Source organism: Ruditapes philippinarum, unplaced genomic scaffold (assembly GCF_026571515.1).
Source record: "Ruditapes philippinarum isolate M1 unplaced genomic scaffold, ASM2657151v2 ctg9738_1_1_1_1, whole genome shotgun sequence".
NCBI lineage: Eukaryota > Metazoa > Mollusca > Bivalvia > Venerida > Veneridae > Ruditapes > Ruditapes philippinarum.
In genome coordinates, this window is record NW_026855083.1 from 1 (window position 1) to 72,089 (window position 72,089).

At 30.6% G+C, this 72,089-nt stretch overlaps 3 protein-coding genes and 3 long non-coding RNA genes across 8 annotated transcripts; 5 read left to right on the forward strand and 1 right to left on the reverse strand.

The window, feature by feature from the left end:
* Positions 1-163: 163 nt before the first annotated feature.
* LOC132742046 (uncharacterized) lies at positions 164-3,003 on the reverse strand. Its single transcript, XR_009627382.1, has 3 exons — positions 2,888-3,003; positions 565-634; positions 164-368 (listed from the first exon to the last, which is right to left on the reverse strand). It is a non-coding gene; the product is annotated as an uncharacterized LOC132742046 (long non-coding RNA).
* Positions 3,004-10,980: 7,977 nt separating this feature from the next.
* On the forward strand, positions 10,981-17,401 carry LOC132742057 (uncharacterized). Its single transcript, XM_060730343.1, has 5 exons — positions 10,981-11,135; positions 11,691-11,797; positions 16,349-16,486; positions 16,732-16,850; positions 17,333-17,401. Exons 2-5 carry the CDS (start codon positions 11,722-11,724, stop codon positions 17,399-17,401), a joined length of 402 nt encoding a protein of 133 aa, XP_060586326.1. The 5' UTR covers positions 10,981-11,135; positions 11,691-11,721.
* A 126-nt stretch (positions 17,402-17,527) lies between these two features.
* Positions 17,528-20,355, forward strand: LOC132742047 (uncharacterized). Its single transcript, XR_009627383.1, has 3 exons — positions 17,528-17,664; positions 18,588-18,672; positions 19,250-20,355. It is a non-coding gene; the product is annotated as an uncharacterized LOC132742047 (long non-coding RNA).
* Positions 20,356-23,502: 3,147 nt separating this feature from the next.
* Positions 23,503-28,348, forward strand: LOC132742054 (uncharacterized). The gene is made up of 6 exons (XR_009627385.1): positions 23,503-23,564; positions 24,291-24,416; positions 25,088-25,240; positions 25,579-25,713; positions 27,040-27,109; positions 27,353-28,348. It is a non-coding gene; the product is annotated as an uncharacterized LOC132742054 (long non-coding RNA).
* Positions 28,349-35,230: 6,882 nt separating this feature from the next.
* LOC132742052 (uncharacterized) lies at positions 35,231-51,234 on the forward strand. Of its 3 annotated transcripts, XM_060730337.1 has the most exons (11): positions 39,119-39,229; positions 40,865-40,911; positions 42,658-42,799; positions 43,850-43,966; positions 44,393-44,463; positions 46,392-46,491; positions 47,429-47,487; positions 48,065-48,217; positions 48,453-48,587; positions 49,714-49,783; positions 50,031-51,234. In XM_060730337.1, coding segments are annotated over exons 1-11 (975 nt in total). In that variant the 5' UTR covers positions 39,119-39,149; the 3' UTR covers positions 50,032-51,234. The 3 variants fall into 3 exon arrangements, with proteins under 3 accessions (XP_060586321.1, XP_060586320.1, XP_060586319.1); XM_060730338.1 differs by lacking the exon at positions 39,119-39,229 and adding an exon at positions 35,231-35,395 and having other exon boundaries at positions 49,714-51,234; XM_060730336.1 differs by having other exon boundaries at positions 49,714-51,234.
* Positions 51,235-57,510: 6,276 nt separating this feature from the next.
* LOC132742049 (protein disulfide isomerase CRELD2-like) lies at positions 57,511-64,581 on the forward strand. Its single transcript, XM_060730331.1, has 9 exons — positions 57,511-57,586; positions 58,121-58,178; positions 58,842-58,976; positions 59,477-59,596; positions 60,032-60,169; positions 60,821-60,940; positions 63,103-63,249; positions 63,990-64,089; positions 64,297-64,581. Exons 1-8 carry the CDS (start codon positions 57,584-57,586, stop codon positions 64,064-64,066), a joined length of 798 nt encoding a protein of 265 aa, XP_060586314.1. The 5' UTR covers positions 57,511-57,583; the 3' UTR covers positions 64,067-64,089; positions 64,297-64,581.
* The last annotated feature ends 7,508 nt before the right edge of the window (positions 64,582-72,089 follow it).

The following is a 72,089-nucleotide window of genomic DNA, read 5'->3' on the forward strand; positions in this document are numbered from 1 at the left end:
TAGTCAATTTATAAATTGACATCATAATATTTGAATTCAGTAAATCAAATCCAAGGCAATCGAGCGAATACAAAAGTCATATTTAAAAAGAAAATAACGTCTACGAACCTCATGAATAATTAACGACATTAAAAAATATAATATAAAGTAAGTGCATACAGGATGAGGTCTATCAAATGACTGTTACCGAATGTACTAGATTTGTTATATGCAACATATAATAATAGAGAATTTACCTTTTGGGCATGCTCCATTTTCTTTAATGAACCCGGTTTTGCAAACACACGTGTCAGTTTTACATTCCGAATTGGCTACCGTACATTCATCTGCCACTTGGCCAACTGGGGGTGTACAACTTGCGTCCAAGTCTAAAACATTGGTCTATATTTTTATTAGGTATATTCACGGTAATTTTGATACTATGATTAAGTATTGATAAATGAAATGAATAAAACTTTAATAAGAATAACCATTAGCGTATACACTATCTTGCATAAATTTACAGAAGGTTTTATAGAATTTGATTTCACAACTTTATATTTATTTTTACTTTATTTATATTACCTGTTGTCTCGCCATATAAAATAGAAATTCCCAGTAGCAGAAAGCTGATCAACAATGCAGGTCCTAGCGACTAAAAATTGAAAATTAAATACAAATGATAAAAAAATTCGTTCAGTTTTAATGTATTCTTATTTATCCAAAATAATCTTACATAAAAACATAAAAACACACACATGTTTTAACCTGAATTGCATAATTAATATTCCGGGATAATCACTTTACAAAATACTAAGATCGTTCGTACTCTAACATCATGCAACAACATTCGTTATTAAGCTATAATGATTATATTAATCAGCTTGTTAGCATGGAAATATATTAAAAATGATAAATGATAATTATTTTGTATTTTTTTTTGTTTTATTTCACATAATATACTAAAAAAATGTTATAAAAACAAGCAGTTAACATCTCCTGAGTTCATCTTAACAAAATATCTTAAAACTCTTCTAATTTTATACAACCAGATGTTATGACTTTTTTCTGAGGTCACACATTCATGAATAATTACAATGTTTCTTGGTTAATATAAACTGATGATATAACATTTTAGGGGGGTTTATGTATGACGACTATATCATGTCTTACATAATTACATTGAGAGCATTATCTAATATCTCACAAATAGTATTACCATTTACTTTTAATTTGTATTTTGAATAAAAAGGCATAAAAAGCAGTTTGTTCTATTTTTAATGAGAAGACATACAAAAACGTTATAACCATCTCTGAGTCAACATATAAACATATATTATTTCTAATTTTGAGTCCATATAAACATTAATAACTATTTTTAGTTGACATAAACAAATGTAATATCCATTTTATTGGAAAAATGAACAAGCATTTTAACCAAAATATCATAAAAATTTGATATTCAAATATCTCAGTATATAGTTTGTTAAAACGGAAAATACTGTACACATCTACTAACGAAAAACAACAACAACAGCATAATACAACGTTGTACAAATATCATACATAAACCTTTTGTATTTTTTTACATTCAAATCCAGTTCAGTGCTTCTTAATAATCACACACAGTGTGATGTTTTTGCAAAAACAAAATTTGATGAAGTTACGTTGTACGTTACCTTTTAACAATGTTTCGTTTTTTTTACTAAATCATATACTCGTTCATCATTAAAGGACTATTATAATCTTGAAATTACAATTATGATGAAATTAAGCAGACCAAATCAACTGTGCGAGTTCTATTTGAAAGTAGTAAAACAAAAGCACAGATTGAAGGATAGCCATTTTAGAATCAACAATTTAAAAAGTACAATATTGTAATTAGTGTTTATAAATTTGTACAATTATTATAATATTGATATATCATAACTTCTTAAATATTTTTCAAAGCGATGATATGAAGGAACTTTACCATTTGCTCAATAAATTGTCCTGTCAACGTTTTGTAACATTTAATATAAATAATACTTGCCACCAGGTTTGATTATAAATACAATGAAATACCGAAGAGGGAAAATTATTTCAATTTAAAAAGATTTGCATAAGAATTTATCTGATGGACAAATAAAATGTGTGCCGTAACATGTCATCAAAATTGAATGACAATATACGTTAATTATTTGAGAAAGTAATTCTATTTAAATGCATGCAACAGATGAATTATAATTTATCTCATGCAGATAACCTTCAACATATTTATTACAATTTATTCCATATATCTAACTGTTAACAGATAAATTACGATTTATTTCAAAACGTTAACTTTCAACATATGTATCACAATTTATTTCAAAAATGTGTACTATCATTTATTTCATACTATTAACTTTCAACAGATGTATTACAATCTATTTCATAAATTTAAAGTTCGAAATATGTACTATGATCTTTTTTTGCATACAGTTAAATTTCAAAATATGTATTAAATTAATTTTATTTCATAAAGTTAACTTTCAACAGATGTACATTACCATTTATTTCATAACTTTTAATATATGTTCTACAATTTATTTCATAAATTTAACTTTCGAAATATGTACTAACTTTATAAAGTTAACATTCAACAGATGTTGTACAATTTATTTTATAGATTTAATTCTAAACAGACGTATTACAATTTATTTCTAAAGGTTAACTTTAGGCAAATTTCTATTTTAAAGTTAGATGAACAGATATTTTTTTAAAGAAAAAGATATTTGGCAAATAGTTTTTCTTACTGTAATTTTCAAATGCCTATTTATTTACAATTAAGTAATCAAGTAAATATTATACTTATACAAAATGTTATAACTAAAATGAAACAAAAAAAATGAGAATAAAAAAAATAAATGTAATAAAACAATCTTACCATGTTTGATTGTCTAAACCTAAACTTAAACTTGATATTAGATAACAAAGATAGCAACCCTTACTTATGAGTTTTACGAGTAGAAGACTCGGTCACATGATAAGTGTAGCGTCACATGACTACTACAAAGTGACATGATAAACTTATCAAAAACGTTTGCTTACATGCTCCTTGATATCCGAACAGTTTATCATTTTCTTTCTACATTAAAGGACTCCACTGGGGGGGGGGGTGTATTTAAATGACGGAATTGAAATTATTTTTCGAGATTAATATTTCATTTGCTGTAGATCTTAACTAATTAAATGTGTGTAAAATCTCAGATCATTCGCTGACTCCGGTTTTCAAGACATAATACTCTTATTGTGAAAATTGAGTCAAAATTGAAAAGCGTTGCAACACTTTTCACACAGATCTATTTATACGATTTATTTCTGAGACTATTTCTAACTTATCTTTTCCACATCTTTCTGTTTTAACTGTCCCTGTTGATGTATATAAGAAATTAGAATTTCGTGTTTTGGGGCGTTAAGACTTCAGTGGAGTTCCTTTAAGTTATTTAGAATATACACACAAACAATCGGTGCAAACATCATAAATACACCAATTATTATGTCAGTAAAACGTATCAACGTCAAAGTTTTAAGGAAGAGAAATATTTATTTACATCAACATACAGGTTGTTTTGTTTTTGGTCATGCATCGTGTAGCAATCTTTACTACATTTAAATTGATACAAGTATTATTCCTATCTAAACTTTTATTTTATTTAGGCAATATACATCAATTTTGATTGCATTGTTGCAGAATAATACAGGGTTCGAGTTCAAAATCTTGGGTATATGTAATCAACTCCAGAAATGACTTTAATTACTTCAAAATTCAAATTTAAACACAGATAACCAAAACTTTTGATAATATTTATACAAATTATTTTACTTTACAAGAATTATGATTTTGTACAGGCGAAGCTATTGATATACAATTTACGTACACGTTCATTCTTGCACTGATATAGCCAAAACGAATTAATTACAAATTCAGGTTTATTTCTGGATTACCAAAAAAAAAAAAAAAAAGTCGCAAGGCAAGCCATTACAAGTGGAAATTTTATAAACTTTAAATTTACTATTTCTGTTTGAGATGACAATCAGTTTTAATTGTGAAGAAAAGGGTGGGTTTGATAAAATAAATTTCTGAACAATAAAGAAGAGACGCATATCTGATTCAAATATAATTGAGCCGCGTCATGACAAAACCAATATAGTGCGTTTGCGACCAGCATGGATCCAGAACAGCCTGCGCATCCGCGCAGTCTGATCAGGATCCATGCTGTTCGATATCAGTTTCTCTACTTGTTATAAATTTTGGTAAGCGAACAGCATGTATTCTGATCAGACTGCGCGGATGCGCAGGCTGGTCTGGACTCATGCTGGTCGCAAACGCACTTTGTTGGTTTTGTCGTGACGCGGCTCAAATTACTATTGACAATTAAAATGTCGTTACTTTAGAAATTTACTGGTTTTCCATGTAGTGGGTTTTCTTTGCAGACATGTTTTAGGCACCTTTCGATGATAACCTCTGTCGCAGTTGAATTTATTATCTGTTTGATTACACGTGACATGCTCAACTTCTTAACGCTTCTTACCACCTGCAATGCATGCCCTATCAGTGACATGTGAAAAATTAATATAAGATTAAATTCTTTAACCTATAGTAAAAACTGCTTTGGAATGCACTTACAATGATATGCACATTGAATAATATGTTTAGTCCTTGTATGTTTGCTCTTTGTTTGGCTATCACTCCGGTTATAAAATCTTATTTCAGTTTTGAACCTTTACTCATTGAGTACCCCTCATATAGCACACTGGGGACGAATAGATGTAAGTGATTTATAAAAACATATGGAAATTTATAAGATGGTTTAAAAATATAATATTTGAATTTATTTCCTACATACATTACATGTATCTGTGGAACTAAAAGACACGAATGATATTCAAAAGAGAATTAGAAAATATAAAAGTATAATCTGAAATGAATTTAAAAAAACGTAGTTTTGTATTATTCTTAACCTGATTAGAGTAAAATGCGTTGCAATGCTTTTCAAATTTGAATCAATTTTCACGATCAGAATAATTATTCTAGACAAACGGATCGTGTTAACTAACATGAATGTTGCACAAAATTATTGGTCTCGACGGACAGCAACTAGAACATTAATCGTAAAAACATATTCCCGGTACCGTCGAATAAAACTGAATAAATGTCACATTCCCACAGCATTCAGCAATCACTAAGTTTAATCTAATTAACAAGACAATGTTGTACCTTGTATCGTTCGTAGGAGGCCTAAAGAAAGATTTATCGACAGAATTAAACAAAACTAATGATAAATACTCGTATTTAAAGACACTTTTATCGTCCCTTAATGTGCATGATTTAGATTCAAAGCTTTGAGTAAATTAATGTTTTTCAAAAATGCTCACTAGAGTTTACCTCAATGTTGTTTTACTTAAGTGTCGGAAAAGGGTTCATGTTCTCATTCCTAATTTAATATCTCGTTTTTCAAATTATTTATTTCAGCGATGGTACAAGATTAATTAGTGCACCTAACGTATATATAAGTGTACATCATTTTTCCTCTGTTCAAAATCTTTGCTACAACACTGTCTGTTATATCTGTGGTATTTCCGTACATAATGTGTTTATGGATTTATTTCCCACTAATAACAATAAAACAAATTTAATTCAGGACTAGGTAAACTTCATATCAAGAGAAGCTTTTAAAAACATATAAGCTAAATGGTTTTAATTTTGTGTGATTGCTTTTTGGAAAAAAATGCACGGGTCGAGTTCAAATGGGTAGAAATATAACAATCGCTAGAAACATCGCCCATGATACAGCTATTGCTATATAGTAGATTGCTTGCTAACCTGGCAATTAGAATGACCATACATAATATCATGGCATTTAGCTGATTGTAAAGATCATACTACATTTAAAAAGATGCTTATAATGTTTATAACAAGTTCATGCATATTGTGCTTGTTTCTAACACGTTTAAGCAATTGTTTGTTCTTTTTTATTTAAGTAATGACATTATCTGGTGTAAATCAACTAAATATTTGTTTGACATTTTTTTTTTAAAGTTTCAAGCACTTAAATTGGAACTAGCCATTAAAGAGAATACCATATGTATCTAGCGTATATAAATTTTCTCAAGTACCAGGGCAAATATAGCGCGTGTTTTGAATTCGGTATTGATATTTTATGGTGTGGAATCTTCAAACAGTTTCAACTTTGATTTACTATTATTACATAGCCCCACTTAGTATAAGTTTAAAAATTGCATACGCGTAGGTCTTAATCAGAACCATAAATCTGATTCAACGTTAGATTGTGTACACCCTAAAAATAGACATAATCATTTTCAAGTATAATGAGCTCTTAATATGGAGTAAAAATAAACTTTTGCTAACGAAGTACTATCATTCAAATACGATGATAAGTGGTACTTCTGTTGGCCATATATTTATCATACTTATTTTGAACATGTGTATGATGTATACTCTATGACACAATAAAATACTATCAAACAAATGTGTATGTTTGTAATCTTCGAGTTTTATTGAAAATATTTTATAACAAGCACAATGGCATATGCATCTTTATTGCTCTCAGCAGAAATAACAAGGTAACGCGTACTGACTCCATCTTTCTGTAAGAATAAGAAATAAAGACTGTAGTTATGTAGAATAGAAAAATAACGAGTCATTAAGGAACGCTCAAAACTGCACAATTAAAAATGTTGAGGTCAGTTTGATTGGGCCTGTTCAAGTTCCCGTCCATGCCTCTAGCACCGGCTTACGTAAAATTCAATATTTAACATGAAATGGTACAAGAGTCACTGTATTTGTTTATACAGGGATTATCTTGTAACCTTCAATATAACCTCTCATGACAATCCATGAAAAGGGGCATATTAGCCCTACGTAAACAAATGCGTTGGATCTCACTTAACTAAATAAATCGGGATTTTGAAAGGGGGCCAGAGGTCAGGGAGGCCTGCATATAACGGACAATCTGTATAAGATATTTGAATGGTAATTATACAGTATCAAGACGAAATACCAACCACTAAACTAGAAGAAAAACTAAAAAAGAAGTAACTGAAGAACAACAGAATATAAATCTCTTTGTTTATTGTACTTATACATCGAAAATATCAACAAACATATCTCAAATATTTGATAAAAATTCAAACTTGTTTCCATAACTTTAAATAAAGAAAAAAAATGGAATCCCTAAAGAACGCCGAAAACGACAAAATTGAAAATGACGAAGGCTGGTTTCTTTGGGCCTGTTCATGGCTGAAGGTAATCGAAAATATAACCTGAGGAAAGCCTGCATATCACATATCCGTTTATATTACCTTCAGCTGGTGCAAGGGGTCGTAGACGGTTACCGTCCTTGAAAAGCGTGCATACCAATGAATACAAGCACGTACATATTACATTATGCATTTTGATAATCAGTGTACGTAAGACATTTTTCATAAATCGTGACTGAGACCATATTTACGAGGTAACACCGAATTCGTGAATGATGCACCAGAACAATCATTATGTTGATTACCCCTGAAATAGTAGCTGAATCCTTTTTTAATGTTTAAGGAATACTGAATATGAAGATTTGTTTTAAAAAAACTATGTTCATGTACATTTAGTTCGACGAAACACTTAAGTCTTCAAAACGAATGATTTGTAAAGAATTGTAATGATGATTAAAGTATAACATTACCAGCCGTATGCGCTTTCTCATTTCATTTAACTAATTAAAGATTAAATATTTTGGTCCGTTTAATAACCATGTTACTCGTTTTGGTCATAGCGTTGCACATATTCATCGTTAATATTGTGTTATTTGCACATTCCTACGTTACTAGATATACACGGTGTAAATGCAATAAGATATTATCATTTAAATATTTTGTTAACTCAAAGTAAGAACATTCACACTGTATTGACATTAATGGATTAGATTTTTTGCATTTTTATATATTTTTGAATGATCATTGCATTGCACAATACCAAATACAAAATACAACATCGATCTTGTACAATTGATCATGTTGAAATTATGTAATACTTTTTCACAGAATAAGGTATATAAAAGCAGTAGGGGTGAAACAAAGTCTGGCAGTTTCAACAGCTGGCATTAGAATGTCTCAAAATAAATCTGGCAATGTCACATTTAACAGATTGATCAGCTTTAGAAAAAGGAGATGTCAAAATATGTGACCCTGTCATATGACATGTGATATCGAAAGAAAATTGAAACAGATAATAAAATAGAAGTAAATCATTCGTGTGACATGTTCTCATGGCTTTCTTCCTTATATATAGTTACTGTACTAGTATTAATAACATAACATTCAGAAGAGTAAATTATAAAATGCGACTGAATCGTGATAAGACTTAAGGTGTAGCCCTGAATCTGGTAAGGACTACGATAGGATAGAAGGCCAAATGAGGACCTTGGTGCGTTGAACTTATTTGTTAAAAACGGCTTAAACGAATTATTACAAATGTTTGATGTTTGTTTCAAGTGCATTTGCAACAAATTTGCATATTATATATCATAGTGATGGCACAATATAAATGTACATATATTACTTAAAATATTTGTCCCGAAGGCCTAATCGTTTCAATTTGAACTATTAATTAAGTTAAATACCATTTGTATCTGCGGAATGAGCTTCAATAAATTGTCTAAATTATTGTGCTGTCGGCTATTACATAAGTTATATGAATTCTTCAAATTGAACTTACCAACATTCCATAGCTACACTAAATATATGCTTTAAAATAGACATTCGCGGAGGTCTTAATCAAACCTAATTGAAACAATAGATTTATTTTAAGTGGTCTATCAGACTTCATTAAAAGGATTAAATATCAACTTGTTCATGTACCGTCAGCAATTAATATGTAGTTGCTACGAAATACTTCCATTCCAACAGAGGAAAGTATTTCTACTAGCCATATATTTAATCTATGTCTTTTAAAAGATGTTTGTGATGTGTACTTTGTAACTTGTATGGAGCGCACTTTTCTGCATAGTAATGAAGAAAGCAGACAAACATGTTGAAATCTTACAAAAATGTCAACTCTATCTCTTTGATATTTGATACTATGAAATTATTTCCACGAAGCAGATTTTATAATAATGTTTTAAGCAAGCGCAACATTTGAATGTCCGAGAAAGGAAATTAAGAAGACCACATAAGACAGTGTTGAATTTCTAACAGAACGCATTATTTATTACGCATCATTCACAGAAATGATAATACATTGTATGGTTAGCTATTTTCTCAAAATATTCAGTTTTCTGTTGTTTTTTTTATCATTTGCTTTACTTAACAATTTACTGCTTAATGCAGACAATTGTTTAGTCACTGTAAAAATGTGTAAAATTATAACGACAGAATGTGTTAATTTTCCCAACTCTTTAATCCAAATTGATATTTACAACACAATCGATTATCAAACATTTTTAAAAAACGCACTGTCACAAATTGATATGTATTCTGAAGTTTTAATGTTAACAATTGACTGCATTGCAATCAATCTATATTACGAATGTAATAAATTAAAAAGGAATGACAATTTTATCTACATTTGTCCAATAACCGAAAATGGAAGTAAATCAGACAAGTTATTAAAAACAAATGTATTTACTTCTTTTTATTAACAACATAAATATTCACGGAGGATTATAGCGCTTTTGAATATAATTATTTATCACAGTATGTTTTCGTTATTTTGTCGATAAACAGGTATTTCTCAAACCTTTTACAATAGTTACAAGGTATACTTTATCGCTATGTTTATCTGCTCAACATCAAGTTAAGCAAAATGATTGCTTAAAGGCTGTGAGAATATGGCTCTCAGTCAACTGAATTCGAATATAATATTTTCTTTTTAATTTATTAATAAATTATTACTGGGAACAGCCAGACAAGCGACTCATTTTCCAAAGTTATTTAAAACCAACATTTTAGTGTAGCATGAATAATTTACTTAAAGAAACCAAAATGAAAATATTTTAGGATACCTCTTAGCTAATTGCAATATCATAAGCATGTATCAAAGATGATACATGTTGTCATGAATGGTAATCGATAAGTAAAAATATGAAAATGGTATGATGACACAAGGTTTTGTAAGAGCGACATTGCACAATCATCTTTAAGGAAAAATATCGTCTTTTAATTTTACTTTTTCATAGATATGTTAATATATGTAACGTATTCAAAAATTTACAACTCTATTCATATTTAAAAGCTTTTAAAAGATTCATGGGAAATCATATGAATGTGATTAGGTCGATTACTTGCGTCTTAGAATTATCATACTTTTTAAGTTATTAGGACTTAAATAGAAAAATGGTGTATTTATATACAGTTAAAGTTTACAGTTTAGAAAAATGATACGATTCAAATCTTACAAACACAACTTGACAGAATATTAATGTGCCTAAAAACAAACCAAAAAAAAAATTGCACCACTAGTTTTATAAATTGAATGTTACAGGTACATTCCAATTGATATTTATAGAATTTTTCTTTGGCAACGTTTGTTATTAATCGTTCATGAGAGGCAAATTATAAATTTGTGAGGAATTATAGCAAAATTTAGAGTGATATTTACATTCACCTGTTGACTCACTATATACCCTAGGATGTGCATTATGTCATTTCAAAATACACCTTTGCGATTAATGTTGTTATACTCATTTGTATCCAGTGTTACATAAATTTTATCTCTTATCTGTTAAAAATTGTTTTATATTAGTTTTGATTATTTCTTTTACGTTTTATGTTAACAAGAGAAATATTTCCCTCTATTTTATGTTGATTTTTTTCAAGTGATATATTCAAATAAATGGAATTATTCAATTAATCATAAATTAAATTATCTATATTAAATTGGTATAAACATTATTCTTTCTTGTACCGATACGAGGACAAGACAAAGAAACAAAAACCTCTTTACTGACTGTTCAGCTGTTATAACAGGATTGAACATGCTTTGATCAGTTTAATATGATTGGTTACATTCATTTGTGTTATCTGTCGTTTTCTGTCGTTAACAAGTGAAAATGTTGAATACAATATAAAAAGAGGCTTTATGCTCAAAGATATCATTGCTATTACGGTATAACTAAACTAAGTGAAAGGTAAGTTGACGTTTTTAGACATGAATATTTTTACATTAATTTGTTTAAATAAAGGAATATAAAGTATGTTTTACGACAATACATTCGTTTTATATTTTTATTTTGTTAAATATATCAAAATACTTTAAATATACGTTTATGATAAAATGCGATTTAATGTAACTAAGAGGTAGTGTGAGAGAGAAACAGGGTTTTATGACATGTGCTATTGTAAAAATAATGTAAACAAATGGAATATGCGTACGCAAAAATATTAATATAAAGCTATTGAGTGCAAATAATTTCCTAGGGTTTAAGCGATGAAATTAATTTTTTAAATCAATCGATGCTAAATATTTATTGACAAATAATTTAAAACTCAAACTAAAACCTGTCCCGTATTGTTGAATTATTATTATTTTTGTTTTGTGTACACGTCAATACATAAGCATCACAGTGACTTATTTTTTTTCTCATATGTTTGCATATTTGATTTTCACATTATTTTGTAAATTGTTTATTTGGAATTCATATAATGCGTTGACGCGTCATTTGAAGTTGTTGTTTTGTTATTAGTCCGAATTAACAGACAAGTGAAGACGAAAACATGGCTCACCTTGCGCTCAACAGATTGAAGATCATAATTTTGATACTTGGACTCACTGGCCATATTTGTTGCGCAGGTAAAAAACAAAATTAATTTGATAAAGATTTGAAACTAAAGTTTGATAAGCAAAGGGAAACATTTTGTTTTATACACAGTTATAATGTTCACTTCAATTTTTGTTATTTTTGTGTACATACTGTTAAATTGAAAGCTTTAATAATATTACAAACGCATACTATTTTAGAATGAAGTTCGTGTAAATTTTAGAATAGTTTTGATGTCTATTTGTGTTCAAATGATGGACAGGACAGTTATTAAAAATGTATTTATATGAACAAATCGGAGATAAACATTTGTGATATGCCTTTACTAAGAATATGCTTCAACCATTAGACGAAGTATAAAATCATATTTTAATAGTCAGTCTATTAAACCTGAATGTGTTTTAAAAACTTTCGGTTTTAAGGCGATTAGTTTTGTTGTTGTAGAATTGTGCTAAATTATTGGAGTGCTACATTTATTTATGAAGTTTTTGAAAAGTGATTTAGCTTATAATTATTTGTACTTTTTGAAGACAAACTGGTCTCGAAAGACTGTCGATTGCTTCTTTTTTAATATTATCTGTTCTATATTTTTATTGTTTTAATTTATTATTTCTAACTATAAGTTACATTTAATATAATACAATAAATGTTGTCATTTTTGTTTGTTTGTTAACTACGCTTGCACGTTGTAGTAGAAGAATGTTTTGTTGTCTGCAAAATACTAGCTCTCTCGGTTCCATGCGACACGTTATTTTATTTCGGCACTCTCTGGATTGATATTTTCTCAGTATACTATTATGTCAATTCAGCCTTCATTTTCATTGAAAAAATATTATTACTGAACATTTATTTCAGAACATCATTTCTTGTTAACATGTAAAAGTTGCACAGTTTGACATTTATTTCCGTTCTCATCTTAATGAAAATAATAAAATGTAAAGGAAATGAAAGAAAGTTACCATCTCTTTATTATTTTTATTATTACTAAAACATTTCAATTCATGCAAAATTGTGAGGCAACCCATAGTTTTTACAATTTATTTATAATGATGTACCTTTTGAAAATAATGAATAGACATACCTTTAAATTGATTTCATGGTTAACATTAAACTAATAGAGAACATAACTACGATCATATTTGGTTAAAATTCAATTATTAAGCTTCAGTGACTCACATAGTGACTGAAACAAAAAGGACAAAAATAAAAATCGATAATTTTCTGTCTGAAACATTATATATTAACTGAAAACATAATAAGTTATACAGATAATTATCTAATATTTAAGTTATCGAACTCAAAAGTTTTATACTTATATTTTGTTTAAAAGGTAATTGTTGGCAGTTCCGGACATTTTTTTTTTGCTGTTATTTATCTATCCAACAAAATATCTAGTTAGTCTGATAAATATATGTTTTTATCGTGTCAACACGAAAGCTAACGTGTTAGTCAGAAAGTAAACTCGATAATTATATGGTTAACTGTTGGCAGAAATATGCCACTATATAAAGCAAATGACGAGGTATTTTCATTTTTTACTTAATATTCCCTAATGGATATTTCAAATTGAAATTGACAATTGTTCTCTATTACAGTTAAATATCCGAAACACTAATCAATCTTTCTTAGTATGTATTCGTTGTTTACTTAGTTGCATATCATTGTGAACTAGAAATGTGTCCATAGGACACGGGTGTCCCAACATTCCACCTATTTGTCAATCTTGTGTCTCTTGGTCAAATACATTTTGGCTACATATTCCCAAGTTGAAAACTAAAATTATTTTATTAAGTAAAGGACAAATACTACAAATACTGAATAAATCCACATGAAAACCCCAAGGTGCATAAGTACACATGCTGACCAACATTCTTGTAAACTTTCAGGCATACATGTCAAATACTTTTTTGAGTTACGTGCAACACAAGTTGAATATTGTATTTTAAAAAATCCAGAGAAAAATACCCAGGTGCACAATTAGACGTGATGCCCAATGTTCTTGTAAGGTTTCATGACTCAAGGTCAAATACTTTTTTATTTACGTGCGACACAAGTTGAAAATGGACATTTTTTCTAATGCAAAGGCAATAACTCAAAACATACTCAATATATCCTCAAAAAAATACCCAGATGCACAACTTCACATGCTGATCAACATTCTTGAAAGGTTTCCTGACTGTAGGTCATATACTTTTTAGTTACGTGCGACACAAGTTAAAAATTGCAAATTTTTACTAAGTCAAGGGCAATTATTCTAAAAATACAAAAACAATATCCACACGAAAATACACAGGTGCACAACTTCACATGCTAAGCATCATTTTTGTAAGGTTTCGTGACTCTTGGTCAAATACGTTTTAGTTATGTGCGACACAAGTTGAAAATTGGACATTTTCACTAATTCAAGGGCAATAATTCTAAAAGTACTAAAATATCCACACGAAAATACCTAGGTGCACAGCTACACATGCTGATCAACATTCTTGTAAGGTTTATGTACCAAGTAAAAAATACTTTTTAGTTACATGCGACCCAAGTTGAAAATTGGAATTTTATACAAATTTAAGGGCAATCACTCTAAAAATTCTAAAAGAATCCACAGGAAAATACCCAGGTGCCCAATGACACATGATGACCAACGTTCTTGTAAGGTTTCATGACTCTAGGTCAAATACGTGCGACAGAAGTTGAAAATGGGACATGTTTACTAATTCAAGGCCAATAACTAAAAAATACTTAATAAATCGTCACAAAAATACCCAGGGGCACAACTTCATATGCTGAGCAACATTCTTGTAAGGTTTCATGACTCTATGTCAAATACTTTTTTAGTTACGTGCGACACAAGTTGAAAATTTGAAATTTTTACTAATCTAAGGGCAGTAACTCTAAAAATACTAATATATCCACACAAAAATACCCAGGTGCATAACTACACATACTGATCAACATTCTTGTAAGGTTTCATGACTCTAGGTCAAATACTTTTTGAATTACGTGCGACACAAAAAGAGAACGGACGTACGGACGGAAGGACGTATGGACGGACGGAAGGACATAGTGGAAACACAAAAAGTAGAACCTAATGCATAAATATTTTTGACACTTTATCATATTAGATCGTTGGAACTTAAGTCCCTATTATCTTTATATCTCAAGTCATTAATTATATAACAGAATTCAACATTTTTTAGCATTTTCCTCTTTTCTTCATATATTAGTTTTGTAATAACATTGTTATTCGGTTGTTGATTGTTAATCTATATAAAACGATAAAAAGTGATGTGTTTAAAACTTATTTCAAACAATGCACGCTAACAATTTTAAAATTCTTTGAAAGTAGACCAATATTCGGAGAGATTTCAAACTGTTTAACTCATAGTCCTTTGTTTTCAAAATAAATATGCAAGACTAAAACTAACTTATGTATCGTGACGGCAAGTGTTTGACCTATTGTAGCTGAACTATTTAATATATATTGTATCCTATTCATCACGGTGTCGACGTTGGTGTAGGCGTCGGCATTGCCGTTAGCTTTTAGTTCGTAAACCCACCATTGTTTTGAAGAGCCGTAATGTTCAAGCTTCGAAACAATACCTCTGTACCTTTCAGGATATGAATTGAATACTTGTTGTTTATCATCACCTCCCATTCATGATATGAGACATTACTGTTTAATATGATTTGACAGAATTTCACTTCTTTCACAACTTAGAAATACAGTTTATTTTTTTGTGTCACATTACTGTTTTATTTAATGATGTAATACTCTTAACGGAAGTAAAATGATTTCAATCAAGCCATGCTCTTTTTATTATAATATAAAATTCATCTTACTCAACTTTCAAGCATTGTTTTTAAAGACCTCTCTGTTTTACACTATCAAGAACGTATTAAAGTCTTATGGACATCTTTGTTTAAAACCTTGTGATTTGGTTAGTGACTAGTACTAATTAGACACATTCATAAGAATTGCAGATAATTTAAATACACCGTCCTCGACTACAGTTTCACAGTGGCTTATTTTTGCTAGTGTTATTATTATCGCATTTATTATTTACCATTAGTTTTATTTATAGAAAATAACGAAACATATTTTCACATGCTCTTCGCATTAATTTCATAATTGACTTGCGTTCTTTGGAATTTTTTTCAACCAGTTTCTTTTATAGCTGTCCTATTTCTTTTAAAAGATAATATATCATCTTAACAAAACAATCATTTTCTTTTAAAGACTGCACTGCAAATTGCCACAACTACTTCTATAGGCGTAACCATCACTTATGATTGAAAATTGTGAACATTCTTACAATTTTGTCAATAAATATTTCCCTCAATGATATTCTTTATACTTGTCCCAAAGTACAAGTTGTTGGATAAGAATACACTGAAAATCAATACTCGGGTTTCTGAGTAGAAAATAATCCTATTAATGTAACGTCAGTAGTCCTATACCAGTTTAAATTACAACTATTAATCATTATGTGGCACATTGCAATTGATAATGTCGACGTTCATTGAAGTGTTAACGCAAAAACGGTTGCTATAAAATATTTGTTTTCCATTTGTTTTTGTTATTAAAGAACAAGTTTCAACTGTGACATGTTCAAGTACAGGAACTGAATGTAGTGCTATTCCCTTTTCCATATGTGCTACAAATAAATGCAAATGTAAGGACGGTTACAAGGAAGGCCCAAATGGAGGAAGCACTTGTGTTAAAGGTTAGTGACTGAAGATTTGATGCACATTACATTACAGTCTATCGTTTCCCCTTTTTACAATTCACAGCAAAGATAAATGCATTGGAATTTATAGCATTTTTCTTGCATTAAAATAACATTTCACGGTATAAAAAATATTCATAAATTTATTATCAATAACTGAAAAATCTTATTATAGTTTTGCATTAAAAAGATAATAGAATATCAACAGGAACACTTAATAACACTTATATAATTTTGTTTAGTGCTAGGAACCCAGTGCACAGGAAGCGATCCCTGTCCAGGCGCTACTAGCTCAGTATGTACAGGTTCTAAATGCACGTGTAGCACAGGCTATGGTGAAAGGGACAATGCTTGCAAAAATGTAAGTGCATTATATAATAAAAAAACAAGTTTAATGTTACCAATACTTCTGAAGTATACCATACACTTAACCAAATGTTTACTGACCAACATTTAATATAAATTGATTTGGAAAGTCTTAGTTATGTCGTACACTTCACATATGGTTCCGATTTAAAGATTAATCGTATCAAAAATACTTAAGAATTTAAATCACATGAAGCTTGTGTTGATATTTTCAATTTTAATTGAATATCTAATTAAGAAAAACAGATGAAGTATACCCCAATGTTTTTCAACAACTGCGCCACTGTAATGTCAGCCGTAAAAGTTTCTGTCCGCCTTTTCTTTACTTTACAAACATAACTGTAAACTTTGCTTAAAGATTTAACTAAAAATCTAAAGACGCACCTTTTTGGGTGAAATTAATAAAGATAGACTGGGGCTCCAATGCTATTATAAACTTTTAGAAATTTTTAATTATACGTGCTCTTATAAATGTAGTGCTATAGGAATGTTCATCAGAGTTTGACCGTCTTTGAAACATCATCAACTGTTACATGTCTGAGATAACGTAATAAAGTTTGCCGACAATCTGAAAAATAACTTGACATCTGCATTAACGAAGTCTATAATGGCCAATTCCGTCTTTGATATTTACTATTTAGCATCTTTCCTTTACATCAACTTTGCAGTGTTGAACACCGTGACGTGTCAAGCAAACGGTAATGAGTGTGACCCGAATGAACATACTGAATGTGACACAGTTAAGGGAAAGTGTAAATGTGCAGCTGGTTTTACAATGAATGTCGACGTCTGTACGGCTAAAAACACAGGTAAAGTAATATACGACTCGTAAACATGGGTACTTAAACATGTCTGGCATAATGCACGGGTCCATTTATGTCCTCCAACTCCAATGAAGCTACAAGTCGCAGTATGACCTATTATACTGTCAGTGTAACGTAAACTACATCCCTCTTATGCAATTTTGCTTTTTAATGATTAATCAATATTGAATAATATATTTGCGAAATACTATTGCTCTTTCCTAAACAAGTAATAATATATTATGAATGTTATATACCTAAATTTTCATAAGCAAACATAATTATTTTTGACTAATTTTAATTGTTCAGGAGTTACGCTGCTTTCTTTTTTCTAGAAATAGCAGTTAAGTAACTGCGTTTTGAGATATTAGAATGATATATCATTATCTTATTTATACATGTATTTACTGTTTTATACTTAATTGTATTCATTTTTTGTAAATTATTGAATAATGTAACAATTTTGCACTTTTATTCCATGTTTTGAAATTAAGTCAACCCGAATTTGTAACATTGCACTTGAATTCGTGTAATTTTCTTTAATCTTATACATGAAGGAAACTTCTGATTACTTTAGTTAAGTCTTGACTTAAGTGCCTTAGTCAGTGTTGTTATATATTTTTTGATCCTTTGGGATCATTGAGGCCAGCACTATTAAGTGCTGGGAGCGAGAAGGATTTTGCACGTTTTCTTTTCATTATACCTCATGTACAGACTCAATCAAACCGAGTCTGCAATTGTGACGTCATTTTGTTGTGATTAATGCTTTCGAGGGATCACTGTTTCCAAAATTGTTTTAGGGGACAATTTCCTTTCGATAGCGCTAGAGGGCGTAATATATATTCATTTTCGAATATCTCATATCAATATTCATCATTGTTTTAATTTTTGTTTGTTTGTTCTTTCACATTCTGTATATCATTTCAAAGGTGCTACCATTACGATGAAACTCGGCCTATTTGCCATACCGGTGGTCCTTGCACCCTGAGGCAGTCAAAAATCTCAGATAAGACGGTATCATATTTGTCTTTACAAGAGTCCATTAATGATTTCTCAGAAAGAAAGAAATGTTTATTGTCAAAGCTTTAACATCTTAATATATAATAGACATTTGAGCATACAACAACGTGAAACTAGGAATTTGAAACCACAATTTTTTATGGTTTTACTGTTCACGAACGGATAAGTAAACTGTTGTTTGTTCATTTAAAAGTGTGTGTGTTTTTTATAAGTGCCCGTCTACACCTATCCAAGTCTTGAATGCAAGTAAGTCTTAGACGTCAAATATCTTCATAATAAAGGATTTAAAGACATAATTTTTCATTTAGTAATAAGTTTCATCGAAAAAAATGTTTTTTGTCAAACTTTTATTCTTAAATTATTATAAAAAATAGAATTTGAACCGGCATTTTACTTATCGACTGTTTTGTATTGCATTAATTAATATAGTTGTTGTTTTTAATTATTTTAACAGAAATATGATATTCTTCAAAACAAGGTTAAAACCTAGATACTAATATACTTTCAGTAAATTTTACTTTAGTTTAATTTCAAAAAAAACATTATTAGTTTTTTGTTGTTGTTTTTTCAGATCGTCAAAAGCTGATGAAACGATTCTTCAGAACCGGAAGTATATATATTATATGATTTACTTTTTTCCTTATGACATTCGGAGTTATTTTAGTGCTTTTTGAAAAGTGTGTAACATAAACCGTTTGTTTCTCAAATCTATGCTTTTCTGTGATGTAAAGAACTTGTTACTTACGTGATTTGTGCGAAATGCAAGTAGATATATGAAAATACAGAAAGCATGAATATATTTAATAAGTTGATAAACTGACAATCTGTTTACAAAAAAAAAAAGAATTTATATATACTGGCATTTATCTATTCATTTTTTAAAAAGAATTATTGATATTTTTTAGTTGTTTTTTCTTTTTGTTAAAAACAGTGGTTATTGAATATGCCTTTGATTTATTATCAAATGTTCGATTGTTTGGACTGAATTAACTGTGTAAAACGACATAAAATAATTTTCGATTTCACTTTCCATGAGTGAAAGCAAGGGAACTTCTAATATAACAAATTCGAAAATAGCAAATGTTATGTTATGTACTGAAAACTAAACTATTGCAAAAGAAGAAGAACAACAAAATTAACAAACAATTTAATTAACAAACAAAAATACAGATTTTTGATTTAATCAATTACATACCCGTGGAAGTTTTATCAATGACAATTTTCAATTATGTAAATTATAAATAAAAACAGATACTTACATCTAAACCAGGACAGCATGAATCAAACGGAGGACTCAATGCTACTGAGCATGCATGCATTGACTGAAATAAGGATTCGACTACAGTTTCAATAATTAAATTTGGACCCTAAAACTATGCTAAACTGCACTGTATAAATATCGAATAATCTGTAAGTTTAAGTGAGAAAGTGAGAGATAGGTGAGTGAGTGAGTGAGTTACGTGCCGAATCCTATTAATTTTTTGCCGAATCGTATTTGTATATGTAAATATTTGTATATCCAAAGTTATACATAGCAATGTGTGTTTGTGGTAAGTTTAAAAGCAAACAACCGATTACATACCTAATTGTCTAATCATCTTTTGTCATTCAAAGCAACTTATGTAAACAAAATATAGTATAGTTTCAATTTATATCTTAGAAATGTTGTAATATTGTTTAGGATGATGATAATTTATAAATATAATTTTCTTTTTCTCAATTTGTATTTGATTTGTTTTAACGTCAAACCGACACAGTAAAGGTCATATGTCGACGTTCCAGCTTTACTGGTGGAGGAAGACCTCAGGTGCCCTTCCGTATTTCTCAATTGACGGGCTATTGTTGATCAATAAGAGTTAATATAGTAATAGAAGAGCAAGGTCATAATATACAAAATAAGCATAAGTAAATAATGAATTCAAATGTAAAAACGAATTGGCAATTATATTAAATGTAAATTGGAGATGCTGAAAGTTATTATAAAATTAATATACTCGAACAAGCGATAACAAAATAATTGGTAAGTCGTGTTTATACCAACTCCCGCTGCAACATTCCCTCCTCCGCTCACAAACATACGCACACATTACATTTCTATAAATACAGTTGTATATACCAATATCAAAAAGATATTGTCAAATTATTCTTAACAAAAGTAAACAGTGAACAATATTTTCTTACATTTACACGTGAGCTTAAAAATGTCATTCTCATGTTAAAATTGTTCGATGTTAGCTTCAACATTGATGAAAAGTGATTTTTAAAGATATACTAAGCTAAAATTGGATAGAAAATAATGATAATGGTGCTCAGTCTTTTTGTAAATATAAAATAAACATCATTTGACTTCACACAAAGAAGATAATTATGTAAAGTTTTAAACTCATCACACAATAGGTTGTCATAATAATTATGCATATATAGTGTCGTGAATAAAAATAGCAGTTTAAAAAAAGTACTTGTCTTGTAATAGTAAACGTGACTTCCCATACATTGTTTATTCGTTCTTTTCTACAAATTAGACATATTTTGTAAGAATTTCATAGATTTTATAACATTTCTTTGATCATGGATGTCATAGTATATTTTTACTGTATTAACTGATATCGAAGTGTTAGTGTTTTCAAATATACGTGACAATTTCATTTTTGTCATTATGCTGTCTCTTATTAAGTCTTACCAAGTGTCATTTATAATAACCTGCACAGATATTTAAGAGAGACATTTTTTATTCTGTCCTGACATTGTTATCATAATACAAAATACGATTTTTTCGCGGGACTTTATTCCCGGATTGTTGTTGCTTCAAATTAGAAATATTGTCTTACGGATATTTATAAAAAATACTTATTCCAAATTGTAACTATTTAATAGCTAGCTGATATAAGACGATATCATAAGATAAGTATGACATAAATGTATTATAACTTTATAAGGTCACGTAGCAATGCAGTGTGTGGTTGTGTAAGTTAGTTGAAATATTAAACTGGTAAAACAAGCAGTTGTTGTTGGTTTTAAACGAATTTAAAATGGGATTTTAAATGAATTTTTTTCAGCGAGTTTAGATTTGTGTTGTCATTCATTGTCTGTATTCACTTAAGATGTTCTTAAAGCAACATGTGTGAAGGTCTTTATAAAAACTTTAAGTTCTTTAAAACATCTTTAACTTATTGTTTCATGTGTTTGTCTACTTTATTTTAAGATTGAATAATATTATGTGTAAGATTAATGATAAAGTGACAAATATTAGTTGTTTCACAATCAAGCATAAATAAATATTTTTAGACTTAGATGAAATACCTCTGTATCAATAGAATGAATGTTGTATTGCTATTGGCCATATTTTTCGAGTAGTTATTCTGACGTTGCAAATGAAGAATAATAAGCTCTACAGTCATACATATAAGATGTTTCGCAATCAAGCTTAAATAAATATTTCTAAATTGCTGTCACAAGAGTCATCATTTTATTTGAGAATTCTTTATCAATATTTATTAGATACACGTATAAAAAATAATACGTACATATTTGTTTGACTTTTTGAAGTATGATTACTTGTTTGGTGCGCATCATTAAAAAAGGAAGGAAAGAAACATTTTAAATATGTTCATATATAAACCAAATTGAATATTGACCAAAAACAGATTATCAAAGATTCACAAAAGATGCACTGTAACAAATTTAGATGACTGCATGGCAATAAGTCTATGTTTACGAATGTAATTATTTAAAATAAAGTTATGACAAGATAATCAACAACAGTGAAACAATTTGACTAAAATAACCCTGACGTTTAATTAGGGTTGTTCTTTTTAACACAAATGCGTTTTACAGTTTATGATGTAGACTAACAGTTACCGTGCCTTTAGATAAGAATATTTTTAGTAGTAATTTCCGTTATCTTGTCTTATTTGTTTTAACAGACTTCTCGAAATATATACGACCTTAACGATTTTGTTATCTAAGTAATTTATAATATCATTCATTTGCATATCGGATCATACGTCACAAAACAAAGGTACAGGTAACCATGCACGTTTTATCAGACTGAAGATAGTTACTTAGAGGGTGTAAACATGGCAAGTAACAATTTAATACATTTTTACAATTATTTTCACATCTACTTTGACTGTTTATTTGTCTTGATAATTGTTTATTATGCATATTCGGTTTAATTCCTTATAATATTAGTTTGTTTCATAAGATTATACATATTTAATGTAGGTTTAGCACATATGTTTTAGATTGCTGATGTAAGTTCAATAAGATGAACGACAAACTAATATTAAATTGGAAATGCTTTATATCGTTTAAATAATATATGAAGTTTTTCAGCAATCATTTAAGTATTTTATTTTTTATTACTTTTTATCTCGTGAGTATTTTTTAATATACATAAAGTATGATCTATTTCAATAATTTAATTTATTCCATAAAGGTTTTATTTCTATGTGAAACGCAACATCATGCTCTGTTTTGTCCTCTATTTTATTATTCAAGTTAATGTCATTTTAACGTATAACCACAAATATATTTTAATAAAGAGAATACAATAAAATGTTGCGATTTTACGTGATTCCTGTTGAAGAGAAAGGGGATTCTATTTCTGTGTAAATGTTCTGTATAAAAAACAAAATAAAATGTTAAAACGCTTCAATGGCAGTTATCGATAATGTCTGCATCTATTCATTGACTATTTGTTTTTATTTATATATTTAAATGCACATTTGTTGATGAGTCATCAGATCCAGCTTAAACGTTATTGTTTTTAAAAAAAACCTTGTTTTAAGATTTCTCTGATTATACTTTTATCCGTTTTGTGTATCAGGACCGCTTGTGGCATTCGATTTTAACTGGAATATTGCTTATTCATTTTTCAAAAGCAGGTAAGTGAACATTAATATTTTTTCATCAATTGTGTGTTTTCGTTTCGTAAACTATACTAAATTTATCAAAAAAATGTATCCAAACAATTTAGCGCAAATCAAAGTTCCAAGATCTGAAGATTTGCTGCCCGCGTGGGTTCAAACCCAACCGGGGCAAGCCGTTGTTTCCATGAGCAAAACACATTATACTCATAACCTAGTACTGGTTGGTTCCAGGAACGAATTCGAGAGAATTTCAATAAGCTTAAAGCTTCCTGCACAATTTGAACTGAAATAAATTAGTTAAAATAACGATACGTGTAGATTTTGAAAGTATATATTTTGAGCAGCACTTAAAAGGTTATTATGAATTATTTCTTGAGCTGTATTATCAGTTCGTTCTAAAGACTATTCACAGGCTGAGTGACATTTTAAAAACAGTTATCATCAGCTTAATTCTTAAGGCATGTAGCTTACAAGAAATTCTAGATCAGATTAAGAAATTGTTGGCGTATTGTGATTAATTAGTCATTTAGGAGTTAACCTAGTTTTTTTTTTTAATGATTTCTCAATTTAATATGTAACATTCGTCTTTGTTAATCTGACCTTACTTTCTGGTGAACCGATCTTGAATTGAAAATAAAAATTATAATTAAATCAGGTTAAAAAGTTGTATTGAACGTATTTCTTATCTTGTTGAATTAATTATGAAACATGTGTGTAACTGTTCCATATTTTCAATTCAAGCTCTACCTACCGGATGTGATGACGGAACTCATAGTTGCCCCGCCAACTCTGCTTGTACGTCAGATACTTGTGTTTGCAGTGACGGTTTTAAGCTCAATACCGCCGCAGACGGTTGTGTGGCAAAAGGTGAGTGTTTGATAATGAAACTAAAGAGTATAATAGTTAAATATTTAAATTGATAAGTATTATGTGTTTGCCCTAGTGGCGATAAAAAGTTGATATTTTTTACCATTGATTTCCAACTGTGTTCTGTGTTTTGATGACGGAAGCTTTATTTTCGGAAATAGATATATTGTTTAATGGAGATAAGATTTTAGCTGCACGGTTTTGAAACACTGACCCTTATTACCAGTAAAGTATCAAAAGGCCGGATATTAAATTATTAGTAATATTTTTCCGTTAGAATTTAGTTTGGCTGTAGTTAATTTAATTTTTTATAAATATAAAATCGATATATGCCAATGAACGTTAAAATGCAGTTATTTCTTAGCTAATAAGATGCACTATTGATGTCATTATGTATGATAATTACATGAACTACTTCATGTGTTTTCTGGCGTATAAATCCTCGATTGAGAGTGTTAGTCATTTATCATTTACACTACCATTTTAATATGTATGAAATATTTATGCATTTTTATAAAGCAGCGCTTACGCTAATAATTACGAATTGCCAATTATCGACATAATCATAATTAGCAACTTTATTTGTAATAATTAATGTTTAATTGTCACAAACAATTTCATGTTTTTGACTGCTTCGTTTATGGTGTATCTGAATTATGAGTTAATTATAGCGAAAGTGACAGATACAGACTGTACAAAAGGCACTGCAGACCAGTGTACAGGTATTGAACATGCAGAATGTAATAATGCTGCAACTAGTGCTTAATGTAAATGTTCTAATGGCTATGCAGCGGATAGAAAGACTGGCACTTCTTGTTTTAAAAGTAAGTAAAATTTAAAATCCCAACTTGTTTAAAAACCTATACTCTAATGCATGTTTATCACCAATTAATAAAGTTTGTACCGTTATCAGAAATGAACAACAACTACATTTTACATATTGCATGTATATGATTTACAAGTAATAAATGTAATCATAGTAATATTCTGAAGGTGAACCATTTAATTTTTATTGTATCACAATAAAACTCACACAACTGTAAACGAAAAAAATATTATTTTAAAAGGCGTTCTAGTTGTTGAACATATATATTTATGAACTGAGTCTGCTTACGATACTCTTAAAATGCCAGTTTTCAAGATTTTAATTACGTATTTAAAGCTGTTAGCAGCATAACTTGTACAGCGGATGGAAAAGAATGTGATGTCATTAAAAACTCACATTGTGTGTCCACAAAGTGCCAATGCGACGATGGCTTTGCAATGAATGTTGATATTTGTGCGGCAGAAAGTTCAGGTAAAGATAATATTTGTAATAAATGTGTATATGTGGAAAATGACGGCATGATTGTCAAATGTCATAATATTATATCAGATTCTTTCGTGAATCTCTTATTTATGCTATATTTGAGTGCACTATAGATTAAAAAAAGATAGACCGGCTTAGGTTTAGTATAATTCTACAAATAGAGTTGACCAGTTTCTGTGACTTTGTGTCTTTGGGTCATTTTTCTACCCTGCAAAGTGTTAAGTATTTCTTGGTGTCTACCAAATTATATGAAAGTACCATATTTGCATTTTTAGACAATTCATATTAAAGTCAAATGCTTCTTTAATGCACAATACAGATTAAATTTCAAGTAAGCGAAGACAGATTATGGTGTTGCTTGTTTAATTGATTAAAAACAACAACAAAAACAACAACAACAAAACTTATTATAGAAAATAACAACGACAGGTTAAGCATTGTACTTGTTGGTATGGGGTGTATCAAAGTATCGTTGAATACTGGAGCATATAATTTAAAGAGAAGGTCCCTTCACTAGCAGAAATAATGAGAAAGAAAACAAGTCAAATATAACCTAAATAACATCTTAGATAAGGCGTGCTAGATTTAGATGATCACTGACAAAATCGCAAAATTTCCGGACCAAAAATAAGCCTGATATACGGTAACAAAATGAAATATAACGAATGATTTATAATGTCAAGAAAAAGAGAAATAGAAAAAGTAAATGAAAAGGAAATTACGCGGAGAAATGGTTTACAGTATATCAAAACAATCTCACCATCGTAATATCCAACCATGTAGCCTGTAAGCTTTTCGTCATGATAAAATTCTTCATATTTCATACGGAAAAGTTTCTATTTGCCACAGTGGCTTTAAAAATATTCCTCGTTATTCCGGCCAAAAAAGCCTTCACTTGTATCGAAAATATCAACAGGTTTATCAAGTTAAGTTGTTTATGGCTGTTAAAAAGTATTTAATGATGTTTGTTTTCTAGCTCTTTCTCTTCTTCAATTATGAACCGCCTCCGTGGTCGAGGGGTTAGAGTCGATGACTTCTAATCCAGTAACCTCTCTGGCGTGGGTTCGATCCCCGGGAGATGCTTTGGTAGTTTAGCGCGGAGGAAGGTAGTGTAGTACTGGTGTAACTCTCCAGGAACGATGGTTATATGACTGAAATACTGTTGTGTTGGAAAAAGGCGTATAATGAAACAAAGAAACAAACAAATTCATCAATTATATCAATTACAAGGTAAAAGTCATACTGTGTTTAAGTTAAGACCATAAGAAATTGCTTACATACAAAACTTAATGATATTCAATGTTTTTGTTACAGCTATATCTCTTCACTTTGGCAGTTTGACGTTGTTCTTCTTGGTTTCAACTATGGTTCGGCACTTGTTCTGGTAAATTATTGCACGGTATTCTTGATACATCTTTTCATTATACATGTATATATAATACCGATATTATACCGAATTTATCTTCATCCTTTCAGTGTTTATAAAATATTTCTATCATTGAATAGCTATTTTAAGTCGATTATCGTTTCTATTAAAGAATATGAACTGTTTAAATATCTGATGAAAATATCATTGTAGATTGTAAAAAATGCAACGTACCGAAACATGTGCAGTTATCTTTTTCAGATTGTGAGTCAGGAAGATACTTCTTTTGGTGATTTTTTTTTCAAACTTGTGTATCGTGTGTACTTCTTTAGATTTTTGATGTGTATGATGTATAATTAAAATGATTCATTGTTGATCAAGAGAAGAACTGAACTGCTGAACAGTTTTTGTATTAGTTTTATTTTTAGTTTTTTTTCTTTCTTTTTTATTCCTAAAGATTGTTAACCTTACATTTTAAGTTTAAAGTTAATTATGCCTAGTATTCAAATGCAAATTGACATTGAATATGAAATATTAGTCAGTCACCATGAATAAAGATATTATTTTGAAATATTTAGTCTATTTATCATTAAATATACTAATTAAACTCAAATTGACAGCGAAAAAAATGCATTATGTTACTTTAAAGCTCTATATTAAACAAAACATTTTAGTGTTTGTATATTAAAAACATATATATACATGCATATATTAACTGTCTAAATATTCTTTTTTGCTTGTAACATTGAATTAAACTTTTAAAAGCTTCATGTTGACATATACATTTAATTTAACCCCACTGTCAAGTTAAGCATGTTAAATAGAGAAATTTGCTTGCTTTCAATTGGTCATTGCTAATGTAACAGACACAGATAGCACTATTGACATAAATAGAAATTTGTCAATTAATTTTTTTCAATTTAAATAATGATTTGTTAAACATTTTGTAATAAGATTAATTGCATTGAATTTGAAGAAATTGGTTTATTGAAACTACAAATGCTATTCTTTCCTTATCATGGAAATTCTTTAACGATAAGCAGTTGTTGACCAAATAATAATTTATACATATTACTATAATGATCAAGAATTTGTTCAGAAGAAATGTGCGAGTACAACAATAAATAGCAAATATTGTTTTATAAAATACATAAGGATTTAATGCATTACACAGGCTATCATCCAAATCACGATCAAATGTTAATTTAAATGCATGAAACACATTGTACACTCAATAAAATGTTGTTACTGAAAGCATCGATGTTTTATGTTTTCCTTGTATGTACATTTGTCTTACTTTAAATTTATAAATTCCACCTATCATACAATATCTCTGAGAGTACTAACAATACATGCCTTACAATTTGTGTTAAACTGATAGCACGGTGAAATTATAATCAAAATAAGTTATAATCATAAGTGGCGGCATGGCCAAATGGTGCACGCGTCTGACTAGTAATCTAATGATCGTAAGCCGCATGAGTTCTTACCTAGTGAGAAGCAGGTCGTTATTTCCTTAAAACAAGAAACTTTACACTCATTGTTCAGTACTAGTCGGTTCCAGGAACTGATTCGAAAGTGTGTTTATAAGACTTTAGCTTCCTACACAATGGAACTAAAATAAATCCTGCATAACGAAACATGTATATTTTAAGGTCATGTTCTCTGGTCGGTTCCAGGAACTGATTCGAAAGTGTGCCTATAATTAAACGATTATAGCTTCCTACACAATGGAACTAAAATAAATTCTGCATAAAGAAACATGTATATTTTAAGGTCATGGTCACACATGAATTATTCAACGGGTCTTTTGTCAAGTGTCACATGTTAAAACAGCCATAAAATATCCACATCCACTTTTTATCGACTGGAGTTGTGTCTACTTATATCAATAGCGACTTCGCCCGTAGGACCTTAAACCACTTACAAGCAAATATTATACATGAGCTTGCTAAATATTAAATTTGAATTAGTTAAAATGTAACTAAATCTACCCGGAAACTATTTTTCAAATTTTCAGTATCAATGACATTGACCTATAAGTAGACCAATTAAAAGGTGGTCACAAGTAAGATATCAAAGAAAAATATCGAAGAAAGATATCAACATTAGTTAATAAATTGCCTAAATTGGTGAAAATATGTTATGTTTGACAGTTACTATAACCCGCAAACTTCATTCTCTGATCAACTGACTTTGATATTTGCCATGACCCCCAGGAAACTAAAGAAAATTCCAAACAAGGTCCAAATATTAGCTTGTTTATTACACAGTTTGTTTATATCAACTCCGTGCTTCTAATTTTAGTAACATTAAAAGACCAAGTTAAAGGAATATGTCGGTAATTACTGAATAATATTGATCGCTAACCATTTTTATGCTTTAGTTATAGTTACCTTGGCTTAAGGATGACATTCAGCGAGTCTTGGAATGTTTTTAGTTTGATTACCTAACGTTGTTTCGATCAGATCAAAATGATCATTCGCTCATCTGATAACCAGTTTTCAAAATTGATAAATTTTAATACATATCGTTATTATTTATTTACTTAATTTAATGAAGACTTAGGACTTTGTTTATGTACAAAAGAACATTGATGAGTTTGTTCATAGTAAAACAAGTTAGTATTCTTACAAAAGCTAATTATTTATATATGGCGATGAATTCTTTCGTTTCTGATTTAGCAACATTTAACAGTGAAAGTAGAAAATTTATCTCAATATCTCATGCAATTGTATAATTTATACGTTATCTTTCCCGTCAAATTATAAGATCTTTTTAAATCCAGTGGTTTTCTTTTCCGTATTCAAAAGGTATAAACGAATATCGAATACGTGTACCATTAACATGGTCAATGCATTTATATGATGTTGCTGTCAAGTTGACTATGATTTAAAACATAAAGCATGACAAAAAAAGCCTAAAACTATAATAAAATACCTTCGTTTTGTAAAGAAAATTAAATGTTCATAACTTCTGAAGGATATTTGTGGAAATTTACATGAGACATGCGGTTAATTGAATATTTTTTCGAAGTATTATATATAAATAATTAACTAATTTCGGCTCAATGTTAAGTTATTTTGATATTCTACCAGTTTATTAGAAATTTTTTGTTAGATTGGCACAATATCATTTTGATGCATTTGACTGAAGTATATATAAAGAATAAGGAAGAGCCCTTGGAAACGATGATGCATATTGTAAATAAAGAAATTAATTACATCTGAACAAAATAATTCCTTACTTTAACTTTCTTTATAGATCAATTTCGCCTAGATAAGGAAATATCCTTTCCAAGTTTTTACCATTTTGTTTGAGATAATTTGTCTATGGAAATATGTGTGTGTTTCATGTGATTTTGGTATTGAACTTTAGAAATAAAGCGTACATTTTTGTTTATTATATACTTATAAATGTAATAATGAGAAATATTGATAAAATGAAATGCGTATGTCCGTTTTCTATATTTTCACTTTAGATAAATTACTAAAACAATCTATTCAATTAAAATAACAATTCGATGCAAGATATTTTTGTACAAGAACGAGGTGCCCCTTTAACTATTTTCCGGCACCGTTCTTTAACACATAATATGTATCAATAGATGCTTATTAGCCTTATAGCAGCTTTATTAAGTTGGAAAATAGAATAGACAATATAGACAATGATGAAAAAGATATTTCGTTAATCTGGATTTTCATTTGATTGAGACAGCCATGGTCTTACAGCAGGATGATAGCTCCGTTCAAAATAATGAGACTGAAAAGGTAGTTCTTCCGATTGAGCGATATGTCAACAACACTATCAATGTCAAAAATCCGCCTTTTGTTACTTGTAACAAAACATTTGCTGATGAATTTCTAGCAGATGGCTTTAATAACAAACTAGTCTAAGAGTAAAAAGTAACATTAATTTGTTCTAGGAGTTCTTGATATACGTGGGTGAAAACAGGCCAATTCTTGAAGTCCCGGCTGAGCAATCTGCATATGTGAGTAACTTTATTTATGCAGTTAGAAAAACGTTGGAAAGGAGTACGAGCCAAACTCTCTCATTACTTAGTTCCAGAGTACTCAAAGATAATTATCTTAATGTAAAGCAGTATGGTTTCTCCCTATACAAAGATCAAATTTTTCAAATGTATAAGCAGGTGACAAAGCACTTAAATTCACAAGGAAAAGGCAACAGCCCAAATGCTGCTGCTGCTACTACTGCTGCTATAATATCTAAAAATATAGAGAAATTCTATGAAGCAAACCAGCTCCTAGAGCTCTTCAAAATTCTATGTGGTATATTTGAATTTTTTTTTCTTCTTGGAATGACGACTGGCACACAGGTTCATTCTCCTTAAATTGTTGGAGAGATATTAAATTGTTGTGTGATGGCTCCGAATATCTTGTGTTCAGTCAGGAGCGCCAAACAAAAACAACTAGGACTGGAGCTGATCCTCGTGACACTTGAAAAATTCTTGAAAAGCATACACGGTGTCCAGTGGCTTTATATAAGCAATTTACTGATAGGCGTCCCGAAGCAATGTTGAAACTCTCCATTCTTCTTAACTGTAGTGTCCAACCATCCTGAAAATTGAAAACCATGATAAAAGAAATCTGCTATGGGTAAAAACAAACTCTACAGCATTAAGAAGGACTTGAGGCACGTAGGAAACATAGGTAAGCCAAATTAAATACCATACAGGCAAGTAATGGAAAAAAATACATTTAAACATTTTATAAGAAAAAAACATATATTGCAAAACCAGTTGTTTGAAGTCATAATTCCTACTGGTCGGGCAATGCATTATTTTTTTCAATGATACTTATTGATATCGAGAACAAATAGTAAATAAAGTTTGGCCAAACCGTCATGTGTTTTTGGTTCGGTAATACAATAACATTGTATTACAAAACCAGTTTTTTGGAACCAGGCCTCCTTCTGATCGGATAATGCATTAATTGCCGCCATATATATTTTTTTGATATCGAATAAAAAAATGTAAAGAAAATGTGTGTTTTCGATTCCGAAAAAAACAAAATATTTTAAAAAGATATAAGAATTTGCATGTTGGAAAATGTACCTGAAAAATGGACCAGAAGAAGTCACCATGCATTATTTGTGCATTTTGCTCCAGAAGAGCAGAACTTAAGTAAACTCATTCTTACATATGAGGGGTGAAACTATATTATAAATATGAAATTTGCAAACACGCTTTAACTGAGTATGTTAATGGGTGATAATGTAAACGATCAGTGCAACATCCCTCACGCCCCTAGCACCGGCCTATGCGGTATACAATCTGCATCACTTACGTGCTGGAATCAATAATCCAGAAAAAAGAACCAAAATATAACAACACTGGCAAGGATTGACAGCTGTTACACGGCACCAGTTTTTGCGAAATATAAAAATGATAAAAGTTTACGGAAAATTGTGTGGATAAAATTGATCGGCATTTTTTTACTGGACATTTGTATTGAAAAAATACAATGTACGAGGTATGATCACAAAGTTCTCGACCCGATAAACTTCTAGCCACTACACTGACATTTACAAACGATAAGCCGATACCGATATCTAATTGAAGATTACTGACCGAGCTACACACGGATTTAAACTGATTAAGTAACATAAGACACACTTTGTTCAGTGTTGGGGTGTGTCATTTAGACCAAATAAAGAAAATTAAAATCAGAGCCGTCATTAAGTATCTCTGTAAGAAAGCGATGTCCCCCAAGGAAATCCATGAAGACTTCATGGATATACTTGGGAAGGAGTCCTTTTCCTATAGCACTGTGAAAAAATGGGCTGCTGAATTGAAGAGGGACAGGGAAAGCATTGGAGATGATGAGTGGCTTGGACGGCCAAAAGAGGCCACCAATGTTGACACTGCCGAAGCTCTGCCCGATGTAGTCATGTGCGACAGAAGGTGAGACCGATGAAGCATTGCTAGGTGAGTGGGTATTAGCTTTGGTTCAGTTCAGGCAATTCTGACTGATGTCTATGACATGTCAAAGCTTTCCGCTAAATGGGTCTCTAGACAGTTGACTGTCGACCAGAAACGAACCAGACTTGACATTTTAAGATATCTTTTGTCTCACTACGAGAATAAACCTGATTTTATCTACCGGATCGTAACTCAGGATGAAACATGGATCCATCACTTCGATCCAGAATCTAAAAATACAGAGCATGCAGTGGAAGCACCATGGCTCACCCAGACCAGACGAAATTTTAGAGGGTGCCATCAACAGAAGATGATGGCTTCAATTGTTTTGGGATAGTCAGGGGATAATCATAATTGACTATCTTGAGAAAGGTCGTATTGTGCAGACGAATTGATACGTCTGTGTCAAGACATCGCGCTTAAATGCACGATAATGCGCAAGCTCACACATCCCAAGTTGTGATGGCTGCTGCAACTGACTGTAGCTTTCAAATTCTACCCGATCCCCCATATTCTCCGGATTTGGCCCCCCTCTAACTGTTTCCGAAACTGAAAATCAAGCTTCGTGGTAGTTGTTTTAGAAGCAATGAAGGTGTCATGGAGGCGGGCAATGAGTTCTTTGAGGAACAAAAGAGTTCTATTTTGAAGGGTAAAACAAGTTGGAGCACAGGGGGGTAAAGTGTAATGATGACGAAGGCGATTATATCGAAAAGTAAGACCATTAGTTGGGTTCTCTGACTACCGGAAGGCCAATAACATTTTGATCAATACTAGTATATTGCTGTAAATGTTGGAAATGTTAATCACTACTTGTTTAAACTTGTATTATTTGGACATCGTTCTTGTATAATAAAAAAGTATATTTTTCCTTTCCAGTTCATTATAATTTTAAGTAAAATGTTCTAAGATCGTATATTTGCATAATATCATTAGAATTATTCTTTGAATTCTGAGGTACATGTGTACTTATAAACGTATTCAAGTTCAATATATATTTTCTTAATTTCCCATACTATGCCTCATAGGTAATCTTATAAACAAAAGTTTACGATACTTAACGCTATTGGATACAGGGTGGTGGTACAAGGGTACATTAATTAGGCTATTTAACTGATTAAATGATTAACGATACTGTTATTTTTTAATATGTTGACTTTTTTAAAACCTTATCTTGAACTTTTGGTCAGATTGCATTTGGTGTTTGCACGTTCTGTTCATAAATGTCCGATTGATATTGAGGCATTATATTTCCTGAATACTGCGCCGGTCACATAACAAAATGTATAGGAATATGATAGTCTGGATTACCTGCCATTTTCTCTCCGTTCAATAGTACTAACGGGATCCAAACTTCTCACAGCGGTTACGTTACGCTTTGCTACTTTAACCTGAACTGAACAGGGGAAGTAACCGCTGCGGGAGTTTGAACGGGATCCAGACTGTCAAACTCTAAAATATTCTTTACTTTTTTTCACCAACTTCCGGTTAAGTTGCAGAAACATCGAGGCTGGGAAGACGTAAGCTAACTGTCTTCGATCCCAGATTGATGGTATATAAGATAATCGTATCGAATTATTCAGAGATTAATACATTAACACATACTATTATATTGTCACATATATCGGCATGCATAATGAACATACAAAAAAGCAAATAAAAGTATAATTATAAAACCAAGCAATATGTTTTATGGTACCATAGGATACCCTATGAAGCTTAAAGCTTATTTTCAATGGGGTCCTTTTACTGTAATATTATCACACTAACAATAATAATGAATGAATTATTAAGAAGGTAAAATATATGAAAAGTCTGGCAAACATTGTACAACGATCAGGACACCTTTTTTTTGGTATAAACAGACAAATACATTGTACACAAACAAACTGAAATAAATTTCGTATAAACCCAGCAAACATTTCAAATAGGACCGATGTCGCCCCGATATCATTTGCAATGTAGGCCCGATATCGGCATCCCATGTCGAATCGACGTCGGATGTGCAACCCGGCTCAAAGTCGGGCCGTTCATCTCCTTTTTTTAATAAAAAGAAGTATTCATACCGGTACATGAATAAAACTTTGTCAAGTTTAACTTTAAATACCGCTTCATTTGAAACTACGTTTTAATTTATATATTTTATTCGTTATTACGAACCGTAGCAAGCTTCAAATTACATCCGATTTGAGTCATGGTAAAACGAAGTTAAAATAAAGTCAGTGTAAAATTGCAGCGCATGTGTCGCAATTGTACCTATTTTGTAAGTGTTAAACAATTAAGGTGAACTGAGAAGTGTAAATCAAAGGTTCGGAGTGGAAATAAAATATCTCATTTGATATTTAAAGGAATGCACATGTAAGAAGGTATGTATCGAAAATAAAGTCATAATTGTTCATTAATATTCAAAAGCAATTCGGTTTGAAATAGTTTTGTCCAAAGTTATACGTTTGTCTCAGTGAAGGTTTGAAATACAAGATTTAAGTTATTTGACAAAAACTAAAGACCGATGTTATTATGTTGTATAAACATGTATTGTGGAATATTGACCTCTCTATTAAAACTTCATGATTTGACATAAATAGCGGGCACTTCCTATATAATTCATAACATTTCATGTTTGGAATCATAGGTGTTCGGCGCGTTGATTGGTCACTATCCCCAGGCCCCCCTTACCCACTCTACAACCCTCCTACCTCTCAAAACCATGTAAACTGCAGTATTTTTCAATTGAAACATGTTTTAATATTTGGCATATGCTTTTAATTCAATTACTTTCATTTCCCACTAAAAGTGATATATATATATATAGTAGAGGTAACTACTCGCAGCTCATTTTTTTCAGCACTCATCTTGATATGAACTCCAACCCATTTATTCCAAACGTTTTCAAAACAGTCCTGCTTCAATGTACTCAACACTCGCAGAGTTGAGTTTCCTGACGTAGTTCACTGAAGTTTTCGAACCTGTGACCCCGTAATTGTGATTTCAAATAAGGAAACACTGCAAAGTCTTAGGGCGTACGGAAGTCTCTGAAAACCTATCACATCAAGTTCAATCAAAGTCTCCTGAGATTTATGGCAAGGTGCATTATCTTGATAATATCCATGTTGTCAATTAACGCTGGACGCTTCTTCAACTTAACACAGTATTCAATGACATTGCGTTACATGCCGCATTGTCATCTGACGTCGCCATTTTGGGAAATATTCAAAACAGCACTGCTGTTACATATTATGCTAAAGACTTTTTTCAAATTAACGTTACATAAACGTCTGTTGGTGATATGACGTAATAGTGAATGACGTAATTCCACATGAATGTATTTCCCATAATTATTATTATGCTAGAAGTTAAAGGCATTATTTAAAGAAGCATGCTCTCAACACTGACATATATTCTATCGTGCTCCGGGTATGGTGTACTGTTAAATATAAAACCCTGATAAAAAGGGTTTACCTTATGCCCTGTCCTGTTTTTGTTTGGGGTCCTCCTGGGCTCCTTGCCACTGACGCTTGTTACTGGGTCGGGTGGGGCGCGGCGTTCATTGAACGCGGCCTTTCCTTGTCGATCTTGTTTATCATATTTTTTACTAATATATTAATATATATCATATTTTTTACTAATATATTGACTACTGACTTTAAGTAGGTGAATTAACAAATGACCAAGGAAGATATCTGGTAAATTTATTAAGTTATGACGTCAGGTTGAAGAGAAAATAATGTAGTCTACGACATTTTGGGACAACCCTCGTAAAAATGATAAAATTATTTGTAATAACTGTTCAATCAAAACATCATATAAAACTATAACGAACCGGTTTTCCGAAATGTAAGATTCCAAATCATAATGCAAGTAATGGTTCTGCAGAGTGATCTCCTCTTTAATTTTGTACGGAGTATTTTCATTGGTCTAAGGTTTTCCACACGAACAATGAAAATACTCCATACATATGCATCCGTTTAAACATGTGTACTTTCATTTTGGATGGAGAATTTGACAAATCAGAAAAAAAAACCGGTTCGTTATAGTTTTATATGATGTTTTGCTTGAACAGTTATTACAAATAATAATATAATTTTATCATATCATCATTCCGGGATTCGATAATGCTTCACAACTGTTTAAGTCAGTTCCCTTTGCGTTGTGGATAATGCCAGTTGCTGTAATACTCATATGATGTTGTATTTTTGTTGTGATATCTTAACTATAGTGTAAAGATTGTATACATATATATATGTATACATATTGTGATACATGTATCGATACAATTCAGAAATGCAATTGTTCGAGAACCTCCTTTTTATATGCCCGAAAGAATTTCGGGCATACTACTAGTATTATGTTATACCCCTGGCGTCCGTCCATATGTCTGTATATCCGTCCGGCCGTCCGTCTGTCCATTAGCAATTTGGTTTCCGGAGCATAACTTAATTTCCATTTGGCCCACAATATTCAAACTTCATAGGATTATTGTCCATTTTGGGTAAAATACCCCTATTGATTTTGGGGTCACAATGTCACTATCACCTTAAAACTGAAAACAGTTTGCGGAGCATAACTTAAGTTTAAAACTAACTGTAACAAGACATGTAATAGAAAGAGCACCGAAACACGAGGCTATCTGATTTGTACGAGGGGGCGTAGCCCCCGAGTATAAATCAGATTGCCGAGTGTTTTGGTGCTCTTTCTCTTTTGTATCATAGTCAAACATAAAAGCACGTTCCCTGTATCACAATATGAAACCCCGGCAAAAATGAACCAATGAACGAACATCTGGATATGACATTTCTGTCGCTTTCCCTTTCTCTGCCGTCACAATATGTAAACCCCAGCAAAAATGAGCCAATCAATGGGCATGCTCTGGAGTGCGGGTAACTAATACCCGCACTCCAGTTAACGCACTGTGCATGTACATGTATACGATTTAACCCTGACACATTTTCAACAGAAAGGTCTCCAAACTATGATACAAGTAATAGAAAGAGCACAGAAACACGAGGCTATCTGATTTGTACGAGGGGGCGTAGCCCCCGAGTATTAATCAGATTGCCGAGTGTTTTGGTGTTCTTTCTCTTTTGTATCATAGTCAAACATAAAAGCACGTTCCCTGTTGTCACAATATGAAACCCCGGCAAAAATGAACCAATGAACGAACATCTGAATATGACATTTCTGTCGCTTTCCCTTTCTCTGCCGTCACATTATGTAAACCCCAGCAAAAATGAGCCAATCAATGGGCATGCTCTGGAGTGCGGGTAACTAATACCCGCACTCCAGTTAACGCACTGTGCATGTATATGTATACGATTTAACCCTGACACATTTTCAACAGAAAGGTCTCCGAACTATGATACAAATAACATTTACCCATTTTTTACATATATCTCACTATCTAAGCAACTTTAAAAAATTAAAGAACCCGAAAAAATAGCCCTTGAAGAGAAATGATTTATCATAAAGGTATATAACATATATGACTTCTATACAATATTGATTCACTATAATTGTACAATTGCCGAATCGTCAAAGAAGCAAATGATGACTCAGCTATGTTGCCAATTTGTATCTTTTTAAAAACTATAAGAGGAATTAAAAACAAACAACATAAAAATGATTTTTTTGACATAAATAAAAAGCATTTTTAGACAGAATGGACATAATTGAAGAATAGATATTTTTTGTATTTGGAATGCACAATACAGTTCACTTCCCTCGTACCTTTAGAATCAATAGATATATTATGAATAATTTGCACTGGTAGACTAATGGATTGTATGCAGTGCCATATTTGAATGCTCTAAACCATAAAAGAAAAATATTACCAAAATGTGCACAAAAGCGATGAAATTGTTATCACTTTTTAAAGATAAATCAAATTGTTTTTGTTATTTTATGGTTTTTAATGCGTTTTAAACTCTTTCTTAATCATAAATATGTGTTACCAATTTAATTAACTTACAATTATATGAAAAACATCGACAAACACATTGCATTAAATAATTGTAAAGTCTAGTTCATTTACAGCTGTATGTTTATTTTGAGAAATGCACAAATTATCGTTGAAAACTTATTAACTTTAAGTAAAGTAAATTTTAAGGAAGTAAACGCGTTAAGATGGTAACATTGAAAAACGTATTTGTGTTTATGTCGTTTCGCTTCAGTTATTTAGTTTTGTTTGATAAAGTGTTGACCTCGTAAGTGCATTTTTGTGTGTCAAATTTTGTTACAGGCTGTAAAGTCACTTTTTAATACATTTTTTTTTGTACATTTTGTATAACAACTGCAACAGGGGGGAAATTACAAATAAGCTTTTTACGGGTTACTAGAAGTAATAAGTTAGATCAAGTTAGTTTAGTTCATACAAATTGATTTTAGTTAGATTGTGCTGGATGCTATAAGCGTATAAAACGCTCTCGAAATCGTTCATAGAACCATCCAGTTTTAAGCAACTAAAGTTTCTTGCCCAAGGGAACAACGGCTTGCCCCTGACTGTCCGAACCCACACGGGCAGCAATCCTTAGCTTACTAGTCCGACGAGTTGATCACTCGGGCACTTTTGGTTAAAGTTGATAACGTTCTTATACAACGTGTTTTTTGACATACACAAAGACATTCATACAGACATAAAAAACAAATTTAGTGTCTATAAATTTCTGGTTTGATATAGAAAGTTTACCATAAGTTTGTAAACATCTACGTTTATTTACAATTATATAGTCTAGTTGTAAACAGACAGTAGGCTATTACATGATTGCGCGAGTGATTAAATTCAAGTGGCTAACTATATTATTTATGGATACAAATATATATATGCATAGAAAAATACCGGATCCACTTGAGATACGTAATTAAAGGGCCTGTTATCAAGTACTTTTATTTTTATCTGTCACGGATTTTACTTGGCAGGATCCTGCAAGAATACTAGCGAAATTCACGCGGGTCAAATGCATATTGCATACAAATAACAATACACATTTTATACATTTAATGAAAGATATACAAAATTAAAACAAACAGACAAAAAAGCTTCCTTCTTGGTCATAAAGAAGGGGCAAAAAGACCTTTGACGCTGAGAATCACGTCTTCTTTAACTCCACATGTCTATCTTTCCTTTACCTTACTACGATTTTTTGGAGCAACTGTTTGAATTTGAAAGTAGATTTGTGTAATGGACTCAATAAGCGGATCTTTATCCTTTATAATCTTTTCTTCCTAATAGTCTTTTTTTCAGACATTGTTAATAAGCTATTACACCCCGTCTGATTCTCGTTTCATCCACACAACTGCGCCAACTATCTTGCAGTCTGTGATCAAAATCACGAAATTTCCTTGGAAGTTCTAGTATAACACCAACGCTCGCAACCATCAGCACTTGGAACGATCCCTCTAAATTAATTAACTCATGCGATGTTTCTAGGTGTCACGTGCATTCCAATGCAGGGCCATTGCGTAACGTTGGTGTTGACGTCTCAATGTTTGTTAACTAAATTCCTTTTTCGGTTATCAGTTTGCTTACTTTCTAATAAAATGAAAATATCATACACATGTCACAAATCATGAATAAACGTCAAATGAAATTCAAATAACGTAATATTTAAATAAAAGTAAAGACGTGCTCATCGTGAGATCGTTAAATGTTATAAAAGTTCTTTCCTTAAGGAAAACACCTCCACAATGTCAATATTTTGACTGAATCTACACAAAAAGGTACAATGGAACGTTTCTTCTCGAAACTTTTGAACAGCCCTCGTTCGCACATATAAACATAGTGATTAAACGCAAGATTGTCTTCTAACATCGTTATTTTTATGTGATTTTATTTCCTTCAGACTGTTTAAGATGTCTGTACCAATCCTTGTTCGTGTTCTGTTTGCAGGTATGTAACGTTTTCTATTTCTTTTGAATCAATTTTAAAAGTTCTTTCTAGGTTGTGTAGATTAATTCAATAGATGTTTCCACAGGATACCCTGATTCGTTACCATAAACATTTTTTCAGTACAAGTTTGATACACTAAATCTAATATATTGAACTTTTTATGTAAAGCTAATGTAATTACATTCTTTCAAATGTACATCTTATGTTACTCCGGAGCAAAAAGATACTTGTGTGTGTGTGTGTTGACTGTAGGGTCGAATTAAGGACACCCCGCAAGGCAATTCGATATAAACAGATATAATTGTTGTATCAGTTAAATATGTTAAAACTATTTTATGTTAAGATTAGTGTATTTCTTACACATAGCGTTTCTTGTCATTTTAGGTAAGATTTATATATATATTAAGAAGATATTATCTAATATCATTTTTATGTTTTCAATATCTAAATGAGTCATGAAAACCGAATTGCACCTAAAAGGCACATTCAGAAACAAATACTTTTTTAATTCTTCAGAAAGGGCAAACATATATTTTATAACATGTATAATGTTTAAATAATGGTTTTATAGAATGTTAGATGATAATTAACTACAAAAAGTATCAATAAATGTGAAATAATGTGCCATAAAAGTAGCGAAATGTAAACAAAGTAGTACATGTACTTTGACTCTCATACAAAATACTTATGCACTATAACTTTATACGTATTGCTAAAGAGCAACGGATGAAAAAGATGGTGCAGAAATTGGTCAATGACTAACATTTTGGATATAATAAAGTACAATAAAATTACAAAGTTTTTAAGAAATAAAATCAAAATATTTTCAGATGCAAAATAGGCCTTTAAATAATCGTACACGTTTGCTTATCTGAGGTTCAATTATATTGCTCCAACAATGTGTGAACTTATATTACACATATGAAACAATCGCATCTTAATTAATATTCAAAGTTTGACTATGTGTATAGAGTGCCTTTATATGATAACTTGAGCCTCATATTTTACAATATTTTCATTTGATAGCAAATATAAGAAATTCTCATTATCAATCTGTCATTAGTTTTGCATATGTCGATATAAAGCGTCTCTCTTATTTACGAATGAATTGGACATTTAACAAGGACATTGCAGCTCTTCTTTAGTGGTTTAATCAAAATATACGGTCACCGTGTTTCTACTCAGATGCCCGTTTGTGCCGGAAATAATGCAAGGATCGGGTGGCACCTGAGGTCTTCCTCCACCAGTAAAGCTGGAGCGTATACTGTATCGGTATGACGTAAAAACTAAAGAAACAAACAAACAAGATATATTTTATCATATAAATGCTCATTTTCAAAGAAAGCATGCCAATAAATTTGATAAAACTTATTTAAGAATATAACAGGCTTTCCAAGCTATTCCAGTGATACAAACAAACTTTTAAAGCTAAAGCTTTGAAAAATAAGCCCTACAGATTGACTTATCTATTGTGACCAGTAGTGCACCGTCAACTAAAAGTTAATATTTAAAAGCTTGTCACGGGGCGGGGTGATGGGTAAGCTTTGAAAAACATACACTTGCCGAGCTCCGGATAAAATCTTGTGTAGACCAATCCACATTTAGTAACATGTCTCTGTATTTCGTATTTATCATTGCAGAACAGAATAGTTCATTTAGGTAGGATGATCGATTACATTTATTCACCACAAATTAATACCAGAAGCGTTTGACTCCCTTTAAATGATACTGTATTTATAATTTTAGTGTTTGCTGTTATTCAACCGACAACAGGACAGAACACACCAACCTGGAACACAGGAACAACATTCACTAAGACGTCTTCAGATTGTCCAGAAATTACTGACTTGTCTGCAACGTCACAGTCTGGCGACACTGTTGTATACTCGTTAGTTTTTATTCTGTTGAAGATTGTTAACAGCTTAACCGGTTCTTGGGTGCGAGGGCGATGTTATATCTTTTGCTATCTCTCACAGACATACTCTGTTTAACCGAGTCTGCAATCTTCACCTTTTGTAAGGGGCGTCCGTGGCCGAGTGGTTAAGGTCATTGACTTCAAGCCACTTGCCCCTCACCACTGTGGGTTCGAATCCCGACAGAAAATTTGGATTCTTTCATGTGAGGAAGCTATCCAGCTAGCCTAAAGAACATCGGTGGTTCTATTCAGGTACCCGTTCGTGCCTTAAATTATGCACGGAAGGCACCTGAGGTCTTCTTCAACCAATAAAGCTAGAAATTTGCGATATGACCTATAGTGTGTCGATGTGACGTAAATTACAAACAAATTCACATTTTGTACTCATGTTCACATTACTCTTGAGATATTTCTCTATTTACAGTTTTTTTAATCAAAATATGAGGCTTACACTTTCTATTTGTTAATGGCAAATAATGCAATAGCTGTATGATTTACTTATATTGTTAAATGTACATGATGCATATATAAGCTGCGACCCATATTTCATATTGGTGATTTATTAAGTGAATGTATAGTGTTTCCTTCTTCCTTTTTATCATTATAACTTTGCACATCCAATTATGAATAAGGCAATTAGTGATAAGTCAATAACATTTAACTTAATGCTCATTACCAATTTAATTAAATGTTAATACACGGCTACTGTATCCCGATTGTTTTATTAAACCGGCCACTATATGGAAACGAAAGTCCTTTAAGTTTTACGAAACAAGCGGAAACACTCCTTTTAACAATGTAAATATCGCTGAGGATGGATAAAACATGATATTGAACAATGTTTACCATTAAAACTTTAAAATTGATTGAATAACAAAGTATATTTATGTAAACCAGTATGCCACGGCACTTTTGTTTGGTTGGTTGTTCGACTTTTTTAATTCTTTTCTTCATTTTTGTCGTTTAAATAATGGAACGACTATGTGTAATTATATTTTCCTTTTTGTTATATTACCTTTACAGTGTAGAGTCTCAAACCCCGAATGCCGGATTTACTATCGGAGTGAACTTTGCTTCTGATCCAATTCTTACGTGTGTGGCTAGTTCCGTATCCCAATCCTCGTATGTTGTAGTTGTAAGGTATGTAATGTTTACAAAATTATTTAATTACACCAATTCGCGAAATCTCTATAAAATTGAACTGAAATTTAGCAAATATAGAGAAAATTCGATCCTTGCGAAAAAACCTGATACACGGTGTATGTATGTTTCTAAAACTTGTATTTTCTTAACGCATACATAGAAAGACATTCTCTCTATTTCAACCCTTAATATCTTTAGAACGTTCGATTCTGGTTCTTTGTACATGATTTTGGCATTTTATACACAGAATCAAATCACACTATTACAAAATAACGGTCTGGGAAATACGAGATAAAAATATTTAACACGACGTTTATTCAGTACTTTGTATAACCGAGACAAACCTTTTCGAAAGGACAAGAACATTTTTGTGACACTTTTCAGCTATCAATATTGAATGTTTATACATTGCATATTTTACAGAGCAAAGTATCAGTCAGATCCGGGCGATTCAGATTTAACCATTACTATCACATTTACAGATCAATCACACGGTAAAACATTTTAAAAATACCTTATTCTTCAAAAATTCGTTTTAAGAATGGCTGTTTTATGTTTGAGATATGTCATAGACAAATATCTTTCTAAAGTTAGTAACTGTTCCAAATATTATACTATGAATCAGATTTATGTGTACTTTTCCATCTGTGATATTTTTCCTTTCCACAATAGTCGCACAAAGTAAGTTTCTTAAAATAATTTCAATGGGAAAATTTCTTAGTGGTTAGTGGTTAAGGTGTCTGCCTCTCAACTCAGTTATCATGGGCTCGAATCCTAATCGGATCACGACCATGTTTTTCATATGACACCAATACTGGTTGAATGAATATGTTATAACCAATCTTTCAAACTTGTGACCAATATAACGGTTCAAAAAAGCTCTGATACCAACGTTTGTAATATACTTATATACCTTCTGAGATGAGTGTATTAAATGAGTGTGTTGCTAATAATTATACAATTGCGTTTGTTGCTTAATAGAGAATAACATGCTACTGTCTTTTGATATCAATTTTATCAGGCTCGGCTGATATGGGCTAGAAAGGGCTTGTCGAGCCCTTTCTGCCCATATCAGTTGAGCCTGATAAAATTGATATCATAAGACAGTTGCATGTTTTTCTATTTATCATGTAACACATAAAACTGTCAAAATAACAAAATAGTCAACTTTAAATAGCAAAAATTTCGTAAAAAAGGGTATTTTTGTTCAAAGAAATAATTCTTGAAAACAAATTCATCCGCCCCTGAAAGAATTTGTAAATGGCGGCCACTTTTCTTTCGCCTCGGATAAAATTAAAAGAAACAACAGAATGTAGGCCTAACACGATAAAAATAATTACCTTTAATTTAAACATCGATTCAAAAAATCCCTTAGAATCACATAAACTTTACTGCACTTTTTGTCTTGAATTGTCAAATTATTTCAATATTTAACACAAGTCAAATCGGCAATCAAACACAAGCTACACAAACATGCGTCATGCGTGGACGGTAACTTGCACTTTCCAATACCGTCCATGAACAGGCTCAATCAAACCGAGCCTGCAACATTTTCAATTTTGCCGTGTTGGGCTTTCTTTAGGGATTCTGTATTTATCTATTTATTTTTTAAACGAAACAATTTGTTCACTTATTTAATAATAATCTGGCAAAATAAAGTAAACATTTACAAGTTCTCAAAGAAAATCGTCTAGCCTGTTTGGTATGATTACATGTATAGTATGACCTGAACATTGATGATGTCATTTGCAATATAAATTATGACGTCACTTCATTTAGTTCGTGTTAAAACTATTCGCTATCTAATTTAGTCGTAATTGAAATTGAAACAATAAATAAATAAATATCGCATCTTGATTCAAGGCTTGTATGGGTATGAGATTACATTGTAGAATTTACATGCTGATGAAAATGAGAATATAAGCAATTGAAAAAAAGTCCGTTAAAAATGGGCTGGGCTTATTTTTGATATCAGGTTACTGACCTGATATCAAAAATAATTATCAGGCAAATGTTATCGGGCATTTACCATAGCAGTTGCATGAAAAATTTAGATATTTTGTGTTTGTTTGGTTATTATTAAGATGTTTGTGTTTGTTACTTACTATTTTACATATTTGAGTTTGTTTCTTATAAGATATTTTTAAGTTTTTGTTGTTGTTGTTAATATATTATTAATACATTTGAGTTTGTTTTAATAATATACTTATGCTTGGTTTTGCTTATTATGAGATATGTGTTTGATACCTTTAATAAGATAATTTGTGTTTGTTGCTGAATATATTTGAGTTTATTTTTTATAAGATATCTGCAGTTGTTGCTTATTATGAGATGTTTGTCTTTTTTACTTTTTATAAGTCATTTGTGTTTGTAACTTATAACGAGATATTTGTGTTTTGATTTTTTTATTATTGAAAATTAGCAACAGGACCGATATGGAACACTGGTACCTCGCATACATTCGATAAAGCGGTCACAACCTTGTCAGCAACTTCGACAGACAGTTCGACCGTTACAAACAGGTACCTACGGACAATATCATACTAGTATATTTTAATGAATTAACATTGTATTTTATCTTGACAAAAGGTTGTCATATTCATTTTTTTTTAATAATTAGCTACATTGTACAACACTTAGGTGGATACTGGTTTTGTTTTCATCAAAATGTCATTTTAAAGTATTAAAAATACTTAATATTTAAGGTATAAAAAGTCGCCCAAGAATATGAATTATGTGTTTACATCTTTTAAACAGTATCATATACCTTGAACATGCTGCATTTATGCAACTGTAATAGGGTTTCACTGTTTCATGTAAGATTTGGAGCAATCTGTCGGAAACATTAAAGGATTTCAATATCAAACACATAAAGATATGAGCAAATGAAAGGCTCCAATGAGCTGACAAGGGCCAATCAATTACATTACCGACGGTGTAGCGAACATGTTATTATAAAAAAATGGTGAAGAACTGTATATTGCCGGTTTTTTTTTTCTCAAAATAATGAAACGGAAAACTGCACAAATTGTATGTAATCATCATGCTTTTATTTCCAAAAAGAAGTAGTCGGAATGCAATTTTTAGACTGCAGGTAGCAGGATATACAGACGAGTATAAATTACAGAAATAGCATTTAACCCAACATAAACTTATTCAGTCTAATGTTCTAAGTCAGTTATAACTACATGATGGAATGATATTGTGGTTTCCTGAGAATAATATGTCAGTTCATACAAAAATGTTTAAGTGTTAAATTGTATCCAATATACATGTACATGTACTTATTGAATTAAAGAAACACGCATCAAGGATCACGCATGTAAAACTGTTGGGCAGAAAAAAGAAGTCAAGAGGCCATTATACATTGTTAAGAACAATACTGATTCAACTTACCCATTGTGTTATATATAGTTACTTTATAAAAATGTATTTACACATTTCGTTTTTACTTTACAGGGCCAATAATAATGTTTCGACAGATATAACATTGACTATCACTGTAACAGGCCTTAGCGGTAAGTAGAATTTAAAAATAATTATGAACTTTGTAATATATAGGAACCAACTGTTTTTGATGCAATGTTGTAAATGGAATTATACGGTAAGAGTGAGTTAGTTCTTGATGGTGGTGCTTTGGAAACAACAACTGTATATATATATATACTCGATTCCTTGTGTGACTCTCATGTATAAAAATGTAAGTTTTGGGAAATACAGATTCTTAAGTTCGTTAAATTTCCCAAAACCTGCTTATATGTATGAACACTTAAATGCGGTTATTTAATAAGATGCACTATTGATGTCATTATGTTACAGCTTTCGTTTTGATAATAACATGAACTACTTCATGTGTTTTCTGGCGTATATATTCTCGGTTGAGAGTGTTAGTCATTTATCATTTACACTACCATTTTATGTATAAAATATTGCATTTTTATAAAGCAGCGCTTACGCTATTAATTACGAATTTCCAAATATCGAGATAATCATAATTAGCAACTTTATTTGCAATAATAAATGTTTAATCGCCACAAACGATTTTATGTTTTTTACTGCGTTTAGTGGTGTATTTGAATTATGAGTTAATTATAGTGAAAGTGACAGATACAGACTGTATAAAAGATACTGCAAACCAGTGTAAAGATATCCCAAATGCAGAATGTGACAATGCTGCAACTGGTGCTAAATGTAAATGCTCCGATGGTTATGCAGCAGATAGAAATACTGGCACTTCCTGTGTGAAAAGTAAGTAAAATTTAAAATCCTAACTTGTTTAAACACCTATGCTCTTTTGCAATTTCATCACCAATTAATAAAGTTAGTTTCATTATCAGAAATGAACAACTATTACATTTTACATATTGCATGTACATGATTTACAAGTAATAAATGTAATCATAGTAATATTCTGAAGGTGAACCATCTGCTTATGAGACTTTTAAAAAGCCATTTTTCAAGATCTTACATTACGTATTTAAAGCTGTTAGCGGCACAACTTGTACAGCGGGTGGAAAAGAATGTGAAAGCATTAAAAACTCACAGTGTGTGTCCACAAAGTGCCAATGCAACGATGGCTTTGAAATGAATGTTGATGTTTGTGCGGCAGTAAGTTCAGGTAAAGATAATGTTTGTAAATATATGATTGTGTATATGTGGAAAAGGACGACATGATTGTCAAATATCATATATCAGATTCTTTCGCGAGTTTCTTATTTTTGCTATATTTGAGTACACTAAATATCGTGAAAAATAGACCGGCCTATGTTTAGTATAATTCTACAAATAAAGTTGACTAGTTTCTGTGACTTGGCGTCTTTGGTTCGTTTTTTCTACCCTGCAAAGACTTAAATATATCTTGGTGTCTAGGTGTAAAATACCAAATTATATTTTAGTACCATACAATGTATTTGTATTTTTAGATATCTTAAAGTCAAATGCTTGTTTAATGTACTATACAGATTAAGTGACAAGTAAGCGAAGACAGATTATGGTATTGCTTGTGTTATTGATTAAACACACACACACACACGCACGCGCACGCGCACACACACACACACAACTTATTATAGAAAATAACAACTACAGGTTAAACCTTCTTGTTGGTACAGGGTGTATCAAAGTATCGTTGAATATTGGAGCATATTATTCAAAGTCCCTTTACTAATTACTAATAGAAATAATGTGTAAAAACAAGTCAAATACAAACAAAATAACTTCGGTCGGTGATAAGGCGTGCGATTTAGATGGTCACTGCCAAAATCGCAAAATTTCCTGACGAAAGATAGCCTGATATACGTTGAACAAAATGAAATGACGAATGATTTATATTGTCAAGAAAAAAAAAGAAACATAAAAAGTAAAGGAAAAGGAAAAATCACGCGGAGAAATGGTTTACAGTATATCAAAACAATGTCATCATCGTAAAATCCAAACATGTAGCCTGTAAGCTTTTCGTCATGATAAGATTCTTCATATTTGATACGGAAAAGTTTCTATTTGGCTTTAAAAATATTCCTCGTTATTCCGGCAAAAAAAAGCCTTCACTTTTATCCAAAATATCAACAGGTTTATCAAGTTAAGTTGTTTATGGTTGTTAAAAAGTATTTAATGATGTTTGTTTCTAGCTCTTTCTTTTCATCAATTATAACAATTATAAGGTACAAGTCATACGGTGTTTAAGTTAAGATCATAAGAAATTGTTTACATACAAAACTTAATGATATTTAATGTTTTTGTTACAGCTATATCTCTTCACTTTGGCAGTTTGACGTTGTTCTTCTTTGTTTCAACTATGGTTCGACACTTATTCTGGTAAATAATTGCACGGTATTCTTGATACATCTTTTCATTATACATGTATATAAAATACCGATATAATACATAATTTATCCTCATCATTTCCGTGTTTATAAAATAAATATCTTATTATTGAATATCTATTTTGAGTCGATTATCGTTTCCATTAAAGAATATAAACTGTTTAAATATCTGATGAAAATATCACTGTAGATTGTAAAAAAGTGCAAGGTACCGAAACATGTGCAGTTATCTTTTTCAGATTGTGAGTCATTAACAGTTATGATATCTATAATTGGTGATTTTTTTTCTTTCAACCTTGTGTATCGTATGTACGTCTTTAGATTTTTGAAGTGTGTGATGTATAATTAAATTGATTCATCGTTGATCAAGAGAAGAACTTTCTTTTTTATTCCTAAAGATTGTTAACCTGACATTTTACGTTTAAAGTGACATTATGCTTATTTAAATGCAATGCAAATTGACAGTGAATATGAAGTATTAGTCAGTCATTATGATTAAAGATATTCTTTTGAATTATATAATATATTTGTTATTATTAAATATACTAATTCAACTCAAATTGACAGCGAACAAAAATGCATTATGTTACTTTAATGCTCTTATATTAAAAAAAACAAAACTTGTTTTGTGTTTCTATATCTATAAAATGAAATATACATGTATATATCAACTGTCTTATTATTGTTATATTTTCTGGTCCTTCGGGATCATTGATGCCAACACTATAGTGTTGAGAATTGAGTACCGCTCAAGCCGGTGATAGGGGGCGTGAGGGATGATGCACTTATTCATTATCCCTCATGTACAGACTCAATCAAACCGAGTCTGCAATTCTTATGTTATTTTGTTGTGATTAATGCTTCCGAGGGATCACTTTGTTTCCAGAATTTTTTAACATTCTTTCTTGCTTGTAACATTGAATTAAACTTTATAAAGCTTTATGTTAAAACGACATTGACATAGATATTTATTGTGACCCCACTGTAAAGTTTAGTATGTTATTTAGTATTAAATTGCTTGCCATCAATTTTTAATTGTTGATGAAACAGACTCAAATAGCAATTTTGACATACATTTATATTGTTACAGTAATTTTGTTTCAGATTATTATATGTTGAATAATTTTTAATAACATTTAATGCATCGAAATTGAACAAATTTGTTAACTGAACTTACAATGCTATTATTTCCTTATCATGGACATTTTTTAACGATAAGCAATTGTTGGCTGACGAGCGTTAAATAATTATTTGTACATATTACTATAATGATCAAAAATTTGATTTGATTAAATTATTCAGAAAATTTGCAAGTACAATAATAAATAGCAAAGATAAGTTTATTACATACATAAGGCTTTACCATCTCAAACACGATAATATGTTAATATAAATGTATGAAACATACATTGTCCACTTAATAAAATGTTGTTACTGAAAGCATCGAGGTTTTATGTTTTCCCTGTATGTACTATTGTCTTATTTTTAATTCATTAATTCAACCTATCATACAATATCGCTGAGAGTACTAACAATGCATGCCTTACAATTTGTGTTTAAATGGTAGCACGGTGAAATTATAATCAAAATGAGTTATTATCATAAGTGGCGACATGGCCGAATCTAATGATCATAAGCCACAAGAGTTCTAACCTAGTGAGAAACAAGTCGTTATGTCCTTGAACAAGAAACTTTACACTCATTGTTCAGTACAAGTCGGTTCCAGGAACTGATTCGAAAGTGTGTCTATAAGATTATAGCTTCCTACACAATGGAACTAAAATAAAACCTGCATAAAGAAACATGTATATTTTAAGGTCATGATCACTGGTCGGTTCCAGGAACTGATTCGAAAGTGTGTCTATAATTATATGATTATAGCTTCCTACACAATGGAACTAAAATAAATTCTGCATAAAGAAACATGTATATTTTAAGGTCATGATCACACTTGAATTATTCATCGGGTCTTTTGTCAAGTGTCACATGTTAAAACAGCCATAAAATATCCACATTCACTTGTTATCGACTGGAAATATTTGTGTCTACTTATATCAATAGCGACTTCGTCCGTAGGACCTTTAACCACTCACAAGCAAATAGTATACATGAGCTTGCTATATATTAAATTTGAATTAGCTATTTTCAGTATCAATGGCATTGACCTACTGGTAGACCTAAAAAAGCAGAAGTTAATTGTTCGCATTTGAAAAAAGGGAAGATTATTAGGACTTCGTATGCATGCAAACTTAAAATATGATTATTTATATTGTGTAAAGGCCGGGATTATTACTACTTCGGTTTCGAACAATAAAGCCTATAATAAACAAACAGTGAAAACAACAACCAAATGAAGCACACATATGGACAGAGACATGTACTATTAGTACTATGGTTAAACAGTGCTACTAACCGTAGTAATATAGATTACGTTTTATTTACATTGTGCCTGTCAATTTATTTCCGATATTTCCCCGCAATCGCAATATATTATATGCTTTAGAAGAAAATATTTTCATTAATTCTGTTACCCCCTGACAACGGTACTAAATCTTAGTCTATTAGTTTATCGGCTATTTGGAGTTTTGAGTTTTGATGCGTATGAATTGACCACGAAGGCCGTTGGACTGAGTGGTTAATTTCTTCGCATCAAAACGACAAAGACTGTGTTAAATAGCCGATGAATACCGTTAAGACCGATTTTTGTTTTTATTCTAATACGATAGAATAAGGAAGATCACTAATGTTATTTTTTTTCAAGCGGAAATAACTTCCGGTGCCGATTTTTGTATAACGCTGTTCGATTTTCGCACCCTACTGTTGCTAAGATATAGAAATTATTAAAGAAAAAAATGATAAGAAAAACGTTATTTTATCAAGTTTTCAACAATAAAAACTTACATCTTAGAATTGATTGTATTGTGTTTACATCAGTGCCCCATTTATCATTCTTGTATGTATGAAATAGCGTCAACGTTTATATTACGCTGCTTACGGATAGTCGCCGTTTTGTCAAAATATTTATTAACTGATATGGATCAAATATGTGGCGTTAGTGTATGTGAGATATCATTTCGGTAAAGTTTGAAAAGAAAACTTTATGAGAATTGAACATATAAATGAAAATGCTTTTTATTGTTGCTTTAAAAGGCTTTGTTAGACTATATAATCGAGGGTGAAAACATAACATTTATTGTCAATTTAACGTCGGTTGTTTTCTTCTTTGTCTATTGTGACAAAATCACATGGAGTGTTAGAATGAAAATTAAAAACATAAAAACCTTCTGTTCAACATGACAGAGACGAGCAGTGAATGATAATAATCATCATATTCGTTTGAAAGTGCATTGCCGTGCATACCGTTAGACGTTGTCAGAAGCCCCATTAAATTGATATGAACGATAAAGTATGAAACACTATGTATATCACGTGACGCGATAATGTGGAAATAATGCCAGAATTGTGTAGAAGTAAGGCAGAATAATATAATAGTTCTATGGCCGAAAAGAGAACCGCTGAAAGTAAGCGAGCCAATAATATGTTTAATTGTATATCAAACTGAAAGAATCATAATCATTTATAAAAATGACGGTCTGACTTTTAATAATGTTTCGTCGAAATATATTTAAATACGATAACGTACACATTATATTATGCATTTTCTTATTTGGTGTAGCTGATGTATTTGCCAAACTACTCGTCTCATATTACACTTCAGTTAGTAGATTTAATTTGACTGAAACCATATTTACGAGCTTACGCCGAATTCGTGGATGATCCACCTTAGCAACGCTGATTATCCCATGCAATTTATCTGATTCTTTAAATGTTTAACTGAATATGAAGAAAAACAATGTTTTCAATTCCTTCATGTACTTTGACCAAGACGAATAATTTAGAACGAATTGCAATGATGGTTAAAGTACATTGAATAACCAATCGTGATTTAGAATTAAATATTTCGGTCCGTTTAATAACCATGTAACTCGTTTTGGCCATCAAGTTGCACAAATTCATCGTTTATTTTGGGTTATTTGCACATTCCTGCGTTGCTGGATATACACGGTGCAAATGCAACTGGATATTATCATTTGAATAATTTGTAAGAAAAAAGTATTCACATTCACACTGTTGATTAGATTTTTGCATTTTATATATTTTTTTGAATGATCATTGCATTGCAAAATTGATCTCGTACAATTAATCATGTTGATCTTTTTAATACGTTTATACAGGAAAAGTGATATCAAAGCTCTAGGGGGTGAAATCAAGGCTGGCAATTTCAACGGATTGCTTAATACTGTCTCAAAATAAATCTGGCCATGTCACATTTAACAGATTGATCAAATTAAGAAAAAAGAGATGATTTCAAATCTGTTACCCTGTCACATGACATCAGATATCGAAAGGAAATTGAGATAAACAATATAACATAAGTAAGCTTTTCGATCGTGTGACTTGTTTTCATGACTTCATATAACAGTCAGTCCATGATTCCCGGTTAGTTTTAGCCTTAATAATATAAATCTTATGTACGAATTTCAGAAGAATTTTTATTAAATGTGATTGAATCGCAAAAAGAACATTCAAAATGTAGCTATGAAATTATCAAAGATCTGAAAAGGACAACGATAGGATAATAGACCAATAAACAGAACCGTAGTTTTGATTTGTTTAAAACAGCTAAAACAAATGATTACAAATCTTCAATGACTGTTTGCATTTAAAACATGTTTACATATCATCATAGTGATGATACGATGTAAATCTAAATATATCACTCACAAACGCTTGTCTCAAAGTCCAAATCTTTCAATTTAAGCTATAAAATGATTAAAATTACATTTTGCACATTTTAATCTTAGAGACGATCTTCAATAAATTGTATTAATTATTGTGCTGTCGGTATTAACATTAGTTATAGGAATTCTTCAAAGACTTTCAAATCGAACTTATAAACATTTTATAGCTACACTGAATATATGGAATAAAAAGGCATTCGCGTAGGTCTTAATCAAAACTAATCAAAACAATTAATTTCATTTAAGTGGTTTATCGGGCTTGATTTAAACGATTAAACATTAACTTATTTAAATATAAGAAGCTCTTAATATGCAGTTGCTACGGAATACCTCTTTTCCGATAGAAGAAAATTAAGTTATCTATAACTTTAAGGATTATTTTTTGAAAAATGTTGATGACATGTACTTTGTAACCCTCTGCGAGATAAAGCATTGAACATGTTTATGATACTAGTATGTATTTATAGAATCAAAAAATCGCCAAAGACTTATCTTTAACATTTGCTAATTTAACAATTTAAAAATTACTTTTATAAAATTTGAAAAAAAAATTGAAATCACCAAGGAAAACAAGGTTTCCTAAATGAAACTTAACATTGTCCAATAGCAAAAGAATCAAATGGGCATCATAGGGGAGGGGGCAGTTAAACTGGGAGAAGAAAAGGTCAATTATTAACTAAAATGGAGTGAAGGTTTGATTATAAGCATAGGTATTTATAGGGAAAAAAGAATGTATTCTTATGATGTTTGCTCTTTTTTAACTTTTGTTTTATGACACGGTGACCGTGAAATATGTAAAATGAGAACAACATTTTAGTTATTAATCTGAAGTCTTGATTGAATAATTTAATAAAAGACTATCAAAATTTTGCAACAGATACACTGTCCGGTAAAATTAGATTTAGCCTTTCGCAAAAATTAATATTGTAGTAAAAAATACTTTTATAGCAACAATGATTACTTTTAACATGTATATACAATTTTGAATATGTACTTACTTTTACAGTTCATTTAGTCATTAAATGTTCAATTTTAATGTGCATGCAATCCATCCACAGGTTGCCATTCTGATCTCACTTTATCAGTGATTATAAGCATGATTATAGTTTTTGGATTTCAGTGAATAGGGGTTTGTTTGACATTAGATTAAAGCACATTTAAGCCTAGATAAATGAACAACCTTTGGGATGAACACAATAGCATTACGTATAGGTCGTATTAATATTTTTCTGGACTGATTCGAAAATGACAACGTTTTCTCTATTATCTAAATTTTAACGATCAAACAAAAGTGTGGCATGATTTAATGTATGGTAAGATGGAGTTTCTCGAAAGAATGTTATTCGTTGTTCTACGTAACGATTACATTTAATAAAGAAATGATTGACATTTTCAAGCACAATATCATCTTGACCAAAAGAATCTTCAAGCAAATTGTTCTTATATCAATCATTATCTATTTACTTCAATTATGTCTTTATAGTGTATGCAATATAGATAGGTATATATGGACATGGAGAAAAAACAATTGGTTCTTGAAGTCTAGATTTAAACATGTTGAGTGTTGAAGAGTTTCGTACATCGGAGTCAAGGGTATTCCATAATTCTAAGGTGGTTGGTAAAAACGATGTATTGTATTATTGAATTGCCTTACTGGTATCTGTGTAACATTAGAAACCGTTAATAGGTTCATTTTGAAACAAAACAATTCTCATTTCCCTTTTGAGATGACTTGATAGTGTTGTGTGGACGTATTTCTGCCTTCCAAAAAGACTTTAACAGAGAGCTAGCCGCTTTCTATATTTTGTTGATAAGGTATCAACGGCATCTGACCCGTCACCAAGTCTAACCAATATAAAAAGCACAATTATAAATTAGCTTCCATCCCACTATTAATTGACTCGATTGGTGCGTATCTGTCCAGTCACAGTATTAAACGACAACTGGTATGGACGTTATGAAATGACCGTGTCCTAACGATGTTCCATAATGATTATTACAAATACAGTCAAGGCAAATTGAAGAGACCAACTTTGGGAATGAAGAAAAATGTCACATATATCAAGGAGTCTCTTAAAGTGTTCTCCAACCAGCCGTAAACCATTTGTTTATGAATATACATTTATTATAGCTAAGTACACACTTATTCCAATGAAACATGGACATGATATGTAGACCCCTTTTTAAGATGAGACAGATAATTGATTATATCTTATTTCTTAAATTGCATTTAAAAACAGTATAGTAAAATGTAGAACATTTGCGTAGGTCATGTAAGGGTTCTTTGATTCAGATAGTACAATATTATCAGTTGGCGCTTCATCACTTTTACTGGCAACCAGCATGTTGTGCTAGGCTCACTATTACTGTCATATAATTGAGTATGTTCCCGGACATGAGCTTGAGAAGGGATACATGTAATTGCATTTTAAATTTATGAACTCACAGTCACTATTACAGAAAAAAGTAACCATGAAATGTGTTAAATAAGAACAAACGTTATAATTCCATATTGAATCAAAATAAATCTAAATCGATATTGGCAACAATTAAATAATTTTTGCAAGAACGCACAGCCACTTTTTGTTATTTCGCTTACGGCATACTGATTTACATTTAAAGCTACATGCTTCCAGATGAGTAAAACTCTAAAATTCTAACCTCGGACTTAATTTGTGTCTTTTATTAGATTCAATATCATCAACATACAATTTCGTATATTAAGATAGTAAAATCATTAGAAAATCGAACCACAAACGTTTTTTATTATGACCAAGAGCAATATTTAATGAGATAGAAATAAAGAATTTACGAACTCGCTCTATCGAACGTGTTTATACATGCGTCAAGCACCGGTTAAATTATTGCAAAAATAGATTGTTATCTTCGTATTAACAATATAGCTCACGTGACAAATTTGCACAAAGTATATGTTAAGGTAACCACGCACAATTTGTCATATTCAATCCAGTGGCTGAGGAAGTACAATCATGGCAAGTACCTGTTCATTACTTTGTAATAATTCGTATTCCTCAAAACTTCTTTTGCTTCATAAATTTTATTTCCTTGTATGCCGTAATCTCACAAAAACATTTTAACTCCTCAAAAAATTAAAATGTTTTTTTGAAATATTTCATTAAAAAAAAATTAACAATCGATTGTTTAAATATGTCAAACATTAACTAAAATAAAAGTGGATTTTCTGAATGATTATATAAAGAATCTTTTACTACGAACAATTTTACAATTTAGAAGCATCCCTTTGAGTTTTTTTGCGAAAAATGTCATTTATATTTTAAAAAAATTATAAGATAGAACACATTTTATTATAACAATTATAGTGAAAATAGTATGAATATTGTTAATATATTCTCTTCCTCCTATAACATTTCAATTTAATAAAAAGAAAACATCTTCTGTGTATAGGAAATGTCAGGAAAAAAAATTGGCAATGTAAAACGCTGGTGTATAGACAGAAACGGTTTATTTTGTCTTCTGTGAAATACATTTTATTTTTTATGTATCAGGAATGTTCATGCCTAACAATAATAGTTGGAATAGTGTTACTACATATTTCAAAAGCAGGTATGTAAAATTCTTATTGTAAATGATTAATTAGATATTTGATAAATTACATATCACACTTAATACGATTGTAAGCTTTAAAATCCGCCCGTATTGAGTATTTTTAACAACTTCCTGTATGGTATATCACATGTAAAGATAACAAAATTATTTTATACTGCAAAAGCATTTCCTATTTTTAGTTTAAAAAAAGAAATGAAGCAATAACAATTAAACCATGTCGTGCAGTAATGTATTTTTTTTTATAAAATACTGTACTTTTGTAGCGTCGATATTCATTGTAAAGTGATGATAATAGCATCTATAAATTTCGCAACAATTATGAGTTATTTTAATCGTTGTTTGATATAACAGAAAATAATGATTTAGTATTATATATCAGTTAGATAATCTTTTCACAGGCTTAGTGACCCTGTAAACGGGCTTACAACTATATAATGAAGATAAAAGCTAAATAAATAAAAGTTTACATAGTATCTGCATATTGAGACGAGTTTTTGAATTTGAGAATTACGTTTTACAATCTTGTGATTGAAAATAGATGTTTATCACACATATTCTTATTCTCTACTCTATACTGCCATAGAAAACAGCTGATAAATTTGTAGCTTGATTCTTTGTTTTATATGATACATATGAGCTACGTGTGACTTACATTTTAAGCTCTACCTACCGGATGTTCAGGTGGAACTCAGACTTGCCCCGCCAACTCTGCTTGTACTGCAGATGGGACAGATACTTGTGTTTGTAACGACGGTTTTAAGCTTAACTCCGCACAAGATGGATGTGAGGCAAAAGGTTTGTGTTCGTGCATTAATTAAGTTTATATGTCTATAAAATTGAATCTATCACGTTTTGAAAAGTAAACAAAGCTGTCCTACGCGGCTGCCCAACGGGGGATCATTATTTTTGAATGTTTCGAGAAGGAATATCTTATCCGAATGACTTTAAAAAAACTAGTTAAGAAATACAAGTCACTTACTTAATAGTATAAAAACATTCGAAGCAAATCCAACAATTTCTAAGATAAAATGCGTAACTAAATTCATAGTGACTTAATAAGGTACATAACCTACACGGAATATTGATATGAAATGCTATATGATATCAGATTGTACAATTCTTTATCTTTATTAATTAATCGTCACGTCAGTATTTGCTTTAGATTTATATTAGTTAACCACACTATTTATATACTCCAAAACAAACTTCATAGATTTAAGTACCGTAAGACACTACTTGGAATATGATTGTATCACAAAATATACTGCTACAAATTATTACATACCTTTTTTCAGTATTAGGTGATGTTTGTGATTCAACAAACGGCTGCACAGGTTTATCGAATATCGCTTGTACAAATAGCAAATGCGAATGTGCTGCCGGATATGCAAACAAGAATTCTGTTTGTACCAAAGGTAACATCAAATCAATAATAAAAAATCGACTTTAGGTGAATAGTTTTAATAGCGTTCATTGTTTCTTCGGCACGCGAACATACGAAGATATTCAAAAGTCATGGAAACTACTTTAGATAAGATAAGCTAATTTTAGCAAATCGTTCAAAGTACACTTTAAGTTGAAAGACATTTAAATTCAAAATTTCAATGGCATGCATAAATATTTTTAAGTGTTTAACGTCAAGATTTTAATCAAATGTTTTGAGAAAGTTATAGTCAGACTAACCATACTGATTTAAACCGAAATATTGCTAAATTTAACGTTAATTGTCCAAAGTATTTCAGCTATAGACTTGAAACGTCATAGGATGATAGATCTCACGAGCACCACACAAATATGGATATATATCTTAAACGATTTAAATCAAATGTATTTTTTAATTATATTAATAGTAAGAGTGTCCGAAGTTGTATGTAAAGCTGCAGGAACTGAATGTGATAGCATTGATCATGCTGGCTGCGAAATTCAGAAATGTAAATGCAACACTGGCTACATTGAAGACACGAAGGACGGAAGCACATGTGTAAAGAGTATGGTGAAATTAATACACAACTACAATTACATGTTCTAACATTGTTAATAAGTACATTTGTTTGTATTTTATTTACTGAATTCCATGAAGATTGTCAACAAGGCGTGCAATAATTAAAGTTGGTATTCGCTTAGTATTATTCCAAGATAAATATTTTTTGTAAGGAACTGACGTGTCATCGAAATATTGTTCATTTGAAAAAGAGGGGTATAAATGCTAAAGTATTTGGACATCAAGAAAGACAAATATATATTTTTATACACAAACTGTTTTGCTCCAAAATATTTGGGGAAAAATCAGGCGAGGACCTGAAAAGATGCGCATCTATATCTATTAGGTGAATAGTTTTATTAGCATGCAAGTTTTTCGGCACGCCAACGGACAAAAAGATTTGAAAATCATAGATAATTTCAGCAAATCATTCACAATTTAATTGCAATTTAATAAACACTTTAAGGCAATATTGCAATGACATGTAGCAATATTATAAGTGTATAAAGTCGAAATTATTAATCATATATTTTGTGAAGGAATAATTCAGACCTATCATACTGATTTAAACCTTTATCTGTATACGTTTTCTTTTAAAAATGTCAACCTTAACTTCTGCAATAAATTTTGTCTCGACTTTATTATCTTATACTTGCAGTTATTGGAGGATCATGTCAAGGAACTGCTGCATGTCCTGGTGACCAAAATACAATTTGCAAAAATTCATTATGTGTGTGTACCGATGATTATGTAGAAAAAGCCAACGTCTGCAAAAAACGTAATTATGTTTTATTTCATTGCATTGTCATGTATTTAGAACTTGTCTATTGACGCATTGTTTTCAAAGAATGTGCAGTGATTTGTCGAACTAAATTACATCAAAAAGACGGTTTTACGAATTTACGCATGTATTACTACAGTCAATGTTTACTTTATTTTGTACATGTGGTCATATTGTGAATAATTATCTTACATAAAAGAATTGCAGATGACATGCGTCAGAATGGACATGCATTACATGTGAAAATTAATTTCATGTTTCTGTATGAAGAAACTACGATCAAAACTACGGTCGGTGTTACTTTGTCGAATGTACTTATTCGGGATATTCTTTAGAATAATCTACGTACACATAAGGCAATGAAAGAAGAAAAGGGGGGTTTTATATATAAAATTTATAGGGTATATCTTCAGTGTCCTTCTTTTGTCCCGGCTATGACTCGAAATGTTTAAGAAAAATCAGCTTGAAAAATGTATGGGTGAATAACTTTCATACAAACTATTATTGATTTATTATTTCTATTTTGTGTGTATCTAAATGTCAGTGTTTGCAATTGGAATCGTTTTGTGATAACTGTTCTCTTGTTCGGGGGGATCACCTTTGGTACGATTTCAAGATATTAAAAAATCAAACAAGCAAGTCAAGTAATGTTGGATGCAAGGATTGAAATGTAGATGCATTGACTAAAGAATAAACATTATTGAATATAAATAAATATTATTAAATAGTCTGCCCTTTTTAGTCCCCTACTGGTTTAACCTAAGAGGAGTTTAGGTTTTCCCTCCTTCCAGCTTTCCGTCCTTCGGTCCGTCCACCAAACTGGATCCCGTGATAGGGCAAAGAGTACTGAAAATATGTTTTTTTGAAACTTCAGGGTCAATTTATTGAATTTTGTTGACTTTTACTCTGTTTAAAACTTTTTTTATTTATTAACAAAAATTGAAACATAAGCTATATATATTCATCCTGAGAAAATTGGATTATTTGATTATTTGTTGTACATGTATTTGATAATTTCGTTACTAGGCAGGGAAACTTAACACATAAACAAACTAAAATTAAAGTTCATTCATGTCTTCCACAATAGCATATTGGAAAGACGTCTGATTTGGTTGCAATACTAATAATATAATATTTGCTTATATAAAAACGTTTTGCTTTACATTTATTATTGGCATATGAAATGGTTTCACTTTTTTTTCTTAAATACCTTAAAATTCTCCTAAAATTTTGCAGAACGTTGAACTGACCTTGAGTTTTAAGACTCTTTATCTGCTATGATCAAGTTACGGAACTATACTGTCAAATATCTGTTATTATGATAAAAATTCATATATCTTTTATTACGATAAAAAAAACACATTAAAAACAATCAATGTGATAAATTCTTGGCGAAACAACTCTTTGACCCAACCGACATGTTGGATGATTTAAATGTGACCTTTAGCTTTAAGGTTAAATTATTAAATTTTGATTTTTAATCAAACAATTTTTATTTATTTATGGATTTTATCTATACTTAGACAGAAGCCAAACAGTTCCCCTGTCTTGCAATGGCTCTTGTAAGAAATTTAAATTTATTGGAATATTTTTGAAGCCAATAGAGATAATACCATGTCATGTATATTGACTGGAAAATTGACAGATAATCTTTGTTAATATAAATGGTATCTACTTTTTACTTGGGATAATTATTCTTTGTTACACTCACACCAGTGTTTATAAGTCTAACATCTTTCTTTCTAAGAGTCATCTACTCTTAAGTTTTAGTATTTGCTTTTAAAAATGTTATATTCTGGTAACAGCCAAGAATGTGTCATGTTTGTCTGTCAGTCCGTCTGTTCGTCCGTAAAAACATGTTTCCTGAGGTCACTTTTAAAAAGCTTGGAACTTTGGAAATTTATTTAAAATAGAGAAAAGTTAAAACAATAGTTATACATATTCAGCCTGAGAAAATTGGATCTTTTAATTATTTGTTGTATAAACATAATTTCGTTACTAGGCAGGGAATCTGGAAACTTAACAATTACTATGGTACAGACAAACTAAGATTTAAGTTCATTCATGTCTTCCACAATGATATAATTGAAATACTTCTGTTTTGCTTGCAATAATAATACTATAATATTTGCTTCATTTAAAACGTTTTGCTTTTTAAGGGGTAGATAGAACAATATGCTCTGTAAAAGGAACTGAATGCAGCTCTACAGATAATGCTGACTGCGACACCACAGCGCTTAAGTGTAAATGCAATGACGGATTCAAAATGAATGCTGACACGTGCATAGCCGCAGAAAAAAACGCAGGTATGAAAAGTTATATGCACTTTTCAATTGTAAATAAACGTGTAATGGCCATCTGTGTCTCATCACTATATATACAAATGCATCTTGTTGATTATGTAAGTGATCATTTGTAAACAAAAAAACGCATGTTTGTTATTTTCAATTGACATCATGGAAGTAGTATTATAAACAAATTTGTGTATGCAAAGAGTGACAAAGCATGATAGCACATTTTGTGTTCATTCGTTAACTTATAATGGCGATATGTTCAATAAATATATTCACAAACTCCTTAGTAAATACAATCAACATTATGTATTTTAATTTATTATAATTGACAGAGAATCACTGGCATGTTTTAATTGTCAAATTTGTTAAAACAGGAATGAAAATGATTCAAAAGCAATATTATAATATAATCATTTGAATTTTATTGAGAATGAGGGTTTGTTTCTTTTTGAAATTCACAAATTGTTTAATTGAGACTTTTGCTCTTGTCATTATGATTTTTAAATATGGAAAAATGATAGTCTGGAAAATGTTTTCATTGCTTTGCGAAAACGTTACTAAACGCCGCGAAGATTTTTTATTGTGCGTACAGACTAAAGTTATCATCTACAGTACCAATCAGGATGATTTTTTTTTGGATAAAACGTAGGATATGCATTGGATAATGAGAAAGGGAAAACAACTTAAGTGGGGCGATTTTGTTTTCATTATTGTTTTTGGTGATGTTTATTTGTTTCAAACACTTTTTAAAGGTGTGTCAGCAACTTTGGCATTTATCGTGCTTGCACTACTTCCGGTTATCCTGTCAATAAAGGAGGCGATTATGTAAACTTGCCAATCAAAAGTTTGCAGGTAAATATGCAGTAATAATGAATAATTAAAGGTGCTAAAAGAGCATTGCCTTCATTGAATTATTGACATTTTCCTATTTTTTTCAATACCATGCATAACAAACTTAAAATAATAACATGATTAAGCTTCCTATCCTATTGCATGACTTGCAGTGCAGTTTTGTTGTTATTGTTAGCGGTTAAACCATTCATTTCTTGTTCGTTTCAGGTATATGAACGGTTTGAATATTGGTGTGACTGCTTGTTCGCTACAGGTATATGAACGGTTTGATCATTGGTGTGACTGTTTGAATTGTTATATATTGTCTGCAAACTTCATTCATATTTTGTTTTCCTTTTCAAAAGACTGTTTAAGACGAGTGTGTATTTTGGAGGAATATTAATATTTTATTTAAATTTGAACTTTAAGCAAAAAGGTAGTGAAATAATTTTTCACTTGATACTTAATTATTATGTCAATGATGTTTTAATGTTAAATAAAATCTAATACGTGTATCATTTGCTTGTCTAAATCTAAGATTTCCTGTGATGGATGAAGTTTATAAAACATACTTGACTTATGAAAATACAGGAGATATGATGAGATTTGGCAAGAGATAAAATTACTCCTTCTAATTACACATTAGGTGTTTGTAGAATAGAAATAAATTTCATATAAAAATAAAAAATTGTATTGGTTATATGTCAAATTATTATTTCCAAAGTGTTTATATTTACAATGGGCACGTGAGTTTTTCAAACAATGATAATAAACAATAAATGAAAAAGAAATGCAACACATTAGTTGCATTCTGTTTGTTGGCCTATTATGTTCCTTTCAACAGAGACTTTTACTTTGTTTTCAAACGTGTATCATATCACGTGATTGTAATGGAGTAACACGGGGACTTATGACACAAATCATTTATTAAATACTTTAGTTTAAAACTCAATGAAAAGAAAGAAAAGTTTGTCATGTTGTTCTTTTATCGTTTTATTTATAGACCTTATCATCTTAGATAAACACTCTAAATAACATCTTAAAGTATTATTGGATATAAAAACGTGGTTGATTGAGATGTTAAGTGACACTTTGTAAATAAACTGTACGCCGTTTACCTATAAATCAGACAATCATTGTTCTGCAGACTTAATGAGATTTTAATAGGCTCATGTACAAAGCAATCAAAGCAGCCTTACAAGTGTATACTCTTATACTGTATATGTTAAACAGGCTTCAGTAAATATTCTGAAGTGTTATTGTCCCATATTTAACTTCCTTACGTTTTCAAAGACGTTCATGTTTATAAAATGTCAATTAATTGTTAGACTTAAAAGGTATCTCAAGATTATAAATTACTGACAGCTATCAATATATCAGTCTATATGTTTTTGTTCAGACTTAAACGTATTTTGTACAGCCAAAATCATTATATTTAGGATGACATAAAAAAAATTCAATTACCTTATGTAATAATAAATTCGGTAAAATTGAAAATGTAACTGGTTTGATTTGATTGTGCTTGCTTTTAAGTTAAACCATTTAACATACAAATTAACTCAAAAGAAAGACAAATTTATGATGGTAACCAACGATAGTTCATTCTTAAAACTGGATGCTAAGGTTTCTGTACAGCTTTGTGTTTATGAAGAGATCAGTTGATGGTTCTAGCTCTAAAGACAAAATTGACATTGGAAGTGAAACAGGATTGATTGTATACAATAAATCTGTTGAGTCCGTTCAACTAACTAATGCAACATGTACATGTACTTACAAGTCTAATTGGTTTAAACAAATCATCAGTCATCGACATATATACATATTTAAGTGAGTATGATAAAGATTAAGGGCAGTTTTATAAGTGTAACGTACTAAGTTCACGGGTAAATATACATTTGCAGAATTACCACTATCATTCGTATATATATTTTGCCATTCCTCAAGTTTATAAGTTTCGTATTTGCATTTTAATTGAAAAAACTTCTCGGGAATCACAATATTTGTTTAGCTCACGAATAAATGTGTCGAGAAGTGCATACTTGTTTTTAGAGTCCATTACCACAGGTCCAAAAGTCTTTTAAAGTTTACTTTAACTGCAACAATTGGTGGCCAATTGGTACCGAATCGATGTAGTGCTAGTGAAAAATTTTCAGTATTACGTCACTGGTGTTACATGTAGATTGCCCCAAGGAATGTTAGTATACATGTATAGAGCGGAATATTAATACTTAGTAGGCCTATACGTGTTCATTTTGTACTTGGTATGATCTAAATTAACGTTTGCTAACGTTACGAGATGTATGCCGAAAATCATTAAATAAACGGGAATGTATTAGTTTCGTTTTCACGAAAATGCAAATTGAAAAATCAGTTGAACTTTTACTTGTGTTTCTCATTGATATGTGACAGATCCTATTTAATATTTAAAAGATAGGTTTTAGATTACATTAACTAAAAGGTTATTTAAAGAGATATTGATAGTCAAAATAAAACCATTCAATACTTTAAGAATTTGACCTTGTTTACTTTATAACTTGCTTTTGTAATTTGTAGTTATAATTCAAACAAATTTTACTACCTATTATTGTCGATTTTCAAGATTGCTCACTGATGCACACGGTACGTTTACAAATGATTTTTTTTGTCGATAGTTGTAATTCAAATTATTATTATTACTGATAATTGTCGACTTTAAGGGTTGAACGCTGATGCACAAGGTACATTAACAGGTGATATTCTGTTTAAACGTTGTGTCGGTAGAGGTTGTGACTATTTACTAAACACAAGTCGATTCTAGTTACCTTTATTTATTTAACATATCCAAATTCTATACAGTCATTAGTCCCAAACCATTGTGATCAAGGGGTTGAGATTAATGAATACAAATGTGTCGTCATATGGACATGGATATTACAAAAGTTATACTAATTTGTTTCGAGTCGATTTGTTAATCAGAAGTTTCTATATATATTACCCAATAGTTTGAGTTTGAATATAATTGAATTTATAATCGTATATGCATATATACCCGTAACAGAAGGGTTGTATTATGTTGGTGTTAGCTATTCTGAAATATTTTCATTATATATTCAAAAGTATCAATGATTATATAGGCCTGATTCTCGTGTATGTTTCTCGCTTTTATATAAAGCGATTATTTCAAACAGTTGTTAGTTATGTTAGCAACAGTAAAGATTATGCAGACTGTTTAAAATGTACAAAAGTATATTTGTATAGAGAATAACAGTGTTGTTAAGCACACGTGTTCCCGTCTTTTTACCCGAACCCGTTTTATTTCGTATGAGCTGCAAAACACGTTTGCTTTTATTACAGAAACTGCATCCTATTTATGTAAAAACGCAAATTTAGTCAGTACAATGCACATTTATTTTTACTATAATGAAGCATTTAATGTATTTAGATAACTTAAGACATATATTTGATACCTATTGCTTTAATCGATATTGATAAAAACAAAAAAGTTTTGTCCTTTTATTTTGTCTTTTTCTTCGTAGCACGTGTTTACTTTTATCTTTATTCTTCAATCATATTTGGCGCGCTGTGTGTATGTATGTTGAAGATACCACCTAAAGAATTCAGAAGGATCACTTATTTTTTCACTGGAGGATTTTTCTTTTGAAATGAATAAAATATTCTTTGATCATGTCATGTAAATAAATATATTATCCCTCAATATTTTGTTTTTGTTACCTCCTTCTTTTTGATACTCAATTTAAATTGGCATTCCAAAAGAACTGTTGGATTAATAAATTACTAATTAAAATGTTAAGTGACATTTCTTTGCTTATGCAGTATGTCGTTTGCTTTCATTGTTCAAATACGATATTTCTTTCATACACACATTTGCAAATGCAACTAAACAATCTTATAATTGAACAATCTAATGTTTTATTGCATAACGGCTTCAGTAACCATTTATAAGCATAATTGTCTAATAAGTTATCAGTTGGCTTCATCTAATAAGTTTATGTTTATCAGAGAAGATGCCATTTTTAAAAAAATTAAATGGTATTAAAAAATTAAAAATGCTTTAATGCAAAAATGTATACATTAATACAATTGATTGATTCGGACTTTTTACTTTGAACAATTTGATTCTGGTTGACTGGTTGCTATAGTTTTTTTATTGAGCATTTTATGTAAAATCTGCAATAAACTCAAAATGTCATGAACTGAAGCTGTTGATGTTGAGCCATTGAAACGTATAAATTAAGTCGTGATGAACATCAATTGATGAACTTGACAACAGGTATCTACAAGAACAACATTAAAACGTATTATCATTCTGTCACTAAAAAGCAATGAAAAAATAAATAAAGAAAACAATAATAAAAATTCACGCGATAATAGGCACTATTAAAATGTATTCAATATTTTTTTTTTTAAACTCGATCTTACAGACTCCACTATATTTTCACATTATAATGTGTCAGTCGACAAGTAACTGGCACTTTCAAGTACCGTTCATAAATAGGGTCAATCGAACCACGCCTGCAACTTATTCAATTTTGCCGTGTTGGGCTTTCTTTAGGAATTCTGTTTTCTCTATATTTTAAAGTAATATAAACCATGACTTGTGTACTTTGTTAAAATTTATGAATTAGAATGAATGATCATTAATCATACTAGCACTGTTCCTAAATAACATCATTTGAAATGATGTAAAGATAGCAGTTAAAATAATTAATATGGGACCTAAAACTCTTCTTAACAAAACCAAATTATAAATATTAAAGATTCTGTTAAAGCAAGAGAAGTGAAATCCTCCTATCACCAGCCTGGTCACAATTGAACAGCAAAGTGTGGAATAGTGTACATTTAAAACATACGAATTTATAAATATCGACAGAATGTAGTCATACGACGTTGAGCTTCTATTTGAGCTATTTTACCCGTAAAGGAAAAGCCCCAAACGAGAAAATAAAAAAAATAATATGTTTAATATTATCATCACCAAATAAAAAACAATAAAGTAAGATTTATATAATTTACTGCTACCACATGAAATTATTATATACAACATTATGCAGCTTAAATAATATAGAGGAACTCGTCAACATCACTTTTCGTGTAAATTCCATATTTCTATTGTTTACGTCAATGACATCATTTCTTATAATGTATATTAATTTTCATTGACCAAGTGTTAAGAAATAAAAAGGTTTAATATATGATTTCATTTATTAATGTAAGATGTTTGTATGAAAATAAAAACGTATTTGATTTACCTTTTCACCATAAGTTATACGAAATAGTATATTGAAACATGTTCGAATATGTACATATAGAATCTTAAATGTCAAAGCATATCATTAATATTTGATCTTTAACTTTGGAAGAATTTCCATCAAATTGATTCAACCAAACACATGATGTTCGAGAAATGAAATAAGGAATGCTTTCGTGTATATCATAATATTTTCTAAAATTATTTCCCTGATACGAATTTAATTTTTTTCCATTTTATTATTTATGATAATAAAATCTCTGCTCAATTAAAAAACAGACTATTTTGTTGGTCATAATTATACTGAAATGAAAAAAACAGATTTATTCCATTAGTCAATTTTGAATAAATAAACGATCATTACTTTCACAAACTAAGATGTATGCTAGGGTTTTATGGATAGCAGAAGCCTGTACTGCAATCAATCTATATTACAAATGCAATTAGTTATAAAATTTATGACAATATAATCTGTAACAGTCAAACAACTTTCCTAAAACAACCTTGACGTTGAGCTTGCGAAAATTAAATAGTTTTTGAGAGAACAAATATTTACTTAAAATCTATTATTTAGCCCATTAATTCTTATAAAGTGTTTCCGTGCCTTAAGAAAGATTATTATATAACACTATTTTTTCGTTATCTTGTCGATATGTCATTCTTACAGATCCCTTAGAAAGATACAAGGTACAAAATATTGCTCGTTTATCAGTTAAATGCCCAGTTTGCTTAGCGGTTGTTCAAACATTTTTTTTAAAACTATTCTTTTTTTCTTCTTTCCGATTGCCTTTTTTATTTTCGTTTCTTTTTTTCGGTATGAAACAATATGTTTGCATTATTCTATATTTTAATTCGAAAACGTATGTTAAAATAATTTGAGTAAGCTTTACATATATGTCCATGCATATGCAAAGATAAAAAATTACCAAATCGAATTATTGATATAGCATTTAATGAAAAGATATCTTTTAATTTTGTCTATCATACTTTTTTTAAATGAAAGAAGGCATATATGGTGGCTGATTTGGAACGATTTTGTGCGTCCTGTTGGCATATCATGTAACTAGGACGTTGTGACTGTTATAAATTTAGTAACGGATTAACTTTTATTATTTATATATAGAGTTAACGCGTGAATGTACTAAGGTAGCAATATATGAAACATGCTTAACTAATCAAGCTCAGATTTGTGTCAAAAACACATTGAAATTAAGAAAGACAATAATCTAGAAATAATTTAAACTTAAGATTTGTACCCCACTTTTTTATTATTGACACGCCAAATTGAGATATTATATGATAAATAGAATTTAATGTCATACAATGTAATGGGATAAAATGTGCAGACCTGTAGTCATGTCAGAGACCTACTGCTGTTCTGCATCGCAACTCACATACTTGTCCGCTAACTTTCACATTTGCTTAACTAAATATACTGAAAAGTGTTATATTTTGATACACTCCCGCACTTAAAAATTGTCTTGTCCTATATGCATAGAGAACTTACAATATTTCAGTGACCATTGAGCTTCATATCTGACACAGTCACAGTCCCCCTTGGGCGTACAAGTCAATTTGAACAGACCATTGTACCAAAAACCTTTTGTACTTACGGCATTAATAAATATTCTAAAGAATTTAAATAATGTCGGTATCGATATTGACTCATCCAAGAGTGTAGGTTTACAATTCTTATGTAGTTTTGTTGTGATTAATGCTTCCGAGGGATCACTTTTTTTCCAGATTTTTATGTAGTTTTCATGAAAAGTCTCACGTAAGATGTGTTTCTTTTTAATAAAACACGTATTTGTGGAGGTTTATATAAGATAAAATAATACATTTCTTCACATGGTTTAATCATTTTTCTTTGAAGTAAAGGTTGAATATCTTTATGTTTAAGTGTAATGACATATTGTCATAAAGTTGCTAGGAAATATCGTTATTATACAAATATGATAATGAAAAGAAGTATTTATTTAGCCCGACAGCTATGATTATACTTCTTTGGCAGATGTTTATGACATGTTGTAAATAGCCTATTTCAATGTTTTTTTACAATGCCGAACTTAGTATTTTTTTTAAAAACTACATCAAACTTACATTTAAGAAGCGGATGTTTCTGCAGTCGTAAGAAACAAAGTATTGAAACTGATTGAAATCTGTACAAAAGTAATGGGCACAAACAGTGTCGATGAATTTTGCTAGAAGAGTACATTTGTTTACGAAATGTTTTACCTTTGTAATTATGTCTAGTTATTAGACGTTTATGTCTCGATTTTTTTTGAAAGTATTCCTTTAGATTTTGTTTTTGTTTTTGATTTAACGAATGTAATTGATACATATATAAAGAGCAGATATTATCTCAAGTCACTGAAAATAGTCAAACAGGAAACAGCACTTTAATATTGAATCTAAGGCAGTATCGACACAATGATAATCAAACCGTTTCAAGAGACATATTGTCAAAGTTTTATATTTTAATAAAATATCATAAAGTTTACTTCAATCTGAATTAACTTTTGTCATATTCATTTCTTCTATTGTATCCAACAATACATCAAGAAAACAAGCACGCTATGTTAACGTATACTGAATGTGAAGAAACAAAGAGTTTTAAATGCTCTCATGTACTTATTGACGTTGACGAAATACAAAAGACTTCCATACGAATGATTTGGAAGTAATTGCAACGCTGGTTAAAATAGAATTGATACCAGCCGTTAGCCCTCACTCATTTCTTTAAACTTGATTTAGGATATAATATTTTGGTCCG

Bases quoted from the DNA above. Each gene is read 5' to 3' on its own strand.
- LOC132742049 (XM_060730331.1), top strand. The intron at 60,941-63,102 runs GTAATTATGTTT...TTGCTTTTTAAG, and splicing joins AGCCAACGTCTGCAAAAAAC to GGGTAGATAGAACAATATGC. The intron at 63,250-63,989 runs GTATGAAAAGTT...CACTTTTTAAAG, and splicing joins AGCCGCAGAAAAAAACGCAG to GTGTGTCAGCAACTTTGGCA.
- LOC132742057 (XM_060730343.1), top strand. From the start codon at position 11,722: ATGGCTCACCTTGCGCTCAACAGATTGAAGATCATAATTTTGATACTT. The intron at 11,798-16,348 runs GTAAAAAACAAA...TTGTTATTAAAG, and splicing joins TGGCCATATTTGTTGCGCAG to AACAAGTTTCAACTGTGACA. The intron at 16,487-16,731 runs GTTAGTGACTGA...AATTTTGTTTAG, and splicing joins AGGAAGCACTTGTGTTAAAG to TGCTAGGAACCCAGTGCACA.
- LOC132742052 (XM_060730336.1), top strand. From the start codon at position 39,150: ATGGTAACATTGAAAAACGTATTTGTGTTTATGTCGTTTCGCTTCAGT. The intron at 44,464-46,391 runs GTAAAACATTTT...ATTGAAAATTAG, and splicing joins ATTTACAGATCAATCACACG to CAACAGGACCGATATGGAAC. The intron at 48,588-49,713 runs GTAAAGATAATG...TTTTTGTTACAG, and splicing joins TTGTGCGGCAGTAAGTTCAG to CTATATCTCTTCACTTTGGC.